A 72,089-nucleotide genomic window follows, 5' to 3' on the forward strand; every position below is an offset into this window, starting at 1 on the left:
AGGAAATCTTCAGGATGAACAACTTTTAGAAGACATGAGAAGAAAAATATCTTTTGGTTAATAAAATATAAAGGAAGCTTCATTTGAACTTCTTGGTAGAAATAGTAAAAAGATACACACATAGCTGAATCAGATAATCCTCCTTTAGTACTAAGGAAATAGAAAATAATTCTTAAAAAAAGAATATTCAGAGGAAACTGCAAAAGGAAATCTCCTACTGTATCCAATAGAAAATATGGTAAAAAAGAACCACAACAAAAGAAAAAGAAATAAAAGATTTAGGCATGATTCAGTGTCTGCTGACTCTATTCTTCTCCTCTATCCAGATGGAAAAAGAGAGTGCACCAATAAAATCCTAACATAAAATCCTAATATCTCCCACTCAATATCATCTAATTTCTAGAAAAACAAACTGTGACAACCACTGAAGATGGTCAGAATCTCAGCAGAAGAGAAAAAAATGCAAAGGATTACTATGTATGGAGGCTCACTATTAAAATAAGACATCTATCCATAACTCAGAGATATTGTCCAGAATGAAAGAATAAAACCCAATGATATATACGTGTGTGTGTATCTATATATATACACACATATATACATATATGCATCTATATATAATGACGCCTCTTACATGGCATCAAGACCCACCAAAGTTGTACTGTACTGTGACATTCTATCTCCAACCAAAAAGTAAATACAACAGCACTCATTACTTGAACTAGTTATGAGAGGGAGAAGATGTGTTAATAATAGATATTAACAATAATTTACTCATACTAGCTAAGAACAAATTAAATGTTTGGATAGTGCTGCCAGTTGAAACATCATCAACTTGAAAGGAGATGGCAAGGGAAATTTTGCAAATGAACCATAGGAAAATAAGTAAAAGAAAAATACAAGACAGAAAACAGAAAAACACACTGGTCTGGAATAAAACATAGACTTCAGAATAGCAATACATCCTTCTAAAAATGTTTTGTGTTCTAGAATAATTTAATATGAAAATGAATTAAGTAAATAGAAAATTCAGTGATTATATGATCATACAGACAGGGTGGAAAGCAGAGATAGAAAAGGTAAGGAAATCAGACCCACACGGTTATAAGACTGATGGTAAATGGCCTTCATTCAAAGACCACTTAGGGACACAATTGTTGAACACTGAACTTACTGATGTCTTTCAATAATGGAGATATCACACCATGGGACCCCCTGGGATGTCTCAGTAAGAAGATGTTAGAAAGAACTTATTAAAAGATTTCAGCTTGTGTTATGTGTTTTGGGAAAGACTTCAAGGAAGCAAGACTTTATTCTCGATTAGATGCTGTCAGAAAGTAGGATAATTTCATGATTATCTTACTTTTTATCAGAAAGAAAGATATAATGAAGTGAGACTAAACATGTAATTGGAAGGAAGCAACAGTCATTTATATTAGGCAGGATAGTAAAACATTTAGTCTTTTGTATTGTGTGGATGAAGTCCATGTTTTGTCTGCAGACATGATTACAGAGTAGATCTGATTTTGTGTTGATCCATTATGTTCACATAGGGACTTCAGCTGATATCAGTGTTCTGTGAAATTGTTTGGGTTCAAAGGGAGAACTCTAATGCCAAGCTGAGACGCAAGTCCATCTCCTAAAGATATCAGGGTCTAAAATAATGCTAGGCCACTTCCAGGCTGTCAGAAATTGTTTTTCTTTCTTTTTTCTTTTAAGATTTTTCTTTTTAGTCAATAAACTTTATTTTTTAGAGCATTTTAGGTTCACAGCAAAATGGAGCAGAAAGTATAGAGTGCTTTCATATATGCTCTGCCTTGACCTGCACACGTTTCCCCACTATTGACATTCCATGGGACAGTGGCAAATTTGTCAAAATTGATGAACACACATTAACATGACATTGTCAATCAAACTTCATAGTCTACATTAAGGTTCACTTTTGGCACTGTTGATCCTATGGGTTTTGACAAATGTATAATGGTATATGGATTGGCCATTAAAGTAAGAAACAAGATAGTTTTCACTGACCTCAAAACCCTGTGCTCTACCTAGTCCTCCCCGCCCCCCTCCTCCCAACCCTGGGCAAGTGCTGGTCTTTTTTCCTATCTCCATAGTTTTGCCTTTTCCAGGATGTCAAATATTTGAAATCATACAGTATGAATGTTTCCAGATCGAATTTGTCCCCTTAGTAATATGTACTTCAGGTTCCTCCATGTCTTTTCAGGGCTTTGTGGTTCATTTCTTTTTAGTTCAGGATAATATTCCATTCATTGTCTGATGTATCCCAGTTGGTTTATCCACTCACTTCCTGAAGGACATCTTGCTTGCTTCCAAGTTTTGGCACTTACGAATAAAGCTGCTGCTAAGAGCTGTGTGAAATTTGTGGTGTGGACAGAAGTTATCAGTTTATGTGAGTCAATGCCAAGAAATATGATTGTTGGCTCATAGGGTAAGAGTATGTTTAATTTTATAAGAAACTGCCATACTGTTTTTCCAAGTGGAATTTTTCACTCTCATCAGCAATGAATGAAAGTTCCCGATATGTCATTTGCAAATATCTTTTCCCATTCCATTGGTTGCCTTTTAGTTTTGTTGGTTGTTTCCTTTGCTGTGCAGAAGCTTTTTATCTTCATAAGGTCCCAGTAGTTCATTTTTGCTTTTAATTCCCTTGCCTTTTGGGATGTGTCAAGTAAGAAATTGCTATGGCTGAGGTCAGAGAGGTCTTTTCCTGCTTTCTCCTCTAGGGTTTTGATGTAACAAATATCTACCCTAGTGTAGGATTTTGAGAGCAGGAAGGCTGGTCGTATATGGGGAGCAGAAAGTATATGGAAAAATCACTGTACCTTGTGCTCAATTTTGTTGTGAACCTGCAAGTGCTGTAAAAAATAAAGCTGCAATGGAAAAAAAAAAAAAGAAAGTTCCCATTGTTCTACATCCTCATCAGCATGTAGTGGTGAGTGTTTTAGATTCTGGCCATTCTAATAGGTGTGTCCTGAGATCTTATTGCTGTTTCAATTTTGAATTTTCTAATGATATATGATGTAGAACATCTTTTCATGTGCTTATTTGTCATCTTTGTGCTTATTTATATGTCCTTTGGTGAGGTGTCTTTTCCATCCTTTTGCCAATTTTGTGGTCAATATGTTTCATATCATTGAGTTTTAAGAATTCTTTGAACACTTTGGACAACAGTCCTTATCAGATGTCTCTTGCAAATATCTTCTCTCAGTCTGTGGTTTACTCCCTCATTCTTTTGACACTGTCTTTCACAGGGCAGATAATAATCAACTCCAGCTTATCAATTTGTTCTTTCATGGATCTGCCTTTGATGATCTGTTAAAGAAGTCATACCTTACCCAAGGTCACCTACATTTTCTGTTATTGCTAGGAGTCTTATAGCTTTTCATTTTATATTGACGACCCATTTTGAGTTAATTTTTGTGAAGGATGTAAAGTCTATGCCTACATGTTTTCCCTTTCTTTCTTTCTTTCTTTCTTGGCATATGGATTTCTAACTATTCCAGCACCATTTATTGAAAAAACTGCCTTTTCTCCACTACATTGTTTTTGCTCCCCTTTCAATGACCAGTTGACTACTTATGTGGGTCTATTCCTGGGTATCTGAATTCTGTTCCACTCATCTACTTGTTTATACTTTTACAAATACCACACTACCCTGATTTATAAAGCTTTACAAAAAATCTTGAAGTTGGGTATTATCAATCCTCCAACTTTGTTCTTCTTCAATATTTAGTTGGCTACTCTAGGTCTTTTGCCTTTCCCTTTAAATCTTAGAATTAGTCTGTCAATATCTACAAAATATATAGGGTACAGCCTCTGAAGGTAAAACTCAGGTAGGAGGCATCATCTTGACTAGTTTCCTTGGAGTTTTTAAGTATAACATTGTCCACATCAGGCTTCTGGAAATCTGTCGGTTCCAGTTTAGGTTTTCCTAACCTGGGACTGCTTGCCACAAGTTTTTATTCACAGGTTTCTGCTCCAGTACATTGTGATTCTCTGTACCCATTCTATTTGGCTCTCAAATTTTGGGAGCAGCAGTTAGCCCTATGGCCTCTCTTTTCTGACAGATCTAAAAGGAGTTGTTAAATTTTAAGTTTGTTCAGGCTTTTAGTCTTTTTTGAAAAGAGTGGCAGCTTCCAAGTTTCTAACAAGCCATACCAGAAACTAGTAGTCTGCTTTTCTATTTCTCAAAACAAACAAACAAACAAACCTGGAAACCACAAGTAGAAGAATAGGTATGGCTGAAAAATCAACTATTGACTTAGAAAAAAGTCTTGAGATTATAACAGTAAAAGACAGAGTAAAACAATTAGAGAGAAAAGAACTTTACAAAAATAACTGGCTTCCATGAAGTAGAAAGTACAAAATAGAACCAAGAAATATTCAAAGACAAAAATAGAAGAGAGGAAAGAAAATCTAAATATTCAGATTGAAAGAGGATATTAGTTTTTCAAAACAAGTCAATAATTGACTACAAGTGGTAGTTGGAGAGACTGGGGGGAAGGAGATTCTGGTAGCTTGCACCTCATCAGAAAAGTAAAAGTCTGTAGACATATGAAAAATTTCCTAAAAGTTCTCAAGTAATGAAAACTTGACCTTAGAATATGACACTGATCCACGCTGTTATTCACTAGTGAAAACAAATGATAAATTTTTTCACTGATGAAAGAATTCAGGTAATACAACCCTGGTGAGTTCTTTTGGCATAACATGAAACAAAATAAAGCAAAACAAACAGCAACATGAACAAAAAACCAACTTGATGCAATCTATCCAAATAATAAGTGAATGAATGAGCTATTCAATCTCAATAAGACTAAATTCATTATTTTTCTTGGGCAAATAATCTTTCTAGTTTTCCAACCATTAAGAGACTGTCATTCATCCATTTTTCCAAGTCATTGTTTATCTTCCCTTAAGAATTATGGCTATGTTACATGTAAATACATGACCATGTACTAGAATTTAACAGGAAAATATTATATTTTGGGAATTTATGAACTTTAGATTAATGTTACATCAGAAGAAATACTTTTAAAATTTCCAGTGAAAGCAAATTATTAAATTTTAAAATTGATTTCATTGTAGGTGTTCTTTAAAGTTGAGCGCAGGAGGACTCTTATTTCTTGAGATCTTTTGTGGGTAGGAATAGCTGAATATATTCATTAAACTTGAATAATCATGTAACTAAACAAAATTTTCATCAAGCAGAAGTTATTTTTAAAAAATATCTAGACACTGCTCCACTAACTATAGTATCAAATAAAATGGAGGGTCTGTGGAGAGTTGTGATGATTTCCCTTTCTGTAAAGGCAAATTGCTTTTCTGCTTGCCTATATGGTTATCTAACACATTCTGAGTATGCTTTGAAGAATGTTTGAGAAAATGTTCAGCTAGTGTTAATAATGTTATTTTTGATGGCATGATTTTTGATATATTTGCAATTGTTTTCTTGCACTCCATAGTCCGAATACTTACTAAAGTATATATCATCAATGAAATAAAGGCATATTTATTTTTTAATTTTATTTTATTTTAGAGAGAGGACACACATGCAAGGGGGGAAGGGGCAGAGGGAGAGGGAGGGAGAATCTTAAGCAGGCTATATGTCCAGTGGGGAGCCCGATGCAGGCAAACTGTGAGATTATGATCTGAGTGGAAATCAAGAGTCGGTCGCTTAACTGACTGAGCTTCCCAGGTGCCCCCAAATAAGGCACATTTAAGCGAGGGGAAGGATAGAGGTAGTGTGGAACACGGAAAGAAACAGAGTCAGTGGAGAGCACAAAATATATTCGAGGAGAATTCATTTAGAGATTAAGGTGAAGTTGTTGCATCAACTAAAGGACTTCCAGGACAACCCGAAGAGTTTAAGCATAGTCAGTTAAACACAGAGAAATTACTGGAAGGTTTTGCATAGAGCAACAGAGGAAGGCATGCTCTTCAAGAGAATCTATATGCCACTCATGATCAGAGGAAAAACTCCAGGTAAAGAGACACACTTAAGAGACTTTGAAACAGAAGAAAAATTGCAGTTTCTTTCTTTAGTTGATATAAAACAGGTAATGAGGCTTGCAGTGAAGGAATGATGAGAGTTTTGGGTTTGGGTTTTGTTTTCCTTTCTCCTTCTAGCAACTTCCTGACAAAAATGCTACGTGGAGACTAACGAAGCATATGGAAAGTACACAGGTCATACTTAGTATGAACTTAAAACACCTGCCCCCCTCTTCTTAGCTTCAGATCAAGCAGCCTAAAAATGCATTGCAAGTATTGTAACAAATCATGCAACCTGGGATAAAGAAATGAAAGTAATACATCCCTTAAGAAGTTAACTTTTCAGATATTTTCACTAGAAACTAACCAATGTCAGTGTCTTAAGACATGGGCGGTTTAACCCATGGCTGGAAAAATAAATAAGCACCATTCTTTATTATATAAGTTCCATTTGGTGGCTGGAGTTTTGTTTTGTTTTGTATTTTTCAGTATATTTGCAAAGTAGTAAAGTTTTAAAAAGAAAATCACTCCATTATTTTACCTAACACCAGTGTAATGTCTGGAAAATTCCCAAATGCCAAAAATATTACATAGCTATTTCATTCTCAAGAACCTTAATCCTGCTCTAGCCTAGAGCTTTAGGATTGTTTCCTCCAACAATATTTTCTGGTCAGAGCACTTTATAATCTAAACTTTTTTACAGAACTATAAAATATATCTACTAAATGACTGCTTTATGGGGGAGGGATTGTGGGAGATAAATGAGATCATGTGCAATTTTCCATGGAAATAAGAACAATTTTCCACCATCTTTTACTTTCTGCTGAGTTTAGTATTTTAATTACAAAGATTCTATTTTAATTCCAAAGATTCTATTTTCTTCACTTTTATAAAAATGCATTGTCTGATAAAACAGTGAAACAGGTTGGGAGTATAAAGATTTCATCCTTAGTCTCATTTTTTTCCCTAATACAATGTCAATTCTTTATAAAATAAAAGTGATGAACTAAAATGCAGTTTTAAATGTATATCCTTATAGTTTTATAAGACTATGTTAAAATGCTATCTAAATATTCAGGAAATGATTACATATATTATTTGATATAATACCCTGATTAAACCAATGATTTCTTTTACTGCCTTAGAAAACTATAACTGAAAGTCTACATCTTACATCTTATAACCAATTGACTTTTAAAAGCAGATAGAATTAAGCTGAAATGTTATAAATTTCAGATATAGTCTAACAATGCAATCCAACATCTGGTAATGAAATCACATCCTAAAAATCACTCAGCTCACTCTGGAATCCATATATTTAGAATCAGATTGTGCCCAAACCTAGACTCACGGTAGTTTATACCATTAATTGAAAAGGAGAAATATATTTGCTTTTTCCCCAATCTTTATTTCAACATTAATACCTACTTGATAATTCTTATACATATAATTTTGTAAACATCAATAATTTTTGCAGCTCAGGATGTACTGCTTGAGTGTCTAGAAAATAATGTGTAGTAAGGAGTAGAAAAAATATTGGTGTAACACCATTGAGACCTTATCAAGGAAATACAAACAGACACTTTCACATCTCCAATTATTATCTCAATGGCAGCCTCAAATACAAAAACAACAGACTAAACTTTTTTTTTTGCTTTGTTCACAAATAGTTCAAGATTTATACTGACAAATTAGTAAAAAAGGGGGCATTAAGGACAAGGAGGACCAAAGGAGCATTAAATGGGTTCAGTTAAATTTTTAGGTTTCAACATTTGGCAGCCATGTAATTGCAGTAAGAACATTTTAAATCTGTGTTTCTCTGTTTGTTTTTTTTCCTTCTCCTCTCTTCTACCTATCACAGTTATACCCATTTATCTAGACCAGTTCCCAACTCTAATGTGGAAACTTCCCAATTACTACCTCACCTCAATAGAGCAAGTTAATCTCTATTTCATCTAATCACGTGCCTATCCACTTCCACATTTATGTTAAAGATATTCTGCAATTTATATTATTAGGACGTGGGTTACTGCATAAACACCATGGTAGTGATTGAAATTTTGAAAAAAAAATTGGCTAATTACTGAGTTGTTTCTATCTGCTAACACTTGCTGCTTTATTTTTAATTCTAACTTTTCATAGAAAAGTGTTAGAATCCTAGAGTAGTTTGCTCAAGGTGATACAAGTTCAAGTAGGATTGAATCTAGGAATACCAATCTCTAAATCTCACACTTTCTCTACAAATATATTTTATTTTATTTTATTCTGGATAAAACAAAATGACATAAACTATCTCAAAATAGCTCTTGCACTTATTCTGGTCATAATTTAACATTGTTCTTAAAAATTATTTGATTGATGTCAATAGGATATGTTCAAGTTTCACTTGAATGCAATAAAAAAACATTTACAGCCCCCTGTGGATTTAATGGAATATTAAGGTCATGATCTCTGGGTAGGCTTGCCTGGCAGTAAAACTTGACTATATGTACATGTAACTTCAAAATTCTACTAAGTGAAATAAAAATGGAATACATGAGAGGTGGGAAGTCTTGTCCTAAAACAGTCGTGTCCACGAATAGCAAGTAAAGGGAAGACAGAGCAAATTGTGCCCTCTTCTTTTTACCAAAGGCACATTTAATTGACATACTGGTGTGCTTCTCACTGTTGGTTGTAGACCAAATGACTAATTTAAAATATTGGATTTTCCTCCTAGAAACTTGAACTAGAATTAGCATAAATTGATACTAGGTGAAGGATCCTAGCCTCAGGAGTGGAGGATCCAGGATCACTACTAACATGCTTAACCATATTAAACTACTGAAAAATTCCATTTGCTTTGCTTTTTCTTTGAAAAGAATCTATTTTCAAAGACTAAATTCAACCTCTAAATCATATTTTAAGGAAGAGCAAACTCTTTGGTATTTTATCCAATAGTTTCCATCTCAGTATTATTCTTTCCTCTTACTTTTAATTATATTAATGAGTGCACACTTATATATTTCTCTTTCATCATACTGGTGAAACACCAGGACACTTGGATGAAAGGTTCTTACAACTTTCTTCATGATGACAGATATCTTAACTTTTCTTAGAGATACCCATTAATCAATTCATGTATGTATTCAGCCAATATTTACCAACTTCCTTACCTGTGCCACATGCATAAAGAGATAAAGAAGGCCTAGATCATTCCTTTAAGGAGTTAATAATCTATGGCTGTCCTATCTGATATGGTGGCCACTAGGGCATGTGTACACTTATGCACGTGAAATATAGCTACATACAAATGAGAGGGGCTGTAAGTGTAAAATACCCACCATACTTCTAAGACTTGGATTTTTTAAAAAAGTATACAACATATGCCGTTGATATTTGTATACTAATCACGTGTTGAAGTGATTATATGTTGAATATGTAGGATTAAATATTCTGTTTTAATTTCACTTGCTTCTTTCTAATTTTTTAATAGTTGCATTAAAAAATTTAAAATTACATTTTGGCTTGCATTATGTTCCTATAAGACTACACTAGTCTATGGGATCACAGAGTTTAGAGGTTTATGGGAATATATGTTCTAAATATGGGTTAGAATGTTAGATACACAAAAACATGTCAATTGGGACTGAATTCCATCACAGCTTCCAAGCTCAAGTGAAAGAGGTACAAATACACAAAATTCTGAACAGGAAAGCTAGACACATAAATTCAGGACTGAGAATAAGGAAAACAGATTTAGTAACTAACACCAGTCTCCAAGGTACACAAGCATGGTGAGTATTCATTATTGGATAGAGGGAGCTATAACAAAGAAATTGGCAGGAGTATAGAATGCTGCATCATTTCATCTTTATCCCAACAGTGGAGAGCATAGGGATCCTCCCCCTCCTTCACTCTACTTAAGACAAGTAAAGGAGGCACCAAGAGAACACTTTCAGAGGCTGGGGATGCTGCAAGAGAAACTTCTATATTACTATCGGAGAGGATTCTGTCTGAGCTTCTTAAACTCTTCAGCTTCTCCGGGGCAGCCACCAGAGCATAAGTCAAGAACACTCTTGGGAGAGCTTTACACATATAGGTTAGAGGTAGGGCATAGCTACCTATAATAGCGTTTGTCTAGAATAGTCTGAGGACAGGTGGTTGCCTTGAGCATCCTGAAAGAGAGAGAGAGAGAGAGAGCGAGAGAGCGCGAAAGTACAGTGGGAACAGCTATGCTTCTGTGGTTGGTGGGCAAACTTGCCTCAGTTACCTAAGGGCCAGGTAGATACCACAAAGGTAGCTAGAATGGATATATTTTAAAAGGATACTCTCCAAGAGAAACATCTATTGGGGCAAAAGGTTTCCCAGAAGAAATAATCTGTACGGGGTCCACTACAGGATAACAGCTAATGGTTGATAAATATGAAGTCAACCAAGAGAGCATATTGTCGTAACTGGGGACAGTGAGATTCAGGGAGCTTTACACAGTCTTTGAAAGAATGGACTAATAATCGCACATTAGAACACCTGCTTTGAAAAAGAGGCTTCACTGGCTAATACTAAACTGCAGGTATCAGCTAAAGAGAGAAATATATGCCCTTATTCTTTCCATGCTGCTTTACAAGCCCACCTCTACTTGAGCCAGAAGCTGGAGTGAGGGACTGAGGAAAGAATTAAATGGAACAAAGAGGATCCCAAACAGACCACAACATTCTTTCTTATTGCCTGTCCTAAAAAAGTAGATCAGGCTTGAGCTGAGGGCTCAAGAGAAAACTAGAAATAGATGTGAGAACCAAGCTTTGATTTAGACTTGCCTTAAATTTTAATTCCTCAAAATGAAGCTGCTTTAATGTCTGAAAGTAAACAGAATATTATGGGGTCTGCCCAAGATGTCAATTACAAGGCAGGAAATTAGCAACTGTTTTAAATATGCGGCCAGAAAAAAATACAGTAATTCCACTTCAGCCTACTCACAACCTGTTAAACGGGAAATGTGCTGAACTATGAAAGGTAACTTATCAGAGCAATTCACCAATGATTTTGAAGCTCTCTTCTAATACAGATTAATTTTTCATACTCTCAAAGGAAAGGAACTGCTATTTTTATTTGATACTGCCTTGAAATGTTTCATATAAAATGTATTAAATTTTAAATGTTTCAGCATCATACAAATTATAAATCCTCAATTCTTTAAAATATCAGTATAGGAACCAGTTCAATATATCTTACAATTTAAATTCCAAACACAATGTACCTGGAGAAGTTTTCAAATGCATAGCTAGGCTACAGGGGGTCTTCTTACAGTGTTTGAGGTGTAAAAGGTATATCTGAGTATGTATGTGGGGGGTGGGTATGAGAAGGAATGTCCTAGAAGTGGCTTAGATAGATTGACATAAAGTAACCAAGAAATAAGGACTAATCTCTTTGTGGGAGAAATTTATAGCCCAAATCATTAATTCTTGAAAACCCATGCCCCAAGCAGACCTCAGTGCCTGTGTCTCTACCCAGAACCAGGAGAGACTGTTAAGACTGGAGGAAAACTTTATGTCAGGGTGGCAGCTACTTATCTCTTGAGAGAAGGCCATCGGAGTGATGTACAAGATTTATTAGAAGCATGAGCCAGTCCAGGAAAACAAGGGAAACTCTGGGGATGGCGAGAGCTCTAGGCAACACGCATGACTTTCTGAAACAAACCCTTATTTAAGTGATAGACATGAAGCGGAATCTCAAGACAGAGAGGTTAAGCCAGAAAATAAGAGGTGCGATTTGGAGAAAAAGAAGAGTGTGTAGGTAACTCGCACATGTATATTATCAACATTTTATTGAATTGTACTATAAAATCAAAGTGCAAACATGGTGTCAGCTGGATAGCTTTGCAAATAAAACACCTATGTAACCAGGACTCATAAGAAGAAACAGACTATTATCAGGACTCTAGAGGTTTTTTGAGTTCCTTTCAGTTGTTACCATCTTCCAAAAGTTCCCATTAGTCTGACTTCTAAGATTGATTCTCATTGCTGAATAATATTCTGTTTTGTCAATATATCACATATATCCACTATTCTTACTGGGTACCTGGGTAATTTCTAGCTAGAAGCAATTAGAAACAGTGCTGCTTATGGGGAGCCTGGGTGACTCAGTCAGTTAAGCAACCAACTCTCGATTTTGGCTCAGGTCATGATCTCACGGTTCATGGGATCGAGCTCCACATCGACAGCACAGAGCCTGCTAGCGATTATCTTTCTCTTTCTGTCCCTTCCCTGCTCTCTCTGTCCAAATAAATAAATAAATACACTTTAAAAAAAGGATTTCTATAGAAATACTGCTGCTATAAACATTCTACCGCACATCTTTCATTAGATGTATATTCCTTCTAGGTGTATCCATGGATATAGAATTGCTTCATCATGAGGTATGCAACTCAGCTTTAGTAAGTGCAGGATAACTGTTTTTCCACTTTGTTGTAATAATTTATGTACCCACAGGAAAGTAGGAAACTTTTGTTGGATATACATCTTCATCATAATTGAATTTTTCTGTTTCATTTTAGCCATTCTGGTGGTATCACATTGGAACTTTTGATTTGCATTTTTTAATAACTAATGAAGTTGGCTATTTGAATCTTTTCACTATTGTGTCTTCAAATATTCTGCCCATTTTTGCCATGAGATTTTTAGTCTTTTTTCCTTATTTATTAAGAGTTCATATATTACAGAAAATCCCCTTTCAGATATGCATTGCAAATATTTCTCCCTCCTCTGTATGTGGTAACACAAATTTATTGGTTCCTTTTGATTACAAATGCTATTTTAACATAGTTCAACTTATTTTTTTCATTTATGGTTAGTGTTTTTCTGTCCATTTTAATAAATGTTGCCTACTTCAAAGTAACAAAGATGTTCCCCTGTAAATTTTCTTTCAAAACTATTATTATTGTATTCCAGGAGTATTTAAATACCACATAAATTAACCCAGGGCACTGGGCAAAAGATTCTGTCTAAATCCCACTGACTTAAATAGAAAAAAGTTCCCAATTCCCATCAGACCAGGCAGGGCTATAGGTTCAGAATCAAGACAGGACCAAGCAGGACTTTTCAAACATTGATCTGAGCTTGAGCGCTCTGGACTAAGATTTTGAAGGAGCAAAACTGCTTTCAGTACACTTAATGTCTCATTATGATCTGAGAATATGTATGAGAGTAATAGGAGTTAAATTTACAATATGTCAAAATAACCCTCTAGTTGTTACAATAGCACTGATTTCTATAAGCTGACATCAGGCTATTTCAAGCTTATCTGTAGTCTGAGGCACAAGCTTTTAAAGCACACAGGTATAATAGACTTCCTCTCCTGTTACATCTCAAGAGAGTTAATTTGAATTGTCCACGTAGAGGATTTCAGGGAGGTATAAACAAATTTGCAAATGTTTATTGTACATACCAGTAAGTTAGACATTGAGACAATCACTGGTGGCTTGTTACAAATCTGTACAAAATACAAATCTGATTGTTTGATATACTGACAGCATTAGAGGTAATACATATCTAGATATGTATTTCAATCTACCCTGATTATTTTGCTTTTTTCCAAAATCTTCAAGGTCTAGCTTTATTTTTTTTCTAGCCATTTATCATCCCAAACATATTTCCAGAAAATATGACCACAGGAGGTATTCTGACATTTGAGGGGGTATGTTAGGGACAGCTCTTTCTAGGTAACATGTGTCCATCATGGGGAAGTTTGCAAAATTTATAGCCAATTGGTACTTGAAGGCCTTGATGTACCTGAGGGAAGCCAGGTTGTTATACAATCCATACTGCAAAGCTCTACATATTTAAAAGTTTGGGCAAAAAACAATGAGATGTTTGTTTATGCTCACCTACGATCAGTGCACCTTCCCGATGACTAGATGCAAGGGAACAAGAAAAAGAAAATTTTCAGCAGTTGGCTCAAATTCATTAGTTCCTTCTCAGGCTACAAAAACTATATATTACGAAGTCTAACACATAATACATAGAAGATAATGTATTTTACACATAGGTAAGACATACGTTCTCCATCACTGTCAATTATTACCTTTGTAATTAATCTCTATTTAAGATGGCATTTAATGTCTCAGCAATATTTATAATGCAGAACATCTGTATTACTTCATAAAATGCACATTGCTCACAGCTGCTCATGGTACTGCCTGCAGCTGTGGGATAGTTTGCTTAGTAATGCCTGGGCTTCCTATTTTATCTATGAGAAGAAAAGATGAAGCCCAGATGGCCCGTATCAATTATGCTGTAAAAAGTGCTGGCTAGTCTCCTCCTTCTCAGTAGGACTTCTATTGATCTCAGTTCTGTCAGGATCTGATACAACGATTGTGGGCAAATCACTTTTTCTCCATAAGTCTCATTTTCCATACTACTAAAACAAAGATGTCAGTTCCAATTCTATGTCTTGAAAAGACTTGACTTTTCATGGGGCCATAGAGCAGTACGGGAGTCAGGCTGAGAGTGGGAATGATTAGGACAAGCAGACACAGTTCCAGAACCTTCTGCCCCTCTTTCCTACATTGGAGCTCTAGGGAGATATTTATTTGAATGCAATTTTTTTCATTAAACCTCTAAGCATGATTAACAACCATGCCCCTTTACTTTGTAATGACCTTTGAATCCCTTCTAAGGAAAGGTAGTTATTGTAGGTGTTTAAGAACTCTCAAGGATAGCCAGAACTAAGATTTAATTATGGCCCTGCTATTCAACTAGCTTTAGGGGGGAAATGAAATCTCCCTCTCTTTTGATCACTTCATCCATAAGATAAGAAGATTATAAAAGTTAATGCCTCATAAAGTTGATGTGAATAGTATATTAAGTAATCCATGTACAGCACTTAGTATAGATCTCAGCAAATAGTGGGCACACACAAAATACCCCCAGTGGTCTTTCACTTTTTGTCATACATAACATGTAATCTCTTGATAAAATTAGTAATAATATCAAAGTGAAATTAAGTATTATTGATTATAATACTTTTATAATAACAAGTGAAAGGCTACACTCAAAAATATGATTTTGTATTAGTTTCCTAGGCCTGTTATAAGAAACTACAATAAACTGGGGGGCTTTAAACAAAATATATTTATCCTCTCACAGTTTTGGATGTTGGAAGCTTGAAATCAAGGTTGTCAGCAGAGTCATACTCCCTTGGAAAGCTGTAGTAAAGGATCCTGTCTTACCTCTTTCTAGTTTCTGGTGGGTACCAGTAATCCTTAGCACTTGGCTTGTCACTTTCTGCTTCCATCTCAATGTAGCCATCTCCCCTATGTATGTGTTTTTGTCTGTATCTCCTCAATCTTTCTTGTAAAGACACTGGTCATTGGATTTTGGGTCTATCCATATTTAGTATGATCTTGCCATAACTGATTACATCTTCAAAGACTCAATTTCTAAAAACGGTTACATTCACAAGTACTGAGGGTTAGGACTTCAATATGCCTTTTGAGGAGGACACTATTCAACTCACATTAGGCTCCATGAAGATATAGAGAGATTTTGAGTTTAAAATGCTAAATAATTTAATAGAAGCATGCACAGTCTGAAAATAATTAGTCATTAATAAAGGAAGCTTAAGAAGTCTTGACATAATACAGAAATACCCACATATATTGACACTATGCCTTGTTAATGTATGGAAAACTCAATAATTTATGATGTCTTGAAAGTTCCTCCACATATTATCAATTCAATGCAATTCTAGTCAAAGTAACAAAAGATTTTTGAATATGCATGTGGACCTTAACAAGCTAATTCTAAGATTTATAGGACTCAACAAAGGGTCAATAACAGCCAAGTCAATTTACAAGGAAAGGCATATGTTTGTAGAGCTTGAACTACTATATAATGAGACATTATTATGACATTGATTATGACATACATGATTATGACATTGTAGCACTGGCACACCAACAAAGAAATAGATAAATGGACCTAATTTACTATTGCAGAAACAGACTCAAATAAACATGAAACTTTGGATTGCAACAGATCAGTGGTGAACACTTAAATGATACTATAACAATTGCTTATTCATAAAAGAGGGAAAAAAAGGAATCCCTATGTTATGCAATGAACAACTCCAGAATGATTAGAAAACTAGATGTGAAAAGTCAACTTAAAACTTCTGAATGACACATAGGGAATTTTTTCTATGATCTCTGGGTAGATAGAATTTCTCAAGAAATTCTAAATTCTAAAATGACATTAAAAAAAGTGATGAAGTTAATCACATTAAAATTCAAGTTTTCTGAATAATAAATAAAAGCACAAGAATGTGAAAAGATAACTCGAATCTTGAAAAGACAAAAAACAGAAACTACCTTAGGTACATGAATAGGAAAACTAACACTCTAGTGTATTGAAAAAATGGAATTGTGTATAGCAATGAAAATAAATGAGCTATAACCATAAATTAATGAGTTAAAAACTCAATTTTCAGGTAAGTTTAAAACAACATCATCCCATTTATATGGGATTTAAAGAATAAAACAATGCTTAGAAATGAGAAAAAAGTACTTATTTCCAGACAGAAAGAAAATAAGAATATTAAGACTTTGTTAGGATATACATTTCTACAATGAGAAGTGGCCCATGAATATTAAGGCATTATTCTTTATACCTTTTGTACTTACAACTTTTCACAATATTTTAAAAATAATGTATAATAATAAAATTCAGCCTTTTAATTTCTTTCTTAGATCACAAAAATGTGTTTTAGGCATCTGAACACATTTCATAATAAATTCCGTAAGGGGCAGGGATTCTGGGAAGACAAAAGCAACAATCTTTCTTTCTTTCTTTCTTTCTTCCTTCCTTCCTTCCTTCCTTCCTTCCTTCCTTCCTTCCTTCCTTTCAACAATCACCTGTATCTCTTCATTTAATGACCAGTGTAGGAAGTGAGGATAGCAAAACAAAAATCCATGTACAACATCAAAAATAAAGCTAGTTCAGTATGTTTTACCTCTAAAATACAATCAGAGAATGACAAACACTGACAACAGCAGGAATTGTGTTTTTCCCACAACTGTGCAAGAAGGAGCAATGGAACATCTGACTAGACCAAGAGGTTCAAAAAAGCTAAGAGGTACTCACTGTGAAGCTTGGATAACCAATGGGAGAATGGCAGCTGGCAGGGGAAGAGTTGCATTCTGTATAGTTCCACAGGAAGGTTTGCAGAGCCCAGAGCACTCTGATCTCATAATTCTAAAATGTGAAGTTAGAAAAATAATTCTGTAATATGTTTTTTTTTTTAATTCAGGTAATTGCTTGTAAAAATGGATAACACAGGGACTGGGTCAAAGTTGCTGTTAAAAGAAAAAGAACAGGGACACCTGGGTGGCTCAGTCGGTTGAGCATCTGACTCTTGATTTCAGCTCAGGTCGTAGTGTCATGGTTTGCGATACCTGTGTGGAGCATGCTTGGGATTTTGTCTCTCCCTTTCTCTCTGCACCTCCCCTGCTCAAGTGCACATGCCCTCTTGAAAGAGAAAGAAAGAAAGAAAGAAAGAAAGAAAGAAAGAAAGAAAGAAAGAAAGAAAGAAAGAAAGAAAGAAAGAAAGAAAGAAAGAAAGAAAGAAAGAAAAGGAGAGGAGAGGAAAGGGAAAGGAAAGGAAAGAATGAACAGGAGGAAAACACATTCCTAAAGACAATACAAGCTTATCAGAAACATGCTCAAAAATTTGTGAAAAGCAAGTCATATAAAAACAAACTAAGAGACATTAAGAAAATGATATAAGGTATTAAAGAAAGGTCAGAATTAGAATAATCCAAAGTGTGGTGATAGGACTCAGGACATAATTGAAAATAAAAGAAATTGTTATTTCAGAAATAAATGTTAAATTAGAAAAAAACATAAAGCCTAAAAACGAATAAAACATAAACCTCCATATAATAGGAACACCTAAAAACTTAATACTGAAATATATATTTAAGAAATACTCATTTAAAAAATATTTGAATCTATACATAGGCCAACTACAATTCTGGCATTGTGGTACTTGGATTATGATGAAACTGACTGAAAAAAAAATAGCTTTTGAAACAAAGAAAAAAAAATCAGAGAATCAGAGGAAATGTGATCAATGAATCAATATTTGATAATATTAAGAAATTACTGTTCATATTCTAAGTGTGCCAATGTTACTGGAACTATGTTCAAAAAGAGTTTCTACTTTTTGGAAATTCATAAGAAATTGTTATAGATGAGATGAGGTTTGTGATTTGCCTCAAAATAATCCATTGATAGAGTGGGAAAAAGTGGTTGGTGGTCTAAGTGAAACAAAATTCATCATGATGTTAGTTGTTGAATCTGGTGAATGATTATCAGCAGGGGTGTCCATTATAATATTTCTGTCTCATTCTGTAACATTGTCTCTTACTCTATGTATGTTTCAAATTGTTCACAAAACATTAAGAAATACAAAAATGATATTAGAGGATAAATAGCAATCTCTAATATAGAGGAAAAGAACACATATATGGAAAATGAAAAAGGTGATTCATACTGAGGACAGAAAATGTCAATAGGTTCTTCTCTAAAATAAATTATCCTTATTAAAAAAGTTAACAAAGACAAAAAAGAACCTTAAAGCCTTAATTGGGGAAATTTTTTTATGGATTGAAAACAAAAACACAAATACATAGTTTTATTCAACTAATAACTTCAGCAAATTTATTGAGCACAGCCTATGGGATACATACTCTTCTAGATACAGCACTAAACAAGAAAAAATTAACCTTACAAATATTTCATAGAAAAATAACATTCTAATAATATTTTAAAAACAAGGATAATAAAAATAATCCTATATGCAACCAGGTAGTACAAAGCATTTTCATTATAAGGAACCAAAGTCAGTTTTTGCTCAGCCCTGCTTTTTATAGCCTAGAATATGAGGGAAAAAATTACTAGAAATAGAATCTTCACCAGACCTTTTCAACTTGTAGCAAACGGAATTAGGGTAGGAAAAGAAGGATAGGGCCATGTGGGGTGAAAGAAATGAAAATAAATGAACAGAAGCTGGCATAGAAACTGAGAATTGTGCCAAAGGCTGATTAAGACATTTTTATTAAAAGCTATAATATATTTTGAATGACACATCCACTCAATTTGGGGCTAGGATAAGCCAGCCTTCTTTTTCTTTTCCTTTTTTCCCCCTTAACTGTTTAGTGAATAAATTATGTTGGGTCCACACAAAAATCTTCTAAATTAAAAGTATAGAACTGTGCTTGTAATTCTCCACAACTCATGGAGAAATGTTCCCAATAATTACCAAAGAAAGGGAGGAGGACCTTGAACAGGCTCACCCCTTTTTCTAAAAAGGCCCGTATTGAGAAATCACCATGCTTATTTTCATAATCATATACATGTTACGGTGTCCCTGTGGTTGCTAGTATTGTTTAAGAAGCTACAGTGGTAGTATTCTCATCAGTGGTAAAAAATATACTTGCTTGTATCTTGTGTACGTGCACTGAATGAAAAGAAGTAGTACATTCTCCACCAAGGGGATCCGATGCAAATGTGTCTTAGCTAAAGTAAGAACACTGTTGGTGAACAAAAAGCAGGTTGGTAAACTTCTATAGGGCCATTCCTCTAAAATAACAGTGATTGTTAAATGTCAGCTAAAAAGCCTCCCTTTTATTCTTAATTAAGTCAATTTATGATCTTTACTTTGGTATTATTGAACAGTTTTAATACACAAAATGTACTGATATTATAGACTGTTTAGCCATTTCTTCTATAAATATATTATTAAAGTGGAAGGAATGTGCTGATCAAGACATTTCCATAAATCCTTAGTACTAATATTTTTTTTAAATGAACTCAATCAAGAAAAAAAATTTTAACATTGAAAGTACACTCTTTTGGCTTTCCATTAATTGATCACCACCCACCACAAAAGATAGACTCCATGAAAGCTGTCGGAAACAAATGGATGGAACACTTTTCACCTGATTCCCGATTTATTTCATGGACTCACTGCAAAGATACTAATATAAATCATGAAAATCCTATGTTTGTTTGAATATAGTAAATGTTCATAATCACTCGTTATTAACCAGGTCTACATTTTTCTCAGTTGGTTGTTTGGTACCTAGGCTTTACTTTATCAAGTAATATCGATGATAACGTCTGCTGTGCACTGAGTACATATCTTGGTCCAGGCAGTGTTCTAAGTGCTTTATATACCCTAGTTTTCCACAAGAACTCTGTGAGAAAATTGCTTCGGTTACCCTATTTTAGAGATGACAAAACATGACCCAGAGAATTAAGTCATTTGCACAAAGGCACACAAATGGATAGGAAATGAGAGAATTCACGTGCAGATGGAGGCTGAAACCTGCAATTTACCACTGCAAAGTACCACCCCGATGGAACAAGCCTTAGGAAACTGAGACAAAAGTTATTTTTAATAAGTTCCAAGCCTCATATATCAGAATTCTTGTAATGACATGAATGCAGAGTGTATAAACACTTTTCATTAAATCACACATCATGACCCAGAAATTTCCCTTCCAAATAAAGCATTTTTATACGTTTAGATTATTTCCTTTTTCATTCCTATGTTTTATTTGTTTGGGGAGGAATTATGATATATTTTCTCTCTGAGAGAGGCACCTGGGTGGCTCTGTTGGTTGAGCGTCTGACTTCGGCTCAGGTCATGATTTCACAGTTCATGGGTTCAAGCCCCGCGTCGTGCCCTGTGCTGACACATGCTCTGTGCTGGAGCCTGCTTCAGATTCTGTGTCGCCCTCTCTCTCTGCCCCTCCCCAACTAGCACTCTGTCTGTCTCTGTCTCTCAAAATAAAAACAATTAAAAAAAGGAAAATTATTTTCTTTCTGAGAAAGATGTTTATGTTTTCCAATTTAAACTTGATGTTCTCCTTTTCCAAACTTAAAGTATACTAGAAATACATTCTTAAACAGGAATTTTAGAGGTGAGCCTGTAAGCCTCTGCAACTTTCCAGAGAACTAGCAGATTAAAAAGATCATCTCCTTCCTCATGTCCACTTCCTTCTATTTATAAATCTGGAAAGTTTATACACTTTCCAAAATTCTCTTGCTGTCTAAGGGTCAGACTGAAATTTAGAGAGGAGTAGGAATGCCAAGTTTAGCAAATGAAAATACAGTATGTCCAGTTAAATTTAAATTTCATATAAATAACAAAAAAATAGTGCATTGTATTTTATCTGGAAACATTGAATTAAAGGCATAGCAACGCTAAATTAGAAGCATAGAAAAGGTAAAATAAAAGATATTTCAATTAACATTATAAATTAATTTAAAATATTTATCATTTAAAATAGCTACCAGCAACCAAGACAGTTCTAGCAGATAGGCCACGTGACTCATTACTCACTGCCAGATATCTCTTAACAGAGAGGAATTAATCTGGGGACCATCTTGACTAGTTCTGGGATCAGTTCTATAAACAGCCCAAAATATCATTGGACCATAAGTATAGGAGTAGAAGTAGAATAATATGCAGATAAAGGCATGTGCCAGAACTCTGCTCAGAGGAGAAACTATTTCATCAGAGAGCAAAATTCGAGATGCTGCTTTAGATACTATGGATTTTGCTAAACTGTCTTCTAAAGAGGGTCAATACAGTAAGCAACATTTCCTCCTTTCCCTTCTTTCTTTTATTTCTTTTTCTTTTTTTTTAAGCGAAATAAGAAAGTCTGGAAAAGTGCCACATTGCTTAATATAGAAAAGTTCAAGCTTGTCAATAACATGTATTCTTTTCCATTCCTCTCATTCCTACCATTAATGGCTCCACTAAATTAATCTTGAAAAAAATAAGAATACTGGTTTGAGTGGATTTCGGAATATTATCCTTCCTAGGCCATTAATTCTGGCCCATTTGATATATCTAGTGGTATGCTGGTAAATCAGTTATGGGAAAGGATGGGGAGGTTGATTTCTAGCAATGCACCAACTTCCATGGTATAAATACTACAATTATGGTAAATTTCAGGCTCCCCAAACTGGCTTGCTAAATTCCTAAATATTTAGTAATTAGCTCTCACAAGACTAAAAGAACAGCTCCAGCACACACGTCCCCACATCACATTCCACCTCAGGCTTGAAATGACATGAATGTGCCCAAGAGCCCTTTCCAAAAGCAGGTTACATCCAGGAGTTTTATTTTAGATCCATGTGGCAGAGTTCATGGACAGCATAACCAATCCAGGGAGGGAGGAGGAGAAGAGGAAAGGGATATCACAAATGCAGGCTAATTTGAACACTTCAGAAATGTTAAGCTCCATGCTTGTAAGTATTGACAGAAAGTCCTTCATGTGTCTGCTTAATCTTCCTTTCTCTCGCAAGGCTTTCCATCATCCCTTCTTAAAGCCCTGGAACATTCTCTTCTCTGTTCTCACACGAATACATAGTATGTTTCAACTCTCATTAGTCAAAAATTTTATTACAACTAATTGTTAATATCTCTTTAAATAGCTATCATAAGTGACTATGAACTCTCTGAAGACAGGAACAGATCATATTTGTATCCCAGAATCTTGCAGAGTCCCTGGTATATAATAGATGATTAATAAAATATAACTTGATAGAACTTAATATTAAAAATCCTTAGCCTGTTTAGAAAAAGAGCTGGTGCTTATATGATTCTTATCTCATCACTTCAATTTTAATTCTTCCAAAGAAAAAAGGGCATTTATTATCCTTATCAGAATGCCAAGTAGGGGCATCTGGTGGCTTAATTGGTTAAGCACATCTGACTCTTGGATTTCAGCTCAGGTCATGAACCCCCCTTAGGATTCTCTGTCTCCCTCTCTCTCTCTCTGCCCCTCCCCTTCCTTCCCTCACTCTGTCTCTGTCTTTCAAAAATAAATAAATATTTTTAAAAAAGAATGCCAAGTAAACTAAGTTTCATGCTATTGTTTATTGGCCTCCATTCCAAATGTTGATAGAATTTCCTTTTTGAAGGTGAACAGTTTCATTCAATTATCTCTCTGGTGAACTCTCAAAAGTCAGAGACCCTGCTGTAATTTTAGTATATAGTTCTTGTGACTCACAGAGACAACATTTCAACAGGAGTCATCTTGTGATGAAAGTGTCAAGTTCACGCATACTGATCTATTGCATACAAGCACAGCATGCAATTGATAAAAGTGGCCTGTCAGTGAAAGACTGATGAGAATGTATTTCATTTGAGGCCTTATGCCTAGCTAATGATGAGAAATAAGAAAAACAGAGGACGTAAATGATGAATTTCCTGAATTTGTTTTGATAGTGTATAAAGTAATGTCATTTCCATTAAAATTAATTATGTTCCTTTAAAAATTGTGTTGTTTTCATTCTTAAAGTTTACAAAACAAAACCAAAAACAAAAGCATTTATCACTTAAGGAGTAAATTAAGGTAAAACCATGAATTACAGGACTTTGGATCATGTCATAGCCATTTTTAAAATAATGTTTTCATTCAACTTTTATGATACAGTGATGTATTAATGGCCTCTGCATACAATATTGAGCTGCATTTAAGATAAAGTTAACAACAATTCTCTGCTTAAACTTGAGTTACTGGGGAAAGAGTCTCTAAAGGCAGATCATGAAACATAATCTTTCAAGGTCCATAAGTCACAAGTTAAGAATCAGCATGAGATAAAAAGCAAAACCCAAAATATTCATGTACTTATATTTTATAAATGTAATACATAGAAAAGTTTTACATGGAACTTTTTTTCTAAATGGAATCATAACATAACTAATCTATGGAAAGTGAAAATATTTCCCCAATATTTTAATAAAAGGAAATATTCTCGTTAAAAATAACTTTCAGGCAAATAGAATTAATTAAATGATATCACATTGTATTTATAAAAGATCCAAAAGTAGCATTTGTCGAACTGGTTACCTGGTATGTATGGTTTATTATTAATTCAATTGTTTCCATTTGACAATTTGAAATATTATGCCAAAACTTCAAAACTGCCTTTATGAATATCTAGATATCTAGGAATTCCAAATAATGAACATATGACATAGTTTAACTATTAGACTACAGAGAAGAAGATGTGTGATTCAGAAACCAAGGTAAGTACCAATTCTTAAAGACAAGTTTAAAAGAAAGCTTATGATCTGATTATAGAAATGAGTTTTAATGTATATAGCAAAAACAGATGAAATACTAACACAAATTTTTCTTTTCAGAAAAACAACATAGTTTTTGAAAGGTATTCATACTGAATCACTGGTTACATAGTCCTTATTAGAGGTGGACAGGGTTATGACATTTTCCTTTCTTTTGATCTGAACTTACCATTAAGCCAACTTTTTTGTGCCATACAGACATAAAAGTAACAGAGAAACGGCATATTTTAAGGCAATTATAAGAGAATCTTGTCTTCTTTTTAAGGATAGTACAGCTTTCACTATTTGCAGATGATAAGATATATAGAAAACCATTAAGACCCCACCAAAAAAAACCTATTAGAACTAATAAATGAATTCAGTAAAGTTTCAGATACAAAATCAATATACAGAAAGCTGGTTGTTGTTGTTGTTGTTTTACAGAGAGAGAGAGAGCAAGAGAGAGAATGATCAGTAGAGGGTGAGAAAGAATCTTAAGCAGACTCCACACTGGACATGAAGCCCCAAAGCAGGGCTTGATTTCATGACCCTAATATCATAACCTGAGCAGAAATCAAGAGTCAGACATTTAACTGACAGAGCCAACCAGGCACCACAAAAGTTGTCACATTTCTCTACACTAATAATGAAGTAGCAGAAACAGAAATTAAGAAAACAATCCCATTTATAATTATACCAAACATAATTCAATACCTAGGAATAAACTTAACCAAGGATGTGAAGGTTCTGTAGTCTGAAAACTATAAAACATGATGAAAGAAATGGAAGATAACACAATAAAAAGATATTTCATGTTCAAAGATTGTAAGAATTAATATTGTTAAAATGTCCATAGTACCCAAAGAAACCTATGCATTCAATGCAATACCTGTCAACAAAGCAACAGCATTTTTCATAGAACTAGAATGAATGTTTGTAAAATTTATACAGAACTACAAAAGACCCTGACTTGCCAAAGCAATCTTGAAAAAGAAGAACGCTGAAGGTACCACAATCCCAGATTTCAAGATATTCTACAAAGTTGTAGTAATCAAAACAATATGTTGCTGGCACAAAAACAGACATATAGATCAGTGGAACAGAATAGAGAGCCTAGAAATAAACCCACGACTATATGGTCAATTATCTCCAACAAAGGAGGCAACAATGGGAAGAAGTCTCTTCAACAAATGATGTTGGGAAAACCGGACAGCTACACACAAAATAATGAAACCAGACAACTTTCTCACAGCATACCCAAAAATAAATTCAAAACAATGTAAGGACCAAACTGTGATACCCAAAATCATAAAAATCCTAGAACAAGGCACAGGCAGTAATTTCTTTGACATAGGCTGTAGCAACATTTTCTATATATGTCTCCTGAGGCAAGGGAAACAAAAGCAAAAATAAACTATTAGGACTGCATCAAAACCAATAGCTTCTGCACAGCAAAGGAAACAATCAACAAAACTAGGGGCGCCTGGGTGGCTCAGTCGGTTAAGCGGCCAACTCCGGCTCAGGTCATGATCTCACGGTCCATGAGTTCGAGCCCCGCGTCGGGCTCTGTGCTGACCGCTCAGAGCCTAGAGCCTGTTTCGGATTCTGTGTCTCCCTCTCTCTGACCCTCCCCCATTCATGCTCTGTCTCTCTCTGTCTCAAAAATAAATAAACGTTAAAAAAAATTAAAAAAAAAAACAAAAAGAAAACCTACTAAATAGGAGCAGATATTTGCAATGACATATTCAATAAAGGGATAGTATCAAAAACATAAAGAATTTATAGTCAACACCAAAAAGCCAAATAATGCAATTTAAAAATGGGCAGAAGACATCATGAATAGAAATTTCTCCAAAGAAGACATGCAAATGGCCACCAGACACATGAAAAGATATTCAACATCGCTAATCATCAGGAAAATGTAAATTAAACCACAATGAGATAGTACCTCAGACCTGTTAGAATGGCTAAAGTCAAGAACACAAGAACCAAATGCTGGCAAGGATATGAAGGAAAAGAAACCCTCCTGCATTGTTCATGGAAACACAAACTGGTCCAGTCACTGTGGAAAAAAGAATGGAGGTTCCTCAAAATATTAAATATAGAACTGTCATATGATGTAGTAATTCCACTACTGGCTATTTACCCAAAATACATCCCAATGTTAATTCAAAAAGATATATGCACCCTATGTTTATTGCAGCATTATTTACAATAACCAAATTATGGAAGCAACCCAAGTGCCGACTGATAGATGAATGGATAAAGAAAAGTGATATGTATGTATGTATACACACACACACACACACACACACACACACACACACACACACTGGAATATTACTCCATCATAAAAAAGAATTAAATTTTGCCATTTGCAACAACATGGATAGACCTAGATGGTATGATGCTAAGTGAAATAAGTCAGTCAGAGGAAGGCTAATACCACATGATTTCACTCTTATGTGGAATTAAAGTAACAAAACAAATGAACAGAGGAAAAATAGACAAATCAAAAATAGCTCTTAAGTGTAGAGAACAAACCAGTGGTTACAAGAGGGGAGGTGTGTTGGGGCACAGAGTTCACTTATGGTGGTGAGCAGTGAGTAACGTATAGAATTTTTGAATCACTGTATTATACGCTTGAAACTAGTATAACACTCTATGATAATTCTACTTGAATTAAAAAAATAAAAAATAAATTTAAAAAAAGGAGCCTTGGAATTTTCTGGAAAGATTGGTGAAAGTTTTTTATTTTAATTTTTATTGTTAATCTCATTCTATTAAGTAACTATAAAATGTTTTAAATATGTTTGAATTATTTTGTGTGACTGACCAGTAAAATAATAATAATAATAATAATAATAATAATAATAACAATTGATTGACACTAACAGTATCAATCAGTTTGGATGAAAATCTTAACACTTTATGCCTCAAAATCTGTGTAATTCACCTAAAATGGTAGTCAGGGAGAGATTTAAAAACTTATTTGCATACATTATACAATAAAATTATAAGAAAAAATAAGAATGAAACAAGTACGTCTTATGATGAAATGTTACAGAAAAATTAATATAATAAAAAATGAATAAAATATAAAACAAAAGCACAACAGAGATTACCAAAAAAGCATAGGATGGGGTCCTTTAAGACAACTATTGGGACACCTGGGTGGCTCAGTTGGTTAAGCGTCCAACCTGGACTCAGGTCATAATCTCACGGTTCATGGATTCTAGCCCCACATGGGGCTCTGTGTTGACAGCTCAGTGCCTGGAGCCTGATTTGGATTCTTTGTCTCCCTCTCTTTCTGCCCTTCCCCCAATGTGCTCTGTCTCTCAAAGGTGAATAAATGTTAAAAAAAAATACAATTATTAACATAGATAAAATCTTGCTATAAAGAAAGAAGATACACACAAAGCATTAAGAATATGAGGGATATGGCCAAAAAAAGCAAATAAATAAAAAACCATATGTACATACACTGAGCAAAATTTGCCATTGCATCTTAAAACTTAGACAAGAAAGAATATTTTTATTAAAATGTTCAATACTGATATAAAAATACGAATAAACAATTTCCTTTTTTAATTTTTTTTTTAAATTAAGTAAACACTATCCCTCACCTGGGGCTTGAACTCACAACCTCAAATCAAGAGTCACATGCTCTACCAAGTAAGCTAGTCAAGTGCTTCTGACAATTTCTATTAAAGCAATTAAATCCTTCGTCTAAATTCTCCCTTCCAAAAACACTAGGATCCAGGTGTTTCATGATTTTGCTATCACAAATCTATCCAAAAAGTGAAGGTCCTTTTTACATACTAACAGCTTTAGAACTCAGAAAATAGAAACAGAAGAGTAAGGCTGTTTAATTCATTTTCAAGACTACAGTAACCCTCACAGAAAAGCCATCACAAAAAAATAAAATTATAGGCTACTATTGTTTATGAATGAAGCTGTGGAAATCCTAAACAAAATAACAACAAATTACATCAAGCCATACATAAGTAAGTATATCAAATTTCATTCATGCATAAAATTGTTCAGTGTAAAAATTTATCAACGTAATTATCCAAATTAGAACATTAAGGGAGAAGCTATGATATGCTCAATTTTTAAAATCTATAACCATTTCTGATTGAAAAGCAATGTATGTCAAACTAGGAATAGAGAGAAACTTTGCTAACTTGATACAAGATATTTTCCTAAAATATCAATAGCAAAGTTAATATAAAACCAGAATTCCATTTCAAGTAAAGACAAGGTTGTCCACAATCTCCAGTTATGTTTATTATTTTCTGGTATTTTTTGGCCATGAAAAATAAATAAAGACCTAAAGATAGAAAGAAAAAAAAATCCATGTACAAACTATTAGAGCTGACCATAGAGTTGAGTAAGACTGCACTATAGAAGATCTGTGTGATCAATGGCATTCCTTTCCATTAGCAATCATAATTAGAAAGCGTAATAGAAAAATATGACAAAAAAACAGCAACTATTTACAAGCACCTTGTATTACATTTTTAAATAAGCAAAAGAAATTTATGAAGGAAAATATATTATTATTAATGATCATAGTACAGACTATGAACAATTGAAGACACTAATGTATTAGTAAATAATAGTTACACGCCGATTTTCCCGAACATAATGTATAAATTCATTGATGTTACTATGAAAATTTAAATTGAATTTTCATGGAACTAAGAAGCTGAGTCTAAATTTGTGAAATAGAGTCATTATCCATGCATGGTCAACTTTGAAACAGAAAAATACTGAATAGATCTGGCTCTGACACACCAAGATTTAAGTAGAAAACGATAATTAAAATAGTATGAAACCAGTAACATATAGGCAAACAGATCTATGGAATCCAATAGATTCCCAAGCAGACCCAATTATACACTTACAGGTAAAAATGTATTCATAGCAGTATGGAAGACAGATTATTAATTTAATGCATTAGTACAAAATATTTTTCTCAATGAAAAAATTACACCTGTATTAACAAGTACATAACAAACTACAGATATATTAATAATCCAAATGTAAAAAAATAAAACTTTGTAACATTTTAATTAACTACAAAAATGACTTTATCATCCAGATGTATAAAATTAGTTTTTTGAAAAGGGAAAATAAGCTATAAACCTTAAAAGAAAACATTCATACATTTGTTCACTTAAAAGTACCGGTGTGATATAAGACAAGAAAAACTGCTCAAAGTTTTGAAAAAAAGACGCAGATGGAAAGTACTTGCAAGATGTAACAGACAAAGTATGAGCTTATAAAATGCCTTTTAAATAGACCTCAAAGCCAATTTGGAAAATACAATTAACTCAAAATGAAAATGGGAAAAAGGATATTAAAAGGCAAATTACAGAAGAAAGCTAAATGGTGAATAAACATAAGAAACTTATATGTGTTCAGACTCACTGTTAATTAAGGAAATGCAAATAAAAACAAGGAGATAAATGTAATGTCTCAACATAAGGGTGGTCAAATGAAAATACTGATAATACCTAGTGTTGGTGAGGATGTGAGGAAAACGGGAGCTCTCATACCCACTGGTGGGGGAATAAATAGGTGCAATCACTTTGCAGATACTTCTAACATCATACAGAAAGTGTCCTAGCCTTTCCACAGTCAGGCTTAGCAGGTGCACCATTGAAGACAGCAGTGAAATTTTATTCTTAAGGAAAGGTATACATAAATAGTGGTGAACTCAAATGAGGGTATATTATTCAAAGTTAAAAGGATTGGATTCAAAAGACTATATCCAGTGTGGAAATAGAATAACATACACCATCTCTTTGAAAATGAATTATGAAATTAAAAAGTCAAAGTGGTAAGGAGAGTGAAGTAGAGAGGGAAGAGGGGAGGAGAAAGAGGAGACAAGTATGAATCTTTTCTTTAGGACTATCATTTTTAGATTTTAACCCCCAAATCTCTTTTGTCCTATGTTTTTATTTTTTTATGCATATAAATATGCACATACACACTTAGTATATATGTGTATGTTTATGTATCTTAGAATATATACACGTGTGTATATTTTTGCTTCCAATTTTTTAAGAAAAAAATTATACACACAAAAATTGAAGTCTTATTTGCATTCACCCCCAGTCCATTTCTTCATTAACAACCCTAAAAGAACTACCATAAGGCATTTAGCATGTATCCTTCTAGTTCCTATTTTTTGCCACATATAAATATATTCAGACACAATATATAGAGTTTTTGTGTGTACGTTCCTGTGACTATTCTCATTAACTTGCCTTCCTATTTAACATTATATATCTTTTTCTATTTCTGGTGTTAATATAGAATATGTCTTCCATTTCAACTGCCAGATAGTAGTCCATAGCATAAAATTTGGTATTTTAGACGTGTATTCCCTTTCTGATGGACATTTAAGTTGTTCCTAACTTGTTGCTGGCAAACTGCTAACTACAGCCCTGTATTGATACCAAATGCAGAAGTCTCCTTTCTTAAAGTCTTTCAGTTCATAACCATTATCTGATTAATGGTCAAAAGCACTCTATGATGCTGTTCCCTACGAAGCCCATTTTACTGATTAGGAAATGAGGCTCAGAGAAATTAACTTCTAAGGATCATAAAGGTGAAATGCAGGGAGCCAATATTTGTACACAGGCTTAACTCATTCAAGAAACAGGGTTGTAATCATAGGGCATCTGGGTGACTCAGTAGGTTAAGTGGTTAAGCGTCTGACTTGGGCTTAGGTCATGATCTCATTGTATAAGGGTTCAAGCTCCAGGTAGAGCTCTGTGCTGTCATGCTTGGGATTCTCTGTCTTCCTCTTTCTCTGCCCCTCCCCTGCTCACACACGCTCTCTCTCCAAAATAAATAAACTTTAAAAATAAAGTGTTGTATTAAAAAAAAAAAACAAGGGGGTGCCTGGGTGGCTCAGTTGGTTAAGCATCCGACTTCGGCTCAGGTCATGATCTCGTGGTCCGGGAGTTCAAGCCCCGCGTCGGGCTCTGCGCTGACTGCTCAGAGCCTGGAGCCTGTTTCAGATTCTGTGTCTCCCTCTCTCTCTCTGACCCTCCCCCGTTCATGCTCTGTCTCTCCCTATCTCAAAAATAAACAAACGCTAAAAAAAATTTTTTTAAATAAATAAATAAATAAATAAATAAAAAATAAAAGTGTTGTAATCAAAGCATTGTATAATGTATACTTAATTCACAGAAGTACTAATTATTTTCTAAGTAATTATATTCCCATGTTTTCACAAAGAAAATCTTTTCCCCATAAAATGTATAGCAATGATGAATACCATTCCCTAAATAAGTTAAAATCCATTGATACAAAGTTTTATTTACAAAAGGATACAATTTTAAAAAAATAGTTTTACTTGACTTAAAGTTTTAAGTTACCAAAAAAAAGATAAGATTTGACATAAAAATGAAACTGTTAGGACTCAGTTTAAGACAATCAAATGATAGAGATATAACCTCCTGGGATTGCTACGGGGTGAAGGAAACTCAAGATTATCACCTTCAGGTCACAAATTTGAATCTTTGTTGGCCTAATGCTGACTGAAGATCACTACTGTCTGACAGCTAAGTGAGTTTATTTCTTTTTAAATCACAAAACAATAGGAATCAGCATTTTCATCTTTGCAAAAATGTCTGTTACAAAATAAAAGATAAAGTGATGGTCAGGTCTTCTCTCAAAACCAGAAAAGTATAGAGAAAAACAAGTGTTCAAAATTAACAAAAGTTCCATATTTTAACAACACAAAAAAAACGTTCAGGATGTAAACAGGTGTTATGGGCAGGGAGGTGAGGGGGTGGAGCGAAATGCTGCGAAACATGAAAATAGGTAAACAGTAAGTTCACCCAGAAAAAGAGAGATGCAAACCTGGAAATCTTCCATCTGAACATTTGCCAATAACCAGAGATTCCCTCATTCATCTCTCCCACTCGCATTCATCAGAAAAATTAAACAGGACATACCAAAATTCTCCTTTAAAGGCAATATTAGGGAGCACCTTATTATTTTCATGAAGTAGATTTGGCTACTAACATATTGTACCTACATTCCCAGGGACTGCTCCTTATTTAGAAATGTGATACAGTTATGGCATTAAACATAGTCAAGGCAAAAATTTTTAAACCTTAACAAAATGGAACAGTTAATGTTAACAGTTTCAAGTTTGCCTTAAGATATCAGTATAGGCTTTCCTGCAGTGAAAGTTTATTTCCTTCCTAAATTACCCTGCTTATCAACTGCGTATAATTTCTTTTTAAATTAAGGCCTATTTAAGAATGCTTCATTCATATAAAATGAGTATTTTAAATGTGATTATCCTTATAAGTGTTGATGAACAGGGCAAAGATAAGGAGATTATATTTACCATATAAATAACCAAACAAATAATTTGTGTAGCAAATACATAACTCATACAAATCTATAAGAAATGAAGCAGTACAATAGGTAAAACAAATAGATATTCCACAGAAGACAAAATATGAATGGCCAATAAATATAAGAGGAACTATATCATTAAAATTAAGGGCAGTGCTACTTAAAGCAACAGTAAGAAATGATTGCAAACACACCGTGTTGACAAAATTAAAATGTTAAACAATGACAAGATTAGGTTAGGATACAGGGCATCAGTTTATTGCAAATCATTTATTACAAATGGGAGAGAATCTTGATACAGTAACTCTGGAAAACAATGTCACATAACCTAGTAAAACTTTATAAGATCATACCCTGACCCAGCAAATCCACATCAAGTGTATAACTTAGAGAGACCCTTGCCCTTGTTAACCAAAGACCTAAACAAGAATGATAACAGCAGTGCTTTTAATGACAAGAAACTAGAAACAACCCTCAAAATGCATATTGAAAGGAGAAGGAAGAATGAATAGTGGTGTATCCATAAACAGAATACTGAGCAGCAGTAAAAGTGGACTACATCCTATACGTTATTATAGTTGCGTCTGAAAAATATGATGTTTAGTGATAAAATAAATTTCAGAGGGATACAATGTATATGACACTGCTTACATTAAGTTCCCAAACTTGTAAAACTAGCATATGTTTTACTAGTAAATAAATATATAGTAAACTACGAAGTAAAACAAGGGGCTAACACGACATTCAAATTAGTGATTGTCCTTGGAGTCAAGGCATGGGATCTGATTGTGAATGGATGGATACACAGAGATTTTCAAAGGCCTTGGTGACATCAGTATCCTATTTCTTAAGCATAAATAAACACAAAACTGAATGAAGGAATATACGCACAAATAAATGAATGAAACCAAAAGACTTAATGCTGTCACTAATACATTCTGTGACTTCCATGAAGTTACTCCATCCTTGTATCTGTAATTACACATTGATTAAATATTTGAGGAGATTATAGGGGACCAAATCTGAAAGTCCCTTATGGTTCTAACACACTTTGATTCCGTATAATAATTTCTGTGACACACACTATTTTGAAAACTGTGGGAATGTATCTACAAATTACTTAGAAGTAGAGACTTAACCTTTCATGATTTTCTACATCTGTTAAGCCTTTACCTAATCTTTTCTCTGAAAAAAATAAAGCCCTAATGAGACACACTGAGTTAATTCTATAAACAAAGATTAAGAAATGTTGAAATGATTGATCTATGTGTGAGCTAATACAATACCACATCTACAGGTAACAATACTGTGGTTACTGTTATAAGCAAAGAGAAAATTTCAAGTACTATGTCTAGATAAAATTTTAAGAGTACTGAAATCTTTGGGGCACCTGATTGGCTCAGTTGGTTGAGTGTCCTACTCTTAGTTTCAGCTCAGGTCATGATGTCACCATTCGTGAGTCTGAGCCCTGGATTGGGTGGATATCCTGGACTAGGTCTTCCAAATCATGATCTCTCTTCTTTTTGACATTTAATGGCATCTACTACTAATCTCCTGCCATACCTACTATTGGTCATCAGGATCCTGCCTAAGCCTATCCTCTGAAGGAAGGACCTCTGTAGAATCAAAGCCCACTCAATACTTTCACACCCTCTGCCAGGTATACAAGAACATCTGGATCCTTGCAACACGATATCTGGGAACCCAGAAGCTCATAACCATTCACTTCACGCCAGTGCTGTGCTATCATGACTTTCTTGCCAGACATGGTTACCTTCAGGACCTCTCCCAGAATGTGATTTGTAAACCCGATTGGTCGTTAGAACTATACAGGAGGCACTGAAAAACACCAATCTTGGGACCTACTCTTCACGACTGATTTAATTAGATTCATCACCATCAGAAAAAAATAAATCAGAATTCCAAGGGATAGGGCCCCTGAGTGGTTCAGTCAGCTAAGGGTTTAGGGAATAAAAAATACTACCCATACCGAGCATTAATGAAACAAAAGTCTTGCAGAAGCAGTTATTCACAAAATAAATCAAGCTAAGCAAATTAACACATAATTGGGTTTAAAATTCTATGATCACAAAAAAATTAATCCCAGGCGCATTCTAAGAGTAAATTGCAATACAATGAATTTGATTGGTGTAAAACATGGCCTAAAGAGGAGTGTTGATGAATTATACAAAATATATACCTGAGTATTTTCACGAAAGAAAATGTTTCCATCTGACTTACTTGTAAGTTGTACTAATTTAGTGCTCACGTCAGCAACACATATACTAAAATTGCATTAATTTATAATTCATGTTTCACAATATAACAATACTTTATGTTCTTTAAATCTGTTTTTTAAGAATACTTATTGAGCACTTTCAAATCTTACAAAAACTCTGAGAATCGTTATCCCCAGTTACAGACGATGAAGCAGAGATTCAGTGTTTAAGTAATACATCCAAGTTTACATAGCTACTAAAGGAAAAAACTGAGGGCTTAACTTCTATGAGGAAAGCCACACTGTTCACAAAATCCTTCACATGTGCAAAGATAAAGCAAGGCTATGACTTCTTTGGTTTCTTCGGTTTGGCCTTTAACAAAACAATGCTATGTCTTTCTGTTCTGAATCCATCAGCTTACAAAGTTGCTGTCCTAGACACAGGTCATTTCCTCTCAGGAACTCCGTGTACGCATTTCCTAGCCACCGCTTCTGTCACTGCACAACAGGCCTTCCCATTCAGATTATTAGCCTAGAGGTTAAGACAGAGTTTTCCATAGATGCAAAAGTATTTAAACCTGTTTTTCACATTCCACCTACTGAAACACATTACTGAAGAGTGTGTGTGTGTGTGTGTGTGTGTGTGTGTGTGTGTGTGTGTGTGTAAATCTCTACTTGCTCTACTCGTTATGCCTGGTTTACTTGGACAAAACTCCGGGATTACTCAAACAATGCCTGTCACCATCTGTGGCATCCTTTGAGCTCTTTAGCTTAATACTGTGATGTGTACCTGTCCTCTACTTTCCACCACTTTATCCAGCTCTGTTAAATTGAGATTTATTTTGGTCCAATTATCAATCCAAGAAACTCTCCCAGGACTCTGAGCTTCTGCCTTTCTGCCCTGTTCCTCCAACAAGGACATGAGGATTAGGTCTTTTTGCCTGCCCTTAGACTAGAATGATCCCAAGGTTCTCCTCTCACCTTTCAATCAAAGTCAGTTTCTGGCTGCCCAAGATACTAATATGGAATACTTCCAGATGGTTCTTATTTTCTACTACTATTTCTGCCTTTCTACATGTTCTTTTCTTGGAGAGCTTTTGATTTTTAGCGTAAAAAAATGAAAAATTTCCTTGTTCCCCAATCTTTGTAGTTTTCCAAGCCGGTACTATCATTGCTATTCAATTTGTCTATGTTTCAAAGAGGCCAGGGGTGCCTGGGTGGCTCAGTCAGTTAAGGGTCCGACTTCGGCTCAGGTCATGATCTCATGGTTTGTGAGTTCCAGCCCCACATCGGGCTCCATGCTGACAGCTCAGAGCCTGGAGCTTGCTTCAGAGTCTGTGTCTCCCTCTCTCTATGCCCCACACCCACTTACGCTCTGTCTCTGTCTCTCAAAAATGAATAAATGTTAAAAAAAATTAGAGGCTAAACTATATCTCTAAACATTGTTGCCTATTTGATTATGGAATAGATGTGTATAACATATAACTATATATAAAATTTATATATATGCATATACATAAACATACATACAAATATATATGAATATACCTTCACACCAGAGCAAATGTCATAGTATGATAGAGAAGGGAAAAGGATCTGGCTAAAATAAATGCACTTCTTTTTTTGTTGTTGTTCTATTTGGATTTTATTAACCAGTTTACATTTTATTTCCCCACACCAATTTTTAAAAAGAAAAATAATATCACTGCTATGCTCCTGTCACCCTTCACCCAAAAATTGTTGTAAAAACAAACACCACTGAACTCAGTAACTTTATGCTACTTATAATCAAATTTGGAAAAAAAAATCCCTGACATTCTAAGAGTTCAAGTTAGGAAAACAACAGTTGTTCTGATTTGGGGCCATAACGGTATGTGAATGCATTCATTCCATGTCCTTCAACAGTATTGCTACTATTATTAAACAAAGGGGGAAAAAAGATGGCTTAGGGCTAGGATGAAATTTGTCTGATAGAATAACTTATTTTTTCTATCTGAAGGCTAAGCTGTCGGCAAACAAAGATATGCCACTTATATCAGTATTTATGAGGATATTAAATTTCCTGTGAGTTATCTATCATAGAGTATAAATGTATTCTTTTCAAAATTTAATTTAATTGCAAATAACATTTTACATTTTCCAATTAGTTTATATTTTGCTGTTAAAACAGAAAGTGATTAGTTTTCCTGTCAATGATATCAAAACAGTTTCAATACAATCTAAAGTCCATTTATTTAGAATCAAGAATTTACATCAGCCTATAATTTATACTTTCTAAAATCATTAGTAGTTTCATATTGTAAATTGCACTTGAAAGAAGACATTAAGGGAATTCAACTATATTAGGAGCAACTTTATGGTATTTTGTTACAGTTGTAACCACATAGGAAATTGTTCCTCTTTCCACTTTCTTCTACTTTAGAAAGAAATTAATTGTTCATTAGAACCGAGAGGTTTGTTTATTTAATCAGTATGATATAAATTTAGCTTCTCATATATTGCCACATGTCTAACCAATTTGTAAACAGTAACCTAGTGAATTGTAGGATTTCAAAAAGCAACACTCTTAGGTGTTTTCTTTATTTTATTTTATTGTTTTTTAATTTGAGAGAGAGAGGGAACGAGAAGGGGCAAGGTTGTAAGCATGCTAATGTGACCAGGGGAGGGGCAGAGGGAAAGAGAATCTTAAGCAGGGTCCCCATTCAGTGCAGAGGGAGACACAGGACTCAATCCCACAACCCTGGGATCATGGCCAAGGCTGAAATCAAGAGTCTGAGGCGCAACTCACTGAGCAACCCAGATGCCCCAAGGTGGTTCTCTTTCTAAATGGAAGTACTTATCCATAGAATGTTGTCTCTCAACTAGTCATAAGAACTGATTGTTACAATGTGTTTGTAATGATATTAACTAAATAAGCTTTAAGGATTATTCTTAAAGCTGACTTTGAAATAAGTTTAAGTTTAATTATGTAACAATGTATTATAATTGATTCATAAAGTTTTTCATTTCCTGTATATAGATGCAACAGTCATTCAAGTATAATTTTCAAGAGACATTAAAATGCAAACATATGGTCTTCCAAAGGAATCTCAATCACTTGGATTTTTCATTTCCACAACTTTATAAAGTCTTCTATTATTGCTTCTGGGCTAAACTCATTAATTAATTCCTGGTAGTAGTAAATTCAATATTTAAATTGCTAATTACACTATCATTATGCATGTATATACTTTTGTTTCACTGCTGATTCAATAAAGATTTTGACAGAACAACATTTTAAATTATTTTTTTCTTCATTGGTATAATATTCTAATTGCTTTTTAATAATAATCTGTGGTCATAATTTTTTACCTTTCAGAAAATTATTTAAATGGATTATTTCTGGTATTAGTTTGTCAACTAAATGTAATCTAAACACTTAGATTAAATCAAATGATATAACTACCTTACTCAATAGTGAAGTTTAAGATGAAATATTATCAGATAAATGTTTCAAATACTTGATTTGACAAAAGATGCTTCTTGTCATATTAAGTTTCATGATCAATTAAAATAAAAAACTAATTTGCCAAGCCAATTGGTCCAGAACTCAAGTTTCTGTCATATTTTTTTCCTGATTATAATACTGTTCATTCCATGATTGCATGCATTATTTGTAATATAAATATACTTAAATTTTGAAATAGCAATTAAGTGGTATGTACTATGTGTCAAGCAATGTCCTAAAAACTTTTCAAATAACTCACTTAATTCTTATTTTACAAATAAGAAAGACAAAGCAAAGGGGGATTATATAATTTAGTCTAATCACATAGGTAGTAGGAAAATAGAACCAGGATTTAAATTCAGGCACGCTCATTCGAGAGTCACCCGTAAGCAATTAAACACTGCACTCTACTGTCGGAAAGAAATTTGCACAACAAAATGGAACAAACCAGTAGTGTCTGCCATAGTTCTAAATTAAATACTAATATTTATTAGTTTTGGAACTAGCCAGATTAGATGATTTCGGGCTATAAACGCAAGGGAGGGACCATCTGTGTTTTCCATTCATCGGTGGTGATTCCCTTGTGGTCATTGTCTCCCCACCGCTCAGTATACTTTGACTCCTTTATGTCCCCTGGCTGGATGTTCTTATTTAACCTTCAACTGAAGGTATAGACTTTTGCAGATAATGTATTTTGAAGGGAGGCTCTCCTACCAGACCCCCTGCACTACATGCGTTTTTTTTTTTTTCCTCCTGGGTCCTAATTCCTGTGAAGCTACAAAATATAACGCTTTAGTTTAATTTGGCAAATGCTCTCAATTTTCAAAGCCAGCTTTAGAGCTCTACTTCTCTGACTACCTATTTAGATTTTAGATATTAAAACTCCATACTTTGTTGCTTGTTTATGTAAGCATTTCCATGAAAAAAATATATTATCCAGGATATTAGTTGTTTGCAGTGGAAAACTCAGCCATATTCCTCCATAACACTAGAAACTGTAGTTTAACTTTTCCTTAAAGGCACGGTGTTCAGTTTCTCCTCACTTCGACTATGGATGCTTTATCCAGCATAGTCAAGGAAATTTATTGAATATTTCAAGGAAGCTTAAAGGACACAAAGGGTGAGGACAGAAATGTTTGCCATAAAAGTTCATATCAGGTGATAATTTAGAACAATAATGTGTGCTACACTCATACATTGGTTTTCCAATGTGAATTACTACCATCAGAATTTTTCTTCCTTCATCTTTAGGTCTAAATACGTGAGACTAAAAAGAAAAGTTTAGAACTCAACTTATAAAATTTTAATATATTCTCCTACCAAATTTGATTTATTAACAACAAAAACTTTGATTTTTATTTCCTAATTTATATATTTTACCATATACTCAGTTTTCAATATTATTTTACTTTTAAGTGCTATGTTGCCATTAAGTGTTTCGCAAGCAGTGTGTGGAAAATACTAAACCAAAAAAATAATAAAGGTGAAACATCTACCAATAAAGGACTTATTATTAATATAGGACAAAAGCTGAATATTTGGACAACTGGTTTTGTTATTGAAGTCAAGATATCAGATGTCAATAAATTATTATTAATTATAATGATTACTTTTATTCCTCACATTTAGAAACATTTTTGTGAACAATATAAGGAAGAATCTGGGGATGCCTGGGTGGCTCAGTCGGTTAAGCCCACTTGGTTTTGGCTCAGGTCATAGTCTCATGGTGGTCTCCCATGGTCTCCCTGTGGGGCTCAATCCCTTGAACCGTGAGACAGAATGTAGTAGAAGTAACAGTGGGCCAGGTTTATGCCAGGGCATCAACCCTTGAGAGTATCCACATACTTTCTTAGAACTCTGCCACCACCATGTGAATAAGCTCAAGCTAGTCTGCTGGATAATGACAGACCCAAGACCCCCTCCTCAGGCTTGATTAATTTGCTAGAGTGGCTCACAGAACTCAGGGAAATAGTTACTTCCATTTACCCATTTATTCAAGGATACAAACAGCAAGATGAAGAGATACATAGGGCAAAGTCTGGGAGGGTCCCAAGTACTGGAACTTCTATTCCTGTGGAGTAGAGATGCCTCACCTTCCTGGGATGTGGATGTGCTCACCAACCTAGAAGTTTTCTGAACTCCATCCTTTTCGCTTTTTGTTTGTTTGGTTTTTAAAGTCTCCATTACATAGGCATGATGGAGTAAATCACTGGCCATTGGTGAATGATTCAACCTCCAACTCTTTGCCGTCCTTGGAAGGCAGGGGTTAGGCATGAAAGCTCCAACTCTCTATTCATAGTTGATTCTCCTGGCAATGAGTCCTATCTTTCCAAAAGCTGCCTCACTGACACAAACCCAGATGTGGTGAAAAGGGACATGTTATGAATAACAAGAAACCTATTGCACCCTATAAAGCAGTGTAAGAAATTGAGGACAAGAGACAATATGCTGACAAAAGATGTCCTCATTGCCCTCATTGCTCAGGAAATTCCAAGGATCATGGGTGTTGTGAGCCAGGAACCATAAAGGAGAACAACACAATAGCAGAGATGTTCACTCCTCAAAATACCCGATATTGATCAAATGACACCAGCCAGATGGTAGCAGCATGGTGAGAAAAATAGAAACCCTATCATATTAGACGTTATTGCTTGGAGGAATTAGAGGCACTTAATCAGGTGGACAAATATGGAGAAATTTGTCTTCAGAGAAATATGTCTTCAGAGAATTTGGACTCACAGTGCTTGGCCATAGGGATTGGAATTAGGACGAAAGATAAAAGCTACAGTAAGATAGGATTGAACATTATGGGAATAAAGAAGAAATTTTTAATATTTAGAGCCTCACAAATATACTACGCCTACTTTGGGGATAAAAAAATTCAGTTACTTTCATTGTTCAAGCCACAGCTAGTGTCACTTGGTGGCATTACATGCACAGATGTCATCCTAGCTTAAGATGTGACCTTATAGTTAATATCTTTAAGGTGACCTACTAGACTGCAAGGTTTATGAAGCTAATGGAGGAAGGATCAGTTTAACCTGGATTTTCATTACTCACTCTTTTTTCCCTTTGAAGATGGCCTGGCACTCCTACAGTGAGGAAAAGAGAAAGTGGGTTGATTACAGGTGTAAGCTGTTACAATCTCTGCAACCACAAAGCCCTGCTAAGGAAGTAAAGGTTGCCTTTTCCCTGCATAATATGTTTGTAGTAACTCAAATCAGTAGAGGAGTCAAAGCAATATGAATGTCCTACCATTGATTTATTTACAGTGAGTGGTTCTTGGGCCTGTGAAGAGGCCTTGCAGCCGCTGAGAAGATTCAAAATACACACGTTCAGACTGGATTTATTAAATAAAAACACTAACAAAACAATGGCAAAACCTTCATCCCACAACAACCACCTTTCCTTACCACACCCACATTTCCACCCATATTCTCTTTTAGGGAATCTTTCCTGACTCTGGATACAACACTGTGCCAACACTTTCCATTATCAAAATTTTACACCGTAATATGGGGAATGTCAGAGGCTTTAGTCTAACCTGAACTGATCCCGAGTAGTCCTTCCTTGTAGGTAACCCTAATGTTAGTCATCTTCCAAGGAGGTGTCAACAATATTATGTTTCTCAAGGTTAGAACCTTGAAATAGCCAGCACTTTGCTGTTCTTTCTCTCCCATTGCTGCCAACTGGTGTTTGTATGATACATCTTCCTTTACACAGCCATCCATATTCTGGTTCTAAATTTATGGGAAAATCTTCCTTTCTTTAGATTGTTATCACATATTTCAAAAATAGCACCTGAACTGAAATATATTAAATGTTTTGTATTGGAATTTTACTCTTTCAACATTACATTCCTAGCAGAAATATTTAGCATAAATATTAGGAGGAACATCCTCAAAAATGGTATTCAACTATGGAGTTATTATTATCTGAATATTGAACCTTCTTTTCCAATAATATTTAAGAATACACTTGAGATATTCTATATAGAAAACCCAAAAGACTCCACCAGAAAATTCAGTAGTCTCAGGATGCAAAATCAACATACAGAAATCTGGTCTGTTGCATTTCTGCATACCAATAATGAAACAGCAGAAAGAGAAATCAGGGAATCAATCCTATTTACAATTGCACGAAAAACAATAAAATACCTAGGAATAAACCTAATCAAAGAGGTAAAAGATCTGTATTTCTGAAAACTATAAAACACTGGATGAAAGAAATTGAAAAGAAATGGGAAAACATTCCATGCTCATAATTGAAAGAACAAATATTGTTAAAATGTCCATACTACCCAAAGCAATCTACAAATTTAATGAAATCCTTACCAAATATCAACAGCATGTTTCACAGAGCTAGAACAAACAATTGTAAAATTTGTATGGAACCACAAAAGACCCCAAATAGCTAGCTCAATCTTGAAAAAGAAAACCAAAGCTGGAGGCATCACAATTCTGGACTTCAAGGTATATTACAAAGTTGTAATCATCAAGACAGTGTGCTACTGGCACAAAAACAGACACATAGATCAATGGAACAGAATAGAAAACCCAAAAATGGGCCAACAACTATATAGTCAACTAATCTTTGACAAAGCAAGAAAGAATACCCAATGGAATAAAGACAGTCCCTTCAACAAATGGTGTTGGGAAAACTGGACAGCAACACACAGGAGAATGAAACTGGACCACTTTCTTATACCACACACACACAAATAAATTCAAAATGGATGAAAGACCTAAATGTGAGACCTGAGCCTATAAAAGTCCTAGAAGAGAACAGAGGCAGTAAATTCTTTGACATCAGCTGTTAACAACTTTTTTTCTAGATATGTCTCCTGGGGCGAATGAAACAAAAGCAAAAATAAACCACTGGGACTTCATCAAAATAAAAAGCTTCTTCACAGAGAAGGAAACAGTCAACAAAATTAAAAGGCAACCTACAGAATGGGAGAAGATATTTGCAAATGACATATCTGTTAAACTTTAGTATCCAAAATACATAAAGAACTTATCAAACTTACCAGAAAAGGAATAATCCAGTTAAAGATGAGCAGAAGACATGAATAGATGTTTTTCCAAAGAAGACCTACAGTTGGCCAACAGAAATATGAAAAGATGCTCAACATCACTCATCACCACAGAGACACAAATCAAAATTATAACGAGATATTACCTCATACCTGTCAGAATGGCTAAAGTTAACACAGGAAACAACATGTGTTGGCAAGGATGTGGTAAAAGGGGAACCCTTTACACTGTTGGTGGGAATGCGAACTTGCACAGTCACTCTGGAAAACAGTATGGAGGTCATCAAAAAGTGAAAAATAGAACTACCCTATGATATCACCATTGCACTACTAGGTATTTACCCAAAGGATACAAAAATACAGATTCGAATGGATACATGCACCCTGGTGTTCATAGCAGCATTATCAACAATAGCCAAATTATGGAAACAGCCCAAATGTCCATTGACTGATGAATGGATGAGAAAGATGTGACATACACACACATGCAAACACACACACATACACACACACACAATGGAATTACTCAGTCATAAAAAAGAATGAAATCTTGCCATTTGCAGCAACATGGATGGAAATAAAAACTATTATGCCAAGTCATTCAGAGAAAGACAAATACCATATAATTTCACTCATATGTGGAAATTAAGAAACAAAACAAATGAACATATGGGGAGGGAAGAGAGCAAACCAGGAAACAGACTTTTAACCATAGAGAACAAACTGAGGGTTGCTGGAATGGAGGTGGACAGGCAGATGGGTTAAATGAGTGATGGGTTAAGGAGGACATTTGTTGGGGATGCCTGAGTGGCTCAGTTGGTTGGGTGTCTGACTTCAGCTCAGGTCATGATCTCCCAGTTTGTGGGTTCAAGCCCTGTGTAAGGCTTTGTGCTGACAGCTCAGAGCATGGAGCCTGCTGCAGATTCTGTGTCTCCCTCTCTCTCTGCCCTTCCCCCGCTCAAGCTCTGTCTCTTTCTCTCCCCAAAATAAACAAACATTAAAAAAAAGGAGAGCACTTGTATTATATATAAGTTATGAATCACTAAATCCTACACCTGAAACTAATGTTACACTCTTTGTTAACTAACTGGAATTAAATAAAAACTTGAAATATAAAAGAGTAGACTTAAGGATTTGATAAAGAAGTCACCAGTTGAAATCAGAGATTTCATCTCATTTTGTGATTCTTTATATAAAATATCTACTTGCATGTATGTCTTACTGTAATTCACATTATAATAGGGACTTTGATTATCAGTACCTTTTTTCCCCTGAGAATAGCACTTTTTTCTGAAAAGATAACTTTTTTTATCTCTAAAATGAAAATCACAAAAAAGTCTTAAATCCCCTATAATTAAATTATTTCAGTTTTTATTAACTGTTCCTTCATCTTGTGTATTTTTCAGTGTTTACTAAAATAAATGATTTTATATACTCTAGTTTCCTTGTCTGTATTCTTACTTAAAAAGAGAAAATATGTTAAGAGAAAAAAATATACATGTATTTTAATTACACACTTCCCAATTTTATTTCCCATACAAGTGAAACTTATGAAAGTTCAATATACCATACTTTGAATATCGTAACTCATGTTATTAAAGTACAACCTAGACAGGGATAATGGAAACAGAAATTAATGGTCCTGCCATTTGAAGTAGAGTCTCAAGTCTTTCATTCAACCTATTCCACGCTAGTCCTGAAAATACAATCTTAATGCTGAAAAGCTAGACTTTTCCTATGGCTCTCTTGTTCTTCACTCAGAACATCAACTTCATTTTATTGTAGATCCTTTATTTCAAACATTCTTAATTTTTATTAAGATGGCATGCCTTAAGATATTTTCCCAAATGACAGCAAAGGTTAAAACGAGACAACTCTAATATAATCATTAATATTTTTCTTTACTCTTCTTTTGTACCTGTTGCTATTGGTCTTAATGGTAACCCTAGTCCATCCCATTTCATGAAATAATAGTACTATTCTTAAATTCCAACAAGCTAACATATCAAGGTAGGCTAACCACTGTCAAGATTAATATATTGCTTAACTTAAGCAGCATTTTAAGCTATTTTATTAAACTATATTTTATAACATATAATACTTGCAATTAAGTATAAATATATGATAGATGCATTTATATATAATATAATATATATGTAAATATATTAAAAATTGTTACTACGTAAAAAAAAAAAACTTCACTTATAAATAATTACTTGCTCAGGCATTGCTCCAAGGCAAATTTGCTGCAGCATTGTTCACTGAGAAATATAATTCAATCTACATGCATTTTAACCTGGTCATTTTATAAAGTCACTCTTTGCATAGTAAAAGCATTTTATGAAAACATAACTTCAACTTGTAATCGGTCTCCCAGTGTGCTTCCCAAGCTTCAGATTGGTTAAGGGGAGTCTGTTAGCCTAGTGAAGACAAGGTTGACCTCTCCTACCAGTGAACCCTATGGCTTGAGGCAACTACCGTTCTCTTCGAAGGAACCTGACAGCACTTATTACTAGGCTTGTTCAATAGATTGCACAATGAAAAGAGTTAAATCACTGAGACACTGGGACAGATTATGCCTACCTCATATTGATCTATCCACAACCCTGGTCAGAGATTGTATGCCTTCCAGCAACCCCTTTGTTGGGGTACATCCAAGGATGTTACTGATCAAGCTACAAAGTACTCAGGTCCAACCCATTCCCCATTGGTGCTTATCAGAAGAAAAACTAGGATTAGAATTAGTTTCGATATCCTAAATCTGACATGAAAATGTATTGCAAAATACATTTTTTTCTATTTTTACATAGACTACCACCTCAAAAAAGTGAAACAATGTCCATTTGACTGCGTCTGTTTTTACACTGGTTACCCACAGGTTCTAGAATCATATTGATTGCTGAGAATGCTCATCTCTTTGCAAAGGGTAAGATAGCATCTAATGGTCAAGTGGAGGCTTGCTTAGTAGCTGTGACATATGCAGCAATACAGGTCTATTTTGTGCCTGTAAGACATACTTGCTAGGGATGACACAACGCCAGCAGAGTGTGGGAATGAGTGTGGGTGCTGACCAACTTCAGCACAAATCAGACCATTCTCGTGCCTTCTTAAGTTTACGATGGGGAGAGTAGTTACTTGTTCTTTTAGACTTTCAAGAATTCCCTCTCTCTCTCTCTCTCTCTCTCTCTGTCACACACACACACACACACACACACACACACACACACACACTTACTTTTCCCTTGCCTCACTATGCCCTCACTGGAAAAGGGCTCTTCTACAATGTCATTACAAGTTATTATTCTCCTTGTGTCTGGGAAGCCCAAGACCGAATTTTTTTCTTATTGGCAGGTCCTAACGTTCACTTTTAAGGGGAGAAAGCATGAGCTTCAGGTCCACGCCAAGTGGTTAAATACAGCTTTACGAGCAATGGAGTGCTCAGAGTATTTTAATTCCCACTTAGCTCCTTAATGTATTGTTCAATTGTTCAGTCTCTGGAGTAGAGGAAGGTGAATGAATGGCTCCCCCAGAACTCCCATCACTCATGTGAGCAAATTAGTTTTATATGAGCATGCCAATTATTTAGATTGGAAAAAATACATTTTAGATATTCAGAATATTGAAATATTACCTTACTTAATGAGCTAATATAGTTTGCTAAGTTCCCTAAATTTGTAGCTTACTGAGATATTCTGAAACTATACCTAAAATAGTATGGCATTTTGTATGGCATGGCAATTTTGTTTAGTATGGCAATTGTTTAGAATCAGAATACTGAAAGAGGTTCACTATTAACCAAAAGGCCACAATTCATCATAGAACATCAGTATTTCATTAGAACATAGATGACTTCTAATCTGAATCCTTCCTCTTATAAACGAAGTAATTGAGGTCCAGGTAGGTTAATGAACTTGCATAAGTCACGTAGCTAATGAGGTGAGGTGAGAAACATAGAGCCCGGCTGATAAAGTTGAGCAAACCTAAGCTTGTGCCACGTAATTCTGGGAGCATATGCGTAAAGGATCAAACAGTAAATGTAATTATTTCACTAGAGCAGAATCATTCTGACTAAATGGTAGAATAGCAGTTTTTGGGATGAAAATTTAATAACAAACCTTTAAAACACTACAAATATATTTCAGTCACGAGAGACTGAAGTCATATTTCAAATGGTTTCCTTCACTTGGAAATCTAGCTATGTTTATTTGTGGATTTTAGAGATGTCTGAATCTGACAAAAACAGCAGCTATATCACAGAAGTACTGGGACTTTAAAAATCTGGATGCTGCATTTTAAGATAACATGAAAGTGTATATTTCATTTCTATACGCCGGTGACATAAGATACTTGAGACAGTTTTGAAACCAGTGTTCAGGCACCTTCAGGTTAATCAAAGCAAAATTCCGAAAGAAAATGGATGAAAAACATAAAGTGCTTCTGTTCCCAGAGATGATTGAGCACACTGAGGTTTTACTATACATACTCTGGAATGGAAGGTGACTTTAGAAAGAAGCAATTTAGCCATGACAATTTCCTATTTTCACTCTGGCTGAAAATGTTAATTGCACATACCAAAGGGGAGGGTGGAAACATAGTTTATAATAACAGAGACATTGAAATTTTAAATTTAAATTTAAATATTAAGGGAGAAGTGTGTGTGTGTATATATATATATATATATATATATATATATATATATATATATATTTTTTTTAACATCAAGTTAGTCAAAATGTTAACCTATATATGTTACCTTACAGAATGCCTCAAACCTATTACCTTATCAATTTAAATAGAGGTAGACAGCATAACAAAGGCAGCGTGTTATTCCAACTAGCACCTTAGATTAATTTAACAGGGAGATGATGGTTATTTAAACAGTTTAACAGCTATGTTATAGACCTTAAAAAGTGTCTTTGAAATTAACTTTTGGTTAATTGGTTAATTGTGGTTAAAGTCACAATGTCTGCGTGGTATTTTAAGCAAACTCTAAATGTTTTCTAAATGCCCAAGAATCATTAGTAAGTCATTTATCATTGTCATGATAGACTTAAGAATTGGGGGCGCCTGGGTGGCGCAGTCGGTTAAGCGTCCGACTTCAGCCAGGTCACGATCTCGCGGTCCGTGAGTTCGAGCCCCGCGTCGGGCTCTGGGCTGATGGCTCAGAGCCTGGAGCCTGTTTCCGATTCTGTGTCTCCCTCTCTCTCTGCGCCTCCCCCGTTCATGCTCTGTCTCTCTCTGTCCCAAAAATAAATAAAATGTTGAAAATAAAAATTAAAAAAAAAAAGAATGAGTATTGCTGGTAGAACGAAAAGAAATGAAGGAGGATATAGGAAATAGGCTAGGAGAAAGAACAGCAACCTTCAACAGACTCCCTCTCTACTGTAATCATATGTTGTACCTTGGACAAAGTTCTTCCATGAGAAAATCAGATTTTCTTTGTGGGGTCAGTCAATGATGTAATTTTATCTTCAGTCTTAAGTCTGTGGCAGATATATGAGTGATCAGACAGTCAATTCCCCAGCACCCAGGAAGTCTAGCTGGGCAGAACAAGAGCTCTGGAAAAGGGGCTTAAAAACAGACAGAAACTACTCCAGGCCTTAGGCTTGTCACCTGAAAGGCAATGGTTCCATGATACCTTGCAACATTAGCAGCATTTCCTGGTTCATCTCCCCTTACCCAATTCCATAGGTAAATGAAAAACAAACAAAAAATAACTCTCCTTCATGGTTTCAGATAATTTGCTATATTTTTGTTTTCTGTCATATATTAAAGTTTTACTTTATCTCTTTATATTTTCAATGTCTGTGTCTCCCATGAGAATTAGCATTCAATATAAGATGGAGCATTTTTGTCTTCTTTATTACTTCATCCTTCATACTTGGTTAGCGTAGTGCCCGCGACAATAAATACGTGTAGAATTTTAAAATATTGGGTATCCTCATTCTTGTGTTTGCAGGATAGTTGTAAGTTTTCAACTCTCTGTATTTCTGGACTATGGATAGCTACTCTCACTTTGGCCAATTCCATCTCCTAGGAGATTGTATCTAATTTCTAGTCCCTCTCATTTCATACCAAATTGGCTTCCTCAATAAGCAACATTATCTGCATTGATAAAGAGTCACACTACTTTCCAGAAATCATAAGGTCACACTCCTGACTAGTTCCTTAATTAGATCTTTCTTATATATTGACACATGCCTGAAATTGAACTGGAGCTTTGCATAACTCCTTGGAACCTGGCTGTTGCAGATGCGGGCAGCTCAGGAGAACAGGGGAGTAGATGTAGGGAGACAGAGAGTGGTGTCACTTCCATCGTCCAGGACTTTCCCTACTAAAACTTGCTTTTTTCTCCATTTCTTATTACTCCATATCTCCAACATCATATCTACGGTTTTATATAGCAACAATGCAATTTGTATTTACCCTCTGAACTTTGACAATTAGTTCCAAATATGCTGCTAATTTAGGGCTAGGAATCATGAATGTGAGACTAGACATTCTGTAGAGACTGTAGGCATTGAATAACCTCAGCCTTATCTCTTACAGCACCAATTATTCATCGTTGCATTAAACTGATGTTAGATTTTACACATAGAGATTTGAACAAATTTAACTCTTGACTCATTATTTGTATCTTAGAGTGTGTGTATGTGTATGTGTGTGTGTGTCTGTGTGTACAAAATTCTCGTGGTGAATGGGTTTCTAATTGTTTTTTAAAAGTATCCATAGCTATAGCTCAAAAACTGTTTTTTTCAAATATATAGCAAAGGTCTTTGAAAAATGCCATCTCTTTTTTCTAGATAACCAATTACCAAAAATTGACATGAAATAATAACTCCAAGGCCTCCAATAATTTATAACAGAGAGGAGATAAAAATATTGTTCAGAGGGGCACATGGCACATGCAGCAGAATACTGTAATAGGATCCGAGTGAAGTAATTCTCGGACGGAACATCCACGAGAACTTTTCCGGAAAGAGCATATTGTCACAGATTCATAGGGAGTCACAGCAAAAGATGTGGAAACTAGCAGCTACAATATGCTACATGCCAAAGGATGCGCTTTATTTCTTTGCTTACTTTCTATCATGGCCTTTGGGAGAAAAAGTTGAAAAAGTTAATAACGTTGCAAGGAAATTCAGTCCACGAGAAGCATCCAGTCTCCATCCTGCTTCACAGCAAGGAACGCATTTAGACATATCTGAGAACCATTCAGTGTTTCAACCTCAGGCAGAGCTTCTGGACAGCAAACAGAGAAGAGGGCTGGAAGTACAGCAGGAATAGCTATTTTTTCCACTTGTTCGGACATGACCATGTTTATTTTTAAATGCTAACAGACATGACATGACAACATTTCTAGCACCTTAGGCAAGTGCATAATTCACAGTCACAGGTATCAGCCATGAAGTGTAGGTCTCTCTAATGGAGAAAAAACCTCTTGAAGAAGGTCAAAGAGTTTTTTCAAAGCCTCATTCTATTGTAAAGTTACAACAAATATAGAAAGAATGCTAAAGAAAGAAAAGAAACTATGTATATGGTTAAGGTGTAGACACTGCTAATTTCCAGTTTCAACTTAATTACAGGGCCTTGCACATAGTGAGGGCTCAATATATATTAAATAAATTATAGAAAAGGTTAATACTGGGAAATATTGAAAGGATATCTAGAATAATTTATGGTGAAACACCAGTGACTCAACAATATCCACTGACTCTGAGACCTGCAAACTCCTAATATAAGTCATAATTGAAGATCACATCCCCATTTACAAAGCATGAAAAGTTAGAGAATGTAAATACATATATTTTTTAATGTTTACTTATTTTTGAGAGAGAGACAGAATGTGAGCTGCCCAAGTGCCCCAGAGAATATAAATAGTTAAACTAAGTCATAGTATTTTACCTCAGACCACAGGCAGAGAATGTTATAGTTAAAGTGTAAAAGGGTAGAGTAAATGAAATTTGCCTCTTTGTGATGCCGTTCTTTCAGAACAATTTCCTAACGAATGCCTTGTCCTGGGCACCACAGAACTTAACTCCTGCTCTTTTTTTTTTACCTGAAATTCTAACTTTCATGGATTCTAAATCTGTACTTCAACTTTCTTCAAATCTTTAAAGTATATTCACCCTTTATCTCATTGAATGAGGGCTCCAAAGAGGTCATGTGCTAAATGAATCCCTCATGCACTGCAGAGACAGTGGCTCCCTCAGTGCAATAGGTATATTTTTCCTGATCTTTGATAAATCCTTACTTTTAACCGGACATAAGCAAAAATTTGCTGAATTGTTTATTCTAAATCTTCACTTGCAGTTTGGCATGCGTGCCTGGAAGTGTGGTTCGAGGGAAACCATGAAAAGCAGCAGGGGGGAATCCTAAAGGTTTATTTCAGCAATGGTTCTGGGCGATTTGTTCACCAGTTTACATGCTCGTACCCTGTTACTTACCAAGGATATGCTAGAAAAATTCTAGGCTGCCAAGTCTAGACTGCTGCTGAATGCTTAAGGATCTAGAAGAAGGCATTGAGATTCCCTGAAAGTAAGCATAATTGAGGTCACAAAATCATGTGTGAATAACTGTGGTGGATTTCTAATGACCACATATTCTCTGACGCTCTGCATTGTGACATAGTGGGTGCTCTCTTCTTTTGAAGGTAGGCTGGGTGGGACCGCTTTGATCGGGAGAGTATAACCAAAGTAACACCAGGAAACACTTGGCCCAGCCATTAAGAGGACTGAGGGCTTCTGTTTTGTTCTTTTGGAACTTAAAGCTACCATGTAAAATGTCTGACCACCCTGAAGGAGAAGTCTACACGTAGAGATAGAAGAGAGCAGCTGCAGGCAGTCCCTCTTCTCTCCTCTCCAAGATGGCAGGCATTTACGTGAAACTGACAGGGGCCTTCTAAATCAGTCCATCTGGCAGCTGAATAGCACCAAGTTTACTGCGCCATCGCCATGTAGGTCTGAAGTATCACCCAGCCAAGCCCTTACAAAATGTCTGACCTACAAAAAACTTGAGCTAATATAACATGGTTATTATTTTCAGACACTCTGTTTTGGGGTTGTGTATCTTGCGGCGATTAATAACCAGAATGACAGAGAAGTTGTGTCATTTTCAGCAGCCCGGGTAACCTGTTCCTTGTACCCAACTGGGAGAACTCTCAACTGCTCGTTCAAAGAAATTGACACAATTCTGTGCAAAGCTGGAGACATGTCTTGACATCAGACTCTGAAGACCTCTCTAAGTGACAAGTGTCTAGTCATGCCCTGTGAACAAACCGTTGCATTAATAGATAAGACTATCATGTGTTTGGTCTTCCAATTGCCTAATGAACAGAGAGAAAGTGGTTGTGGGGGATGGAGTTGAGTAATGTTCATAAATCCTTTGTGAAGTACAAAATACATGCCAAAATTAAGGTACTACTGCTGTCAAAGTTTTATGAATACTTTTCTCTCTGAAACCCTTTGGATTAGAAAACATTTAGTCTGGAACCAGGGGAACTAAGTATAATGGTATTGTTATTTTTAAAAAAAAGCATTGTTAAGCAAACAAGGAAACTTTTCAAATACATCTGAAAGAAAAGGTGTCTTTAAAAATATTTAAGGTATTATTCACATACCATGAAATCCACTCTTTTAAGGTATAGTACTCAGTGGTTTTTAATGTACTTACAAAGTTGTGCACCCATCACCACTAATTCCAGAACATTAAAAAAAAATGTTTACTCACTTGTTTTGAGAGAGTGCAAGCAGGGGAGGGGCAGAGAGAGAGGGGAAAGAGAATCCTAAGCAGGCTTTGTGCTCACAGCACATGGGACTCAAATTCACAAACCATGAGATCATGACTTGAGCCAAAATCAAGAGTTGGACGTTTAACTGACTGAGCCACCCAGGCACTCCTCAGGACATTTTTGTTACCCAAAAGCAAACCTTGTATCCAGAAGATATTTTGTAGGAAAAATAAAAAAAAAAGTTGATGATGATACTCAAAAAAATAATACTTGAGGACAAACACATAGATTCAAACATGTAGGAAACAAATCAAGGGAGTTGTAAGTAGGGAAAAGGGCAGAATGTGGGTACAGAAAAAAATTAAAAGCATAGACCTAGACTGCCTTCATTAAATAGGCCAGCCACTAGGGTTGGCTCTCGGCTTACATTTGCAAACTTGACTGGTAAACAGGGCACCCACACTGATATGAAATGTTCTGTAATGATAAGAGTGTCTCATTGTGTGTAAACTATACAAATAATACGATTTACCCTAGTACTTAACTTTGCTTCTGGGAGTCTGGAATTTTGGTATGTGATAGGCCAAAAGTGCCTACATGACCCAATGAAACTTGGCATCGAGTCTCTAATCAGCTTCTCTGGCAGAAGACACTCATGTATTGTCATAACTTGTTAGAGGAATTTAAGCACAGCTTGTAAAACTCCAATGGGACACATTCTGGGATGCTTGTGCTCAGTTTCAGAAGGAATCTGACCTATGTGCTCTTTCTTTGTATCTTTCACTATATTTTAGCCATAAGTTTGACTAGATGCTATGTCATATGAGTCCTTCTAAGGAATTATAAAATGTGGGAGTAGTCTTAGGAACCACCATGTTAAAGGGGATCAGTCTTTAATTACTCTCAACAACATTTTATAATTCTGCTCTAAGGTCTTTTCATTAACAACCACATCAACTTTAAAAAATTAATAGCTAAAACTGTGACCCAATTTCCAAGCTGTCTATAACTTTGTTGTTAGGGAGACAAACAGTAAAGTGTATGGCAGAATTAGAAAACAGGTTTTGGAAGTAGTCCTGGAAAAGTAAAGAAACATAATTCTTACCTACTAAAGAGAAACAAATTCTATGTATGTAGTTGATGGAAAAGTTTGTCTAATCAGGGACATGGAATCAACACAGGAAGAACAAATGTTATAAGTACATATTGAACAATAAGTTGATTTAAAAAATTCCTGGGATTACGAAGAGTTTATTTTTTTAATCCATACATACACCAAGGTACGTTAATGGGTCTTATGAAGATCTTTTTCTTAAATATTCCATTATGAAAATTAAAAATGAGTAGATTAAATATCACTAGATTTCTTTATGAAAGAACATATTGTATGACAACACGTTATTTATTTCTAAAGAGTCATCAGGAGAGAGCTTAAGGAAAAGATATAATAGAAAGATATAATAGGAATTGCCTTTGCTTGAAGTTGAACAGAAAATAGTTTTCTTATTGAAGGTAGATGGTCATACAATTGAAAAGGAATCTTGAGTAACAGATCTTTTCCTTTTACTTTTTTGTGAAAAGAAGCAGAAATACAACAAAAGGAAAAAAGAACCTTAAAATAAAACTATAAATATAAGGAATAACGGCAAGAGAGATTTTATCAACAAGACCTTATGCAGCAAGAGAAACTTTTATCAGTAATGGATAACCAAAGTATTATGAATAATGAAGTGGTCCTCTGTAATCTAGCAAACACTATACATTATTCTAAAAAGGTACATAATTTATAAGAGCTAGAAGAAGAAGCTATTGTTAGCCTAGTACAACTTAAGTCTCTGTGTCTGAGGAGGGCAAAACAACATAAAGCCTATTTGTAATTTCAAAGTGTGATTATGGGTTTAATAAATACTGTGTCTGTTTGCAAATGGTATATCAATAAGGGGTTAATATCTAAAGTAGATAAAGAACTTAAACAGGTCAATACCCAAAAACAAATAATCTGATTAAAAACTAGCAGAGGACCTGAACAGACATTTTTCCGAAGAGGACCTACAGATAGATACGCAACAGGTATCTGAAAAGATGCTCAACATCACTCACTATCAGGGAAATGAAAATCTAAGCCACAATGAGATGTCACCTCATACCTGTTGGAACGGCTAAAATCAAGAAGACAAAAAACAAGTGTTGGCAAGGATGTGGAAAGAAGGGAACTCTTGTGTACCATTGGTGGAATGTAAATGGGTGCAGCCACTATGGAAAACAGTATAGACGTTCCTCAAAAAAGTTAAAAATGCAAATACTATATGATCCAGTAATTTGACTACTGGGTATTTACCTAAAGAAAACAAAAGAACTAGTTTGAAAGATATATGCGCTCATATATTTATTATAGCACTATTTACAATAGCCAAGATAAAGAGGCAACCTAAGTACTCAGCCACAGATGAATGGATAAAAAAGATGTGTGTGTGTATACATATATATTAAGTTATATTATGTTATATTGTATTATGTATTAGAATATTACGCAGCCATAAAAAAAGAATAAAATCTTGTCATTTGCAATAACATGGATGGACCTAGAAAGTATTATACTAAGTGAAATAAGTCAAACAGAGAAAGAGAACTACCATATGATTTCACTTATATGTGGAATCCAAAAAAACAAAACAAATGAATAAACAAACAAAAAGCAGAATCAGACCCATAAATACAGAGAACAAACTGATGTTTTCCAAAGGAAAGAGGGGCAGGGGATGGGCAAAATGAGTGAAGGGGAGTGGGAGATACAGCCTCCAGTTATGGAATGAATAAGTCACAGGAATGCAAGAAACAGCCTAGGGAATATGGTCAATGACATTGTAATAGTGTCACAGATGGTAGGTACACTTGTGAGCATAGCATAACGTTTGGAGACACGGAATCATCATCTTGTACACCTGAAACTAATGTAACATTGTATGCCAACTATACTCATATAAAAAATTAAAAACAAATACATAAAAAGTCCATTTCTCTAAATCTTACTCATAATTGAATCTTTTTGTTTATTAATATTCCATACTGATTGGTTATCTCATTTTCACTGTTTCTATAATAAAGTTCATTTTAACTTAAAAAATCATGCTGTACACTCGAGCTCTTAACGCCACCACTTGAAATCACATGTATCACCTACATTCATCTTTTACTGTCAAAACGAGTCTCATGCCCTTATGTATATTCTAAGAAGCAGGGAAATTCTACTGCACCTAGAAGAGAAAGAACCAGAATGTTTTTGAAAAGCCCTAACGATTATTACAAATCATTTTGAGAGTCACTTAAAGATGTTTTCAGTTCGACCTGTAGAAGGGACTGCATAGGTGGCTTTCTGCTATTAAAAGAATACAAAGAGACCCAAAGAACACACTAGGGTTAACTCTGAGTATGCCCATGATCTTATTTTGATAAAAAAATAAAAAAATCATCCATCTATTAAAAACCCTACTAATCTATGACCTAATCATTATGAGAAATGATAAGAATTCAATGGTTAAAAAAAAAAGGCACATTAGCTTGCTCTTATGTCTTTCACATAAGCCTAGGACTCTTCATATTAACTGTGAATACATTACTGCCTTCAAAAATATGTACACATATTACCTTTATAAAAATGTTTCTAAAATGTGTGTTATTAGCTTGTGGCACATAAGGACACACATATATTTATAAGAATGTTATAAATATTACTATAAGATTATATACCAGGTTGTCAAGGAATAAAATAACCACAGAAAATACTTAACCCTGAGATGTGCCCTATGATTTATTGCCAGTGAATCATGTATGGGTCTCTTCTTATGAATAGATTATGATTACAATCTTAGATTCACTCATGATCGAAGCAGTACTTGGGAAATGTTAACCAACCACTGAATGCCTTGTAATACCCTGACTCTGGGACGTGTCTAAATGGCTTGTGTGGATAAATGGACATGGCTTGGAGAGATTATGTGTCAAGTAAATTTTCATGAGAAAGGTGTTTTTAGACTTTCCTCCTCACCCCCCTGAACAAAATTTCAAAAGTGAAATCCAGAGGCTTTACCCCTTAACTAATCTGGGACTGCCTATAATCTCCAGGTCACATATCAGCACTGAAACCATATACACTCTTCATTACACTGAACTCATGGGTATTTTATGTTCATCCCAGAAAGCACTCAGACACTGCTCTTTAGAATATTCCTAAGTAAAGTTTTAAGGTTATCCTATAACATCTAGCAATTAAGATGAGTCCAAGAAAATTTCTCCCACCATTTCTGTACTACAGGACACCAACCCTAATAAGATACATTCATAAGTCTCTCGCACGACTAAAGGTAAAGGAGAAGATATTATGATTTATCTATTGTTTAAACTTCATTTGGGGGCCTTGGTTTTATGCAATGCTTAATTTGATCAGCCTTCTGTAGGTGGGCAGGGGAAGCGGCTAGATACCACAAGTTCTAAGAACTTCAAGTCTTCTCCATCTTTCTTTACATCATGAAAACAGTGCTCTGGAAGCATAAAGAAGAGGCTTGATATAATCTTGTGTTTGTTTGTGTGAAATGGAATGACAAAATGTTTAATTTAGACATTAAAGAAATGCCACAGCGGAAGTAACTTTCACCATTTCTGATTTTTTTTTCATGTAATGGATATTCAATTACCGTAACCCATATGGCTTTTCTCTACCCTCTATAAACTCTTCCCCAAAAAACTATGAAAGAAAATTAAACTATTTGCTGAGCTGACAGATGGAGGCTTGAAGCCAATGAAATATGCATTATGTTTATTTTGTTATTTGTTGTCCCAGGCTGGTGAAACTTGGAATTCGCTAGAAGCATGTACTAATGGCATGAGGAGACTCATCCGAGTCTATAGAAGGGGAAGAGAGTATAGAGCAGAATGTTGGGGAGCTCTGTGGCTGTCTCACCCTGATTGTGTTCTAAACAGTGGAACTTTCTTTTGGGAAAGACTTTCTTCATTTTTTATGGTCCTGGTGGGGTTGTTTCCTTAGGTTATAAGAACGGTCACCTGAAAATTCTCGCGCCCCCGACTGCTGTTATTCTAATTGGTCCACTGCCAACTAACCCACATATGCTCAATTACATTGTCCTCTAAAGTTAGTAATCTGCTTTCTAGGACTAAGATACTCTTTTCCCTCAGAGGCAACTTGCTGGAATGGTAAGAACCTGAAACTGCCAATTGTCATGGTCCCTGCCATGCATACGGAAACTATACAAAATTAATCCAAGTGGGGATAGGAAAGAAGATTTTTGGTGCATTAAGACCCTTGTTCCAGTAGCTGAGTCTCTTCCCACACTGAGCTATTCCCACATCCTCCCCGGCTTCATGAATCAGAATCTTTCCTTTTTGCATAAATTTGTTGCATTGGGTTCATGCCAATGATGAAAGTTCAGGATTTTAGGACCAAACAAAGGTAGATGTGTCTATAAAAGATAATGCCATATACTTCACAGAGTTTTATAATTTAATGAAGCCATGATGACTGACCACAGCAAAGGAGTACCTCCCAGGATACTCTTTATATGTGCTGTAAAAAAACAGCACTGGAAAAGGGTAAAGTAATGCAACAGAAAACGCATAACCTCACAAAGCCCAGGAAGGGAGGGGAGGACAGGAGTGAGCATCACTGTAGAGGGTATAAAAGAAATCATGAAAGAATATTATAATAACTTAAGAATTAGATACATCAACCAAAATTTCTAAGTAGCATGGAGAGCATTTGAGTTATAAATCTGTCATACTTTAGGCTATTGTGTTTTCTCCATAAAGATCTACTATCAAATAATTATTTTTTCTTAAAATAAAACTTTCTTTCTGAAAGACTAAGGCCAGTATTTTGGCAAGAAATTAGATTCTTTTATTACTTTTTTTTTTTTTTTGCAGGAGCCAGAGCCAACTGATTTTGCCTTTGTGCCATAAATTCTTCTAGGCTTAGGGATACATAATGAGCATAGCTCTACTAAAATGAAACTGAGTTTTCACATTTTAAAGTGAATACACTGAATAAATAGAGATAACCTCAGTGCTGACATTTTCCCACGAGATCTTAATAAGGTACATACTTTAAACATTAAAATATTATAATTTGAGCATATTAACAATTGCAGGGGTGATCTGATGTTCTTTAAAAAACTTAAACCTCAAAATTTCTTTTGTTTAATGTTTATTTATTTTTGAGAAAGAAAGAGAGAGAGAGAGAGAGAGAGAGAGAGAGAGACAGCATGAGCAGGGGAGGGACAGAAAGAGAGGGAGACACAAAATCTGAGGCAGGGTCCAGGCTCCAAGCTGTCAGCACAGATCTCCACATGGGGCTCAAACTCATGAACCACAAGATCACGACCTGAGCCAAAGTCGGATGCTCAACCAACTAAGCCACCCAAGCGCCCCATCAAAATTTCTTTTTTTTTTAACTTTATTTATTTATTTGGGGGGGGGGAGAGAGAATGAGCCAGGGAGGGGGGCAGAGAGAGATGGACAGAGACGGACAGTGTGGAGCCTGCTGTAGGACTCAATCCCACGAACTATGAGATGATGACCTGGCCAAAACCAAGAGGCGTTTGCTTAACTGACGGAGCCACCTGGGAGCCCCCAAATTTCTGAATTCCAATTATTTTCATCTGAAAAAACACAATAATAAAAGTGTTTTTGTTTTGTTTTGTTTTGTTTTAACTACATAGAGTTCACATCTGCTCCAAACCTTCAGAACCATCTCTCTACATTGTGGCAGTTCCCATATTATACGTCTACTTTTCCAACAGAAAGAAACAAACAAAACAAAACAACTACATTTCCCAGATTCCCTTGCATCTAGGGTATAGTTAGCTAAGTTTCACCAACGTCACCTGACTCTCTGCAAATGACAATGTGAGAGGGACAAACAGGAGGCAAGAGCCGTGCAGGAGTTCCATCTCCAGGCAAACAGAGTGGCAGAGGTTACCTGCCTTTTCTGGAGAAGCTCCATGTGCCCACGGAGTGATCAGCCCTAAGCAGCCGCCAGAATGTTGATGGCCGTGTGGTGGCGGGAGCGCTGTTACTGACGGCTTTGTACTGAGTCCAAGCCTGGATTCCCCAGCGCTGCAGGGTGCATGAGATATCAGACATCATGACATAAACCACTTTTTGCTTAAATTTTGCACAAGCGAATTCAATTGTTTCAATTAAGGATTAATAAGTAGGTGTAAAGTTTAAAATAACAAAGGAAAGAAACGATACATATGAAAACGGTCAGGAAAACTTTAGGCACAATATGAACAAAAGATGGTGCAATTTCTGTCGTGATTATTATATGCCCTTAAATAATTCTGATCTGTGACCCTAGTATACTTTTGGTTTTTATGTTTCTTAAAAACAGTGAAGCAAATATGCATTTATTTTATAAAAATTCCCATTATGCTAGTTTTTTCAAGCTATTTTGCCCTACCATCTCCTTTTTTATAATGGATATCACTGGGTATAGGAACACAACAAAAATCCCAAAGATTTTAAGTGTCATCTCTGAAATTGTTCAAGAAAATGAGGAACAAGGAATGCCACGAGCGAACAACGCTTCCTCACTATAAAAGTGAGGGCAAGAGTGACTCTGACAAGTTCCTGCATCTTAAATTCAGCACCGCTCTAAGCTCCTTCCCAAGAGGATGTCTAAAGAGCACTAGACAATGGAGCTATCTGGTAATAGGGTGCATTGATACAGAAACATTACATGCATGTAGATGAGAACAGTCAACTCCCACAGGAATCAGCAAGGGAGCAGAATTGTCACTCCTTATAAAAGGAAAACATACACACGCACACCCAAGAGCAGCAACAGCAGTAGTGGCCATGGTATGGTTACAAGTAACAGATCAGGTAACATAACACAAACATAATAATTGGATTAAAAAAAATCCGATAGCGTACCTTAGACGTGCTTTAAGAAAATTACAACGATGAGGGACTATATGAGTTTTACAATGGAAAATATTTCCAGAAGTGTTCTTTGTTCACATGTAAGATAACATTAACTTGCCTGTCAATTTTCAAACTCACTAAACACAAGATTTTGCACCAATTGCCCTGCCCTGCTCCCTTCCCCCACCACCCCCCTTGCTTGCATCATAGTGCAAGCATCTTCTCTATTGCGAAGCTAGCTACTCTCTGCTTTTCTTTGCCTGTTTCTAGCTCTGGTTTCTGCTTTCAGAGGACGAACTACCACATGCTTTCCACTTGCAATGAGAAAGCTCATTGAGATTACTTTGGATCTCTGAAGTTAAAGTGCCATCTTGTGCTAAAAGAAAGCATCTCAATACAGACTTTAACATTAGCAAGATACGTGATCGTGTTCATATAAGAGATATATCAAATGTATACAGCACTCCCAATATTAAATTGCTTAAACATGAACACATTAATAAAACTAGATATCCGGCTTCATTTCATTTTGTTAGCAACATCGTGTTAAGCTTCATTGGGGTAGGGTAAATCATGCTTTCCGCATGCGCACTGCGGCGTTCTGCCTGTTGTTACTGCAGTCCTAGCAGCATGAAATGGATGCTGTGGACCTCATTCTTTCACCCAACAATAAAGATTGTTTAAGACTTAAGTAATAGTTCTTTAGTTCTTGCAGGACCAAGGGCAAACCCCAGTCTCTCTAATAAACTTGTACCGCCTGTACCAATCATGCCACTTGGAACTGATCCATTCTATTTCAAGAATTTAAATGGCAGCAATGCTCAGAACGTACCCAGGAGGGAAGGCCAACGCCAGTACAGACTCTGCTGCCAGGGCATAGTCAGCAATTGTAAGGAATCCCGAACAGCAGCCAAAATGGTTTCCTGCATTTAGCCTGACAGCTTTCAAAAGCTGCCTCATGGGACTGGCAAGAGGTTTCATCACACTTGTCATGCGAACACTGCCGTGATCCTGACAGCGCCGAGAATCGTTATTGACTTGGAACTATAATTCCTTAAATTAATAACGCATAGGTGGAAAATTAAAATAAAATAAAGAATCAAAGAATGCAGACCACATTTTTAGAGCGTAGTAATATAAACCATGAAACAAAACAGTCAACCATCTTGAATGAAAAAACATCTCTCTCAAAAAAAAAAAAGAAAAGAAAAGAAAAAGAAAAAGAAAAAAACACCATCTCTCTCATATAACCTCAACTATGATGAAAAAAAAGCAGTTACTAAATAGAGACACTAGTCTGAAGGGAATGTGAACTCAAGTGGTATTCCAGGAGAACCTGATGTGGGGATCAGTGGATCTGATGATTCATAGATAATTAAGAATGATTTAACATCCAAATATGTGGCAAAAATACACCCAAGCGCTCAACAAACTATTTTTCCTCTTGATTAAGATCATACAAAGGATGGACATGTATAAAATTCTTCCACTCAAAAATACACTGTCTCGGTCTTTTTTTTTTTTTTTTCTATCCAACTTTTGTAATGCTAACATTCTTAAACTGTTCGAAATATCATTTCTTTCCTTTATAACACAGTCTTTGGAGAGATCGTAAAAAGGAACCATCTAATAGAGAAACAATATATTCTTGAGAGCATTTTTGTTATTATTGGTGCATCAAGAAATAAACAATATTTGTTGAGTTTCTAAATAGCCCGACCTTACATCTAATCCTGCTCTTTCTACTGGAAGTTGTCAGAGGACCTGGTAAGACTCATGAGGATTATAACTAGTATTAATATCTTCAAAAACATGGCAATGAAATGTCCAATTTTACTCCTTTGTTTAAAGATGAAGCAGGTAGCTTTTTTATATAATTAATTCTTTTAAATGTGCACTATTATATGTCTACCACTTGACTGATTGTTTAAAAAATTTGTTACACAAGAGCTGAGGTTCAGAATGGTAAAGCAAATCTTCCAAAATCAAGAGCTAATGTAGGCTGTATATGGCATGTAGCTTTCTTTTTAATTTTTACATCTGCTAAAACCATACTTTCAACTCAACTTTCAATACCCATGACAAACAAACAAAATGCATGTGTTCTTTATTTAATGATCAAAAACTATTACTTCAATTCCAAACATCATTTGAATATATGTATGTTTAACCTACCTGTGTAGTTTATGTGTACTTTAACTTACAGACTGTAAATGCTCATGGTGGATTTTTTTTTTTTGTTCCATTTCCTACTAATGATTAAATATATGGAATGCTGTATTGGTTTGTCCTGCTAAATATTTCAGGATCTGAAACTATGAATTAAGTTTATTGGCATCAACTGCCCCTGTCACATCCACTGAGCCTATCAGTATTACTATGTCCCATTACAAAATGGCTTTCCATTGAGTTTGGCTTTTTCTCTCACATAGTTGAATGTCTACAACAAACACTGTCTCTAGAGTGACAATGTTAGTGAGACAGTACTGGTAACATTCTCACTTCACACAAGACATGCCCCTTACCCAACTCCACTTTCCTCTCTGTTTCCACCATCTTTCTCTTTCTCTCCTTTTAGTGGGTGAGGTTGTGAGAGTGGGTATTTTAGGTGCTTCGTCACACAACTGCAGGGCCCATAGACAACCAGTCTTGAAAGAACATGACAAAAAACATTAATGATTTGTATGCTGAAGCACAAGCACTGTTGTCTGATCTTCCAGTGACATTCCACATGCTGCAGGCTACAAATATCTGCAGAGGAGGCAACAGTGTGAGGGTCATATCAACTTAGGATCACTATTTGACAAGAGGTCCTTTAAATCCATGACAGTCTGGTGGCAGCTCAATATTTCTTCTTAAAAAACAAAACAAAACAAAACTATTAGAATGTTTATTTATTTCTGAGAGAGAAAGGAGGGCGGAGGGGTAGAAAGAGAGAAGGAGACAGAGAATCCAAATCAGGCCTGGTGCTGCCAGTGCAAAGCCCGATGTGGGGCTTGAACCCATAAACCATGAGATCATGACCTGAGTCAAAGTTGGACGCTCAACCAACTGAGCCACCCAGGCTCAATATTTCAATGGATGAAAATCATGTCCCTTTACGACCATCTACCACTCTCCCTTTTCCTTGTCCCTATTCTTTGGCTTCATCAGTTGCTTCTGAGGACAGGACAGAACATTCAAGTCTGAAGAACATTCAAGAGCTACTAAAGACTTTGATCATATAACTGATCATTTTTTTTTCATCGCCAGATTTCCCTTTTAGAAAAGTGAGAAAGAGTGCTCTCTCACTCTTCTTTTCCCTCTCTATACAAAACACACACACACACACACACACACACACACTCTCATCCAAACACACGTTTTCAAATATATTTCTGATGCAATTTGTACAAGGTGGTGAAGAAAACACATGCTTCAATTTAATTCATTTCTATTCAAAAGGACTGACAATACAACATACTGAAAGTCTGACTATGCCCAGGTCATAAAATAAAGAAAGAGAAAATTAAAGCCATTTCTAACATGTCCATGCTTATATGCTATTATTGATTGGCTTTGAATCCCTCTTTACTCTGACCCCAACTACTGCAAGCAAAAAAGTATCTGCCCTACTGAAGCTTCTAACACAAAAAGATGAAAACACATAGCCATGCACTTGAAAAATGAGAGAAAAGATGTGCCTGTCTCAAGTTGCCTGTCTTGCCTCTGGATACGATTCTATATACGATTCTATCAAGGCAAGTGGCAGCGTCTCCTGACAATGTCACCCACATCTGCCCTCTTCCTTGTGTCATTCCAATTGGCAAAACAAAAACCTGAAGCTGTAAAGTGAATTTAAAGAAAAAAAAAAAGATCCTGGAACAGAAAGCCTTGCATGTTGTGCAGAAGTGTGACTTGTGTTTTGTTTCCCTCAATAGTCTCAAGCTCTTCTCTGCCCTAGAAGGACTGGGATGGTGTCCCATTCCCAGAATGCAAGGCCTGGAAGCATCCTTCGTGTATTCATTCACCTCTCCTTCCATGGCCGCTGTTTGGATGTCAACTGGGTGCCAAATGCAGGGCTAGATACTCAGCATAGAAAGGCAAGAAGCAGGATCTCTGCCTCCACATTACTCATAATCCAGGACAGGAGACCCGGAGCAGAAAAAGCCAGGGCAGGGGAAGGGAAACTGAAAGGGGTGGTCTCCTAGGAGTTACGTGAGCTGTCATAGGAAAAAGTAAGCATTATCCCATTGGAAAGGGGGCCAGTGCCAGGCCAACAAAGGCAGAATATGCCTTATGCTCTAAGGTCCAGAGGTCAGAAAGAGTGGGGTATGTATGTGTGGGCATAAAGAAGGAATTTGGAGCTGGTTCAGACTTTCCAACATCCAGCTTCTCAGGATCGCATACTTTGTTCTATTTTGTTTTGTTTGTTGTTGTTGTTTTGTTTTGTTTTGCCATGTTTCCTCAATATATAACGTAGTACTCTTTATATAGTAGGGGCTCATAATGAATTTTAGTTTACCTTACAGCTTTAGTTTACAAACAGCAGTAAGTTTGGCACTGTGAGAATGATTTCACTTTACTCTTTTCTGCAGCCTTAAGATCACAGGTCTCATCTTCACTATCTTCTCCATGAAGCTATATTATACAATGTCTGATGAAGGGTGCAGGGTGCATAGAGGCTTATAAAATTGTCATAACCTGATTTATAGCTAGTTAAACACTAAGAATAAATTCCCTTCACAATAGCTCTTTACATTAAACCCACCAGAAGTAACTGAGAAGAACTTCTGCCTAATACTTATAAACATCCAGCCTTGGTAGATTTGTAGATAAACATTTAAAACCATTTCTAACGCAGTTTATCTGATGCATTTCTGCAGGCAAAAACTCTCCACCCAAAGATCTACTTCGGTTACAGCGATTTGAAGAAGGGTTTTAAAGCTAGGTCCAATAACTATTAGAGAAAGTATACCTTGCAAGTTTTTCCTTTTGAAATGAAAACATGTCTTTGAATTTTTAATAAGGTGTCAGAACTGATAAAAGTGATTGACAGATTCATGTGTTTTGCTTTGACCTGTCTGTCTAATGGCCTTCCTGTAAAGTCCAACCCTATTGTCTATAATTCGAGGGGAAAGAAATCAATGTTTTTCTTAAAAAAAAATAGGTCTCCTAATTTAAGTCTATTTTACTGCTATTATTTGAATTTAAATATGATCACTAACTTCTCCTTTCTTACTGTACACTTAGTCTTCCTCCAAAGTTGTATAGGGAAGTCACCTTCAATTCATATATTGTTTCTCTGACAGCCTTATCACTCTTTCTACTTCTTGCTCTGAAAGACATATCTATATATATTTGTATATGTGTACATATGTATCTATATGTTATATACATATACATAAATTCTCTATGTATGTATGTATATAGTTCATATACATATATATAAATTCTTCTTAGTCTTCATAATTTTCCCAAGACAGAATCAATTTTGCTGAAGTTCACTCTTAATGGTGAATATAAAAACATGTCTAGTTTTTATATAAATAATATATAATATAATATAATATAATATATATAAAAAAATCACAAATAATTAAATTATTATTTGCCAAAATCTCCCTATAAATGAAAAATGAATACAGTGATCTTTCTGCTCACATTTGCAACCATTTTCTTCATGTTTTTAATGTCAGCTGTTTTTAACTTTATATATTTCTCTGTCACCGATGATACGTGTGTGTTTAGCTTTTATTTTTAACAAGGTACTTATGGCACTTTGCTTTTGTAATAGTTGATTGTTCTCATGTCTTCTTTACTGGAGTATCCATCCATTGAAGCTTCGCTGTATTCCTCACACATTTCCATATCTCCAACATTTAGCAAATTTTCTATATACAGAAGGTATTCACATTATTTCTGTGTGAAATAGCTAAAATTATATAAGCAAGACAATATATGGAGGTATTATGAAGGGACCTCTTAAAATCATTCCTGTTGTAGAGAGGTTAGTCTTGGTCACATGATTTAGAATATCTAAAAAGATTTGAATTTAAAGTACCTGTCGTCTACTAACACCTACATAAAATAGCTAATTTTAAGAGCACAATCAGTGGCAATTTTTCTACCCTCATGATGCACTACCATTGTACTTTCTTTACCAATTCTTTTACTCTAATCTTGTTGGCTTGTTAAGTCAACCTCTTTGCAAAGGAAATCAAATCAAGGCTAATTTAGATATGTACACTATCAAGTAATTAAAATGATTTGGAATAATCAGAATCTAGATGTTATGTTCACTTTACATCAAGTATTAAACATAATCATCCTAGCCCTTTGCGAAGGTAACAACAGTCATCTTGTTATAAGATTTCTAAAAAGTATATCCTGAAGAAAAATAAAATATGAATGACTTGTAATACTGTAATTACTTGTGTAATCCACTCTTTTATAGTTTCCCAACATGTTAAATAAACTTCTTCTTGGGCAAAATACTAGTGTGAAACTGATGACTGACCCAACTTTTGGTATCTCTAAGGCTTCATGCCATATAGTAAACTTCAAATTTTCACAATCTTACTCTTGGTCTTGTTAGATATATATTCCGCAATATGTTATTCTAAGTGTACCTTAACATCTCCGAAGCACCCCATAAAAGTTGCCTGCCAATAATTGATGTGCAGGGTTATACAGGAGGGTGGGGGACTTTCTACAGCGTCAGGAAGCAGCTGAGGTGATCTGGATCAGGGCAGGTGCCTGGAACAATGGGCTAGAGCAGAGTCACCTTTGGTTTTAACTTAAGGCTACTGAGAGCTCATTCATCATACTGAGACACCTACCCACCTGCATTTCAACAGCCACATATGCCCAGAGATTTGGCTGTGAAAAATGACAAGTAATCTCTAGGTAGATGCTAAGGAAAGATAAATAACTTTGAAAGATGTCTTTCTAGAAAAGAGTGTCTGTAGTAATGTAGGAAAATGACTGTTTTCAGAAAAGTAACTTTAGGTAAAACAACATAGAGAAAAATATTACTATTCTTACTTGAGATAGAACACACTAAAAAACCAGAAACCAAAAGAAAAAAGTAATCAGATTAAATGAAGATGTGGACATAGAATTCCATTTCTGGATGACCTAGCTACCTTCAAAAGCATATTTGCTATGAGGTTTACATAAAAAAGAAAACACAAGATTTTTTAAAGCAGTGATTGCCAAATACTAGTATACATTAAAATCAGCTGAGGCATTTTTAAAAGATAAGCTCTTGAGTCTCTTTTCCCATAATTCTCATTTCTGATTTACTGATCAAGAACTTTTCGAGGAGAAATTTTATCTTTCTTCTCCAATTAAAACCATTCCATGTTAAAAGGTGTTTTAGGTAAAGTAATGTGGTAATGGGTTTGTCTTTGAACTTATATCTATACTTTGAAAACAAGTGGGCAACTTTGGACTCAGAAACGTTTTCCCCAGAAAATAGGTGAAATCATTTATTTTGACAAGTACTGTTTTAATGGAGATATAACACGGAGTAATGTTAGGAAACCTCATGCCTTATGTGAAATTAAAAGCTACTTATTATCATTATTAGAATTATCATCTTGTAGAAATTTCTTCAACAAAAACAAAAACAAAAATAAACAGATTGAAAGAAGCTATAGACACAGACACATAGATAGCCACACATACATAGACACACACATAAAGAAAGGCATACCGAGCTGCAGAAACATATTCTTATGTAAACTTAGATAAAATCAACAGTCATTTGTGGTCAAAAAAAAAACATAAATACTTAATTTGTTACACTTCAGGCATTATTTCTGCTATTATAAATTGTAGGAATTATGGGACTGATTTTTGTAGGATGGCTATATATCTAGCAGAGATATATCATCCATTTTGAAGGATAATATTAATAACAAAACCATAGCTAAGAGACATAGTTCTATGAGAAACAGGTTGTTTGGGTTTCATTTTCATTAATTTTCATATTTCCTTGTGGAGGCCATGGTTGACCTTTTATCCTCAAGAAAAATACGACAAATCAACTAGAAAATTAAAAAAAAAAATCTTTGTCAGGGGCCAAAGGGGAGAAATCAGTGTACTTGGTCACTCCTCCATAACTCACAGAGTAGGAGATGTTTGTTACATATGAAAAAAATGTAAATTCCCTGATTGATTTCTTCTATGTAAAATAGATCCATGTAAAGTAAATGAGCTATACCAATGAGACAAAGAAAAACAAAAGCAATTAAACACAATAGCTTAAAATATCTGTGTGAGGGTGTGTGTGTTTCTTGGCATTAAAACTCTTTGATTATTGCAATGGCTTAGTTTTAAGGAAAGTAGCTGAAAGAGCAATAAAGAGGAACCCAACTGCATACTTTTTAAAAGTTATTTCTTTCTTATTTATAGGCAATATTATGAAATATGATATGTCAAGATTGATGTTACTATTTACTGAATGAATAAAAGATAAACCAATAAAAAAAAGAACCAATATTAGAAATCTCTAAAAACATTGTTTTAAAAATCATCACTCTTGCATATATATCTGTTACTTGGTAAGCTTTGAATTGCTCAGTAAGATTAATTCTCAAAGCTTCCCTGAAGTCAATTGGTTTTCTAAAACTTGTTTTCACACTCAAATATTTAATATTCTAGACCTACCAAAAACAAAACAAACAAACAAAAACTTTGTGAGAATGTTTGCCTTTCAGTATAAATGGGTTTTGAAAAAGGATATATATTCAATTATTGATCCAAACTCGCTAAGTTCCTTTAAGTTTCTCGACTGTATTTGAAATTTCAACATGATTTCTAATACCACTGATGAGTACTTAGGGAAAAACTCATTCTAATCTTTATTTCCTAAAGTGGTTCCTTAAATTTATTTTTCAAGTAATAGCTATATCATTTATTTTATGAGAACAATTATCTCAGATTTGTTTCTTCCCATCTTCTTTCTAATCCTGGCAGGGACACCCTACAACATATCTCTTTGAAGGGGAATGACTGACAGGTATTGTCAGCAAACAGTCTGATGACTAAGAGATGTGTTTGTCTTCTAATAGATTCAATATGGCATAAAGGAGAGACAAAGCAGCAATGTGTGCAGCTTGGGGAAGCCTTTGGCAACCCCCCTTTGAAAGATGTGAGATTTCTGAATATTCTGATGGAGGTGCGGATAGTTACAGCCTGCACTGTTGTCTTCTTAACATATTCAGTCAACATGCCTGATGGCATGCTATTATCTAGAAAATAGTGATACATATCATAATGAGGCCCAGATCCATCGGATTTTTATACTTCCAAAAGAAGCTGTGGTTGAGTGTTATGAAATGACATAAAAGTCTATCTTAAAGGTCTGTTATCTCTTATTTCCTCTGCAACTTTGAGACTGTGCTGTGAGCATCTCAGCAGCACAGAACTCAAGCCCGCTGTGAGTCTTTACACCCTCAGCAAGACTCCCTCCCTCTTCTTCCTACCTTCATTTAGTTCCCCTAAGAAAACACTGTGTGCTGTGTATTCATTTTCTGCAGCCCTTGGATCCTGAGTGTAGCTGAACGGAAACCGACCAATTCTGTAACAAGCAACCTCTTCAATTAGTCGCACTGTCACCTGTGATAATACAAATTCTTCTTTGTGATTCTAATCATCAGTTGTCATTCATATAATGCCAGGTGCTTGGCAAAGCACTCTGTGGAATTTTTCATCCATCTGTCCAGTCTTAGAAATGACCTTCCATTACTTTCCTTTGTACACATGTTATCTTTAAATAGGGCATTTGCATAACAAAAGAATTCCTCTGACTACACTAGGAAGTTGCACAGTGGGAGAGGTGACTGTAGGTACTATATTCTTTGTAATCCAAATGATATTGATGGCTGTTGCCATTCAGCCTCCGGCCACCGACACTTCAGTGTATTTATTTAAGGGCAGCAAATGCTAATTGTTAACAAAAATAAAGCTCTCTTTTATCAACTATGAATTTATTAACGGCAGAAAGAAATCTATTCTACAAATAGGTATTTGTATTCCAAATGCTTAAAGGAGTAACTAATGAGGCCATTTATTATCCAAATTTGACTAATTATTATGCTGAGAAACTGCCTAGGAGCTATCATGTGCCTTGAAATCAAGCATTTTCAGTAAGTGCATCAAAGGAGTTGGAACCAAACTAACAGCAAGAACTTCAGAAATCTGTCTATTCACATAGATCCCAACTTGCATGGTATTAGACAGAAAACTAGCTACAGGCACTTTAAAATAAATGATCCAGGGGCAAATGTAAAGAAATAAAGAATAGCCTCCCAAGGAGAAGCATTCTAACTAGATTGACTATATGATTAATCCTCCAAACTGGAATACTGTTGAGTACTGTTGGATGGATCATGAACTTCTGAACTTGCTGTTCCTCATGGCACAGTAACTTGGCACTTACTATATGTTCAGTAAGTGTTTACTGACAAGTTACTAAAATATAGCAGTGAAATGCAAGGTTAAAAATGGCCGTAAAAAGGAGCAGAGTGAACAGAGTCAGCCTTTAATTCTAAGATGTTGAAAAACCAGTCACCATTCATTTCATGTCTACTTCCTTCCTCACCTCTGTCCTTCTTATGCTAGCTACAGAGGAATAGGAACAATGGATGTCTGTTAAGTAAAAGTGTCCATAGGACAGTAATGAAGACACAAGCAATGGAAATTGTGGTACCATAAATCATACATTCTTAAGGAAGTTTGTGTTAAAGTTTTATCTCAGTTTCAGAGGAAAATCACTTCAATTCCATACAGTCAACATAATAACAGGATTGCTAAATTCACCATAAAGAGATTAACTTTCAAATAAGATAAAAACAGAGAGGGAGATAAACCATGACTCTAAATACAGAGAACAAACAGGGTTGCTGGAGGGGAGGAGGGGGATGGACTAAACAGGTGATGGGCATTAAGGAGGGCATTTGTTGGGATGAGCACTGGGGGTTATATGTAAGTGATGAATCACTAAATTCTACTGAAATCATTGTTATACCATATGTTAACTGACTGGGATTTAAATAAAATTTTAAAAATAAAAATAAAATAAAAGGATCAGGAAAAAAGAATGAATATAAGCTAAAATAAACAAAAACCGAGTCTTTTGTCAATCTTTGTAGCCTTTTAAATGTCAGCT

This window comes from Acinonyx jubatus, chromosome C2, assembly GCF_027475565.1.
Source record: "Acinonyx jubatus isolate Ajub_Pintada_27869175 chromosome C2, VMU_Ajub_asm_v1.0, whole genome shotgun sequence".
NCBI classification, from domain to species: domain Eukaryota; kingdom Metazoa; phylum Chordata; class Mammalia; order Carnivora; family Felidae; genus Acinonyx; species Acinonyx jubatus.